At 42.3% G+C, this 56,417-nt stretch overlaps 1 protein-coding gene across 5 annotated transcripts; it reads right to left on the bottom strand.

The window, feature by feature from the left end:
* Positions 1-1,103: 1,103 nt before the first annotated feature.
* On the bottom strand, positions 1,104-54,950 carry YEATS2 (YEATS domain containing 2). Of its 5 annotated transcripts, none has more exons than XM_067301971.1 (31): positions 54,870-54,950; positions 53,220-53,337; positions 50,044-50,141; positions 49,843-49,935; positions 46,563-46,805; positions 43,986-44,101; positions 42,680-42,841; positions 40,872-40,983; positions 39,071-39,115; positions 37,817-38,003; positions 34,772-35,011; positions 32,732-32,890; positions 29,879-29,982; positions 27,175-27,282; positions 25,904-26,077; positions 24,418-24,676; positions 23,355-23,516; positions 21,627-21,745; positions 20,206-20,364; positions 19,314-19,487; positions 16,945-17,143; positions 14,954-15,085; positions 14,610-14,708; positions 13,413-13,524; positions 11,942-12,015; positions 10,738-10,817; positions 9,542-9,743; positions 7,910-8,136; positions 6,662-6,736; positions 5,119-5,192; positions 1,104-4,242 (listed from the first exon to the last, which is right to left on the bottom strand). In XM_067301971.1, exons 2-31 carry the CDS (start codon positions 53,317-53,319, stop codon positions 4,134-4,136), a joined length of 4,197 nt encoding a protein of 1,398 aa, XP_067158072.1. In that variant the 5' UTR covers positions 53,320-53,337; positions 54,870-54,950; the 3' UTR covers positions 1,104-4,133. The 5 variants fall into 5 exon arrangements, with proteins under 5 accessions (XP_067158072.1, XP_067158070.1, XP_067158071.1 ...); XM_067301969.1 differs by lacking the exon at positions 54,870-54,950 and adding an exon at positions 54,489-54,773; XM_067301970.1 differs by lacking the exon at positions 54,870-54,950 and adding an exon at positions 54,357-54,773.
* Between the last annotated feature and the right edge of the window lie 1,467 nt (positions 54,951-56,417).

The raw sequence follows: 56,417 nt of genomic DNA on the forward strand, positions 1-56,417 counted from the left end.
GGCTGCGCTTGCTTCCAGAACAGAGGTGGCCCAGGATGGCTGGGCAAGCCCTCATGCCTGGTGGCTCATTCTTTTACATCACCACGTCAGTGTACAGTGACATAGCTATGCTATTTGCTCCCGTGCTATCTCTGTATACAAATTACTTCATTTCAGAAGCTGATGGTGCAGCACCTTCTGGGAGCACCACAACTGCTTGTAAGGCCGTGAGACTGAGGCATTAATTACAAGTCAGCCCATTGATTTCAGGCCTTTGCCAACTGGGAAGACCACAGCAAGCTATGAATATGCCTCAGAATCAGAGCCAGATGGCAGCTGTTTGGCAGAGACCCTCCTTGCCAGAAGGGAAGGCTAATAACAGAACATAAGAAAAATCCCGATGAGTACATGCCTGCAGGAGGTGTTGCGCATGAATGCATTTTCATCTCCTGCAAATGACAGCCATTTCCTGTAGATATATTTATGAGTGTGTCAAATCAAGAGGGCTAAAACATCCACAAGCGAAGGCATCAGCTAAAATATTCCAAAAAGCTTTACCACCACCAACTGAATCCACAGGACAGTCAGCCTTCAATGGCTGTGTTCTCATTTTTTGGCTCTAGCACTGTAAAAGGCACTACAGTTTGTGCTCAGTTTGAGGGGGCTCTTTATGGGACTTAGTATGAACAAGAATCAGTTTTCCAGCACTCTCAAAGACAACAGCGTGTGAAAACTGCTCACAGTCACCTAAGATTTTCTTTCCCCACAATCTTGTCAATCAAATGGAGAAATCATCTTTTCTTACTTTTTTCTATTCCTCTTCAATCTTCTACACAACTCAGGGTGAACCAATTATTTGCTGTTTTTATGAGCCACCCTGCAAGATGAGAAGTTGGGGGAGCTCAGCCTGCTGAGTTTTTGGCTCCCCTTTCCCCAACCTTCCAAAACCAAAAGCTTTTAAAAACAATTAGAAAAGGGCAAAAATTACCTTTTCCTTCAGATGAACTCAAGATCCACCAAATTTTCTCCAAAACTAATTAAAATGTTCCAAGTATGCAAAGGACAAAAACCTGGGGACTTGGAGAAACTTATTTTGAGTACCAGGTGACAGTCAGACAATCCTATCACAGCTAATAAAAGAATTTATTGTAAACATATGTATCTTACACAATTATACAGTATAATACAGATAACATGAGGGATTTAAACACTCAGCATTACAAATAGGGGCAATATTTGTAAAGAGGTCTTTAACTTGTATTAAGACTCTTTAGAAAGCCAGAGAAATATACCGTAATATTCCAATTCTTCTGCACCTAACTGGGTGTATAAAATTTCCACCACCTCACTTATTTCCAAGCAATTCCAATGGAAACTTCTTGCTGACAATTTTTTCTCCCACCATTTTTCAAAATTCAAAGACCTTACCGCAAACATATTCTACATCTGCAGGACTAAACAAACATGTTATTTTCTATCTGCTCTTAACAGATTTTTTTTTTCTTTAGCAAACTTTATATATTATTAATATAGCATCTCCTAGAATAACCTGTGGCTGCTCAGAAATGTATCAGTAGATCTTCACTGCAAGAGCCCTGTTAAGAACAACGGGCATTAACCTGTCTGCTTCATGGTCTGGTTCAGGACTCAAAGTCTGAAACTCCATTTTTCAGCACTACAGAAAAGCAGGACACAGGCAAGGAAGCCACGATTTGCAAACAGATGCCCGAAGCAAGCTCCTGCATCAAGAGCTGCTCTGGGCACACTGAAATCCCGGAAACTAAGCCCATAAGAGACAGGGGACTGGACATGCACGTGTCACTCCAGAAGATCATAGCACGACTGAGTTTGCACAAAAGGCTGTTCCCACACAACCTGCAGGCTGTTGTAGAGACAGTGAGAGAGATCTCAAAAATGCTCTTCTCTATTGTACAAGCTGTGTACAGGAGCGTCTGAAAGCTGTATGGGCTTCTGAGTTTGCTACGGCCTATAAACAGTGTGAGGCCCCAAGTTCTCCAGCTACCTGGATTCCTCCCTACTCTCAGCACTGTGCTCAAACATAATCACCACTGCTCGATCTCTTCACGCTGACCTCAGCTGAAAAACTAATGTCAGGGCTACACTGAGCACTTGTTATTTGTGCACACAATCTTGCTCCAGGCTTACCAAACAAGCCAGGATTATCTTTCAAATCCAGAGCATCTGAAATGCCCTTTTTAGAGGGCATCTAAGTCCTTCTACTCTGAATGCAATTCAGGTTTCAGACGTCAGTTCCATTTCCTGTGTTCAAGGGCCAAATTCTGCCACTGTTATTCAAGCTGACTGAAGCTCCCTGTCAGCTCTGATGGGCTAAGAGGGGCTAGCTGCAGACCCTTGTTATATTTAAGATGAAGAAGATAGGTGGTATCTCATCTGAGGTATGCAGTACCTTCTGCATTTTAAGAACTGCATCAAACCTAAGCTAGCTCTCCTTGGAAGCCTGAAACCACCCAATAACTGAATCACCTTCCACTGTTTCTGCACACAGTTGGAGTTACTATCATCCATCTTCTAGCCCCAAAAAGCACCAAAAGATTTTATTTTAAAGATTTATGTTCCTATCCCAGGCCAAGAAAGGTAACTGTAGTTTCACGTTTATAAAAAGCTTTGCATTGTCAAAGCACGGCACCAACAAGAGTGAGGCCTCAGTACACTCCCGTGAGGTAGGTATCCTGCTCCCCATTCTGAGACATGGGGAAACTGAGGCACAAAGTGATTAAATCCAAGGCCATGCAGCAAATCAGTGACCCAGCTGAGATCAGCGCCTAGGAGGTTCTGGCTGTTGACCTACATTCCACCCACCTGACAAAGCGAGCACCCTGAAAGCCTCACAGTCCCACCAGGGATCCCACCAACTTTACAATGGCTTATTCACACTACTAGCAAGCACCAAGAGAGGCAGGAGAGAGGGCAGTGGGTGCGGGTAGTCAGGATGTTGCCAGCAAAGCTTTCTCCAGCAAGCTATCATTAGCCAGGCTGCAGACATCTTCTACACCAGTGATGTTCCCGAGACAGGTAAGTGCTGTGGTTAGAAGCAAAACAACTTCTTGCAGTCAAGACATCAGAGGTGCTCCCCACAAGCAACGGATCTGTGATTGTTTGATCCTAGCAGGTCTCTGTGTGTTGATTAGAACGTAAGACGAAGCAGTGCTGCTCCCATACCACTTCATAATCAAAGCTGATCTTCAGTGAATGCTGTCAAAACACATGTACGACAGCTGCTCATCTGCCCTCCAGCTTAAGACTCCAAAACTTCTGGCAGACTGGGGAGGCACTTGCTGGTCAAGCAAAGGGTTTCAGCCAGTCCAAGCCCACAAACACTGAATACTGTCCTCTCCAAGCTACTTCGGCTCTCCTTTCTCATGCAGGACAAGTGGCTAGTCAAGTCTTACCAAGCCTGACCATGATTTATTCATCTAGATTGAGTATGTGCCAGTTCATCCTCTCTGGAGTGCTTGAGAGAAAGATCTGACATCTCCTTCAGATAGGCAAGGAATTTGATTAGGTTACACTTAGCTGAATAAGCTAATAAGAAGCCTATCCAACTGTGTTTTCAGTCATATACATGATGCTCAAGCAGAACTTGCAGAATTTATTGCAGCCATCAGCCTTTCACCCAAACCTAACCAACCACCCACCCACCTACTCAAACAACCCACCTTCAAAAGTTGCCTTTGGAGTTGCTCATATTCAGTGTGCCAACGCAACTGTTCTGCCCACTGCATGGGGAGACCAACTCGTTTGTAGTCTGCATCAAAAAGCAGGTGAAGTAACAAGGAATAATTTCTTTTCCAAAAAAATGCTCAACCTCATCAATATAGCTGTCATCACATGTACTAGGCCTGTGGAGTCTCTCATAGTTAGCAACTTGATGCAAACTGACAATGTTTGTTCAGCCACTGAACATACACTTACTGAGTAAACATTGACATTTAACAGCTTGATTTGGAACAGAGCATCATTTTGTTGCATTAAGGTGCATCTTTAATTGGAGGTAACAATCTAGTAGCCCAATGTTATAAATGTATATAATAGTGTCCTACAGAAATACTGGATTTGTCATCCCAACTTCCGTCATAAATCCACCTTTCCTGTAGCATCTTCTCTGTTCTATTTCATTGTTCCTCATTTAGTATCTTCATATGTTTGTTTGTGAGGAAGTCAAGAAAGGGAATATTACAGATGGCTTTGTGAATATTCATTACTGTGATCTCTTTCGGAGTCCTGCAGGGAATGAATCAAAGATGCTATCACAATACTTAAAAAGACAAGTGTTTATAAAGCAGCAAGGCAATAAAATTTACTAATGGGAAGAAGTCAAAAAGTAAAAAAATAATAATAACAGAGTAGGTGTTACAACAACACAGAAAAAGCATTAAAATGTCACAGCACAAAAGAGCCGTTCTCAAATGATTGCAGGATACACCTTGGGCACTGGCACAGGAAAATGAAGTGCTGAAGTATTAATTCTTGAACTTCTACAGCACAGACATTATATGTGTGTAAATATAGATACATACATATATGTGCATGTGTGTACTATATATAAAATAAAAACTTAAACTAATAATTTTCTTGAATTCTTATTTTTTTCAATTTCAAGTTATGCCAGAGCATGCTAGTGAATGGAAATCAAATGTGGGCTAAAGGTTACCAGAAAAATAGTTCAATGTCTGAGCCAGGAAAAATTCTATCAGTAAAATACAGATGAGATTATTTAGGTTGGTTGAGCCCTGGCTGGCCATGGGTAAGTTGCTGGCCTGGAACCTGAACTGGATACAACTGAGGAAGTTCTTCCATACAGCTCTGTAAAGATGGTTCAGCTACTTTTCTCTGTGGCAACACAGGAGAGTCCTGCCTCAGTTTTTCACATGGACCGTCCTTCCCACCCATGTGTCACTATGGGGCTAGGAGATGACAAACTCCTTACTAAGGCTTTGATCTTCCCAGAATGCAGTTCATACATATATACTGTCCCACGTCATCTGGAAATCCCTTGCTCACATGTTCTGAGCCGCACAAAATCTGACAAAATTTCTCAAGCAGTTCAGCCCTCAGCGCTGGCATGGGAGTGGTCCAAGAGGAAATAAGCCACTGTACCTGTTGTGAGGAGCTGTCTGGTATGCTACAGCCAGTGCTTGCCGTAGGATATCACTCATAAGCTGTTCAGTGGCCTGTGACAAAAGGCAACATTAGGCGATGACATTATGGAAAGAGAAAAGCTACATGCTGTCTGCTTGAGTTTCAGTATAACTGAACCCTGGAACTTTGGCTTATCAAATCAGTAGGGGCAGTTCAAGACGCCCAAATGATTTTTATTAGCACAGTGATAAGAACTGAGTACATTTAACAGAAAGAAAGAGAGGAGGAGCAGAACTCATGACTGCAGGTGCCCAGTCTGTTTTTTTCCTGGACCTGAAGAGCAGTATGTGCACAGCAGGATGGATCCAATATTAACAGAGTTTGTGCTTTGAGAGAATTTTAGGGCCCAGTCTTTTACAAACAAGATGTTTTACACAGAGGATCCAGATAGTCTTCTGGGAGTCAGCCCACGCTTGTCAGCCGCAGTCTGTGGCTCCCAGGTTTGTGTGTTGCCAAGACACTTAAACAAAAGGCTGGCTTCCCAGCCTGGACAGCAGGCGGACAGCAGCCACGTGCCCTACACACTTGGCTTAATCAAGGTTCAGTCAGAAGTTAATCAGGGCTCCTGGCTCTCTGTGCCTACATCAAGAGTAGAGCAGAGGTTTCTGGGATGTTCAGTCAGGAAGACTGGCATAACTACGATTCTGCTGGAGCAATCCAATGGCTACAATGTGTGTCAACAAATGGATTCTATCTGTATTTAACTTCACACATGATAAATAAGAGATAGCTCTGCAGAAGTGTGCATGCAAATGTGTATGTGTGTGTGTGCGCATGCTGAAAACCTGGAATCCATTAGCTTTTATAAAACTGATCTTTTGATAAGCAACAGTCTGTATAAACAACCTCAAAAACTGTCTTTAGTCTGAAACACAGCAGAGCACTGCTAAAAATAACCTAGCCTTCAGTCCAAACACAAGAACTCCAAATCTGTGCTTTTAAAGGACTTTGGTGAGAAACAGTCTCCATCGTTCCAAAATTGAGTATGACAGATAAATGGTTGCTTGTACAAGGGACAAGTTCTGCTAACTTCAGGAATTCAGCAGCATCCCATTAGAGACAACCCAGGCAAAAAGGAACTGAACAGTATTTAGGAAAAAGATATCTAACCCTCTCACAAAATAATCAAGTCTTCTAGAGGTGTGGCAGGTCACTTTTTTTTTTTTTTTTTTTTTTTTTTTTTCAATTTTGAGAGGTAGGACAAAGGAAGTGGCACTTTCAAAGTTACAGAATAAGTCAGTATCTTACTGGAGGTTAAGAGCTGCAAATCACTATTCTAAGTCCAAGTCAACAGATCAGTTAGAAACACACACAGAAGTGCATGACTCTCTTCATCCAGCTATGTATCCTTCTATATGTGGACAAAGACGGACATTTGACTCTGCATCTCCTGATTTGACAAATGCATATTAATATGGACATTCCTTTTTTTTTTTAAAAAAAAAACATTATTGGGTTAATACAGCTACAGGGAAGTTATTATTGTAAAGTAATTTTTTACCTTTAAAATCATATCTTCTATTACTGATGCATAAACATTCTTGTGCACCTCAGCAGGCTGAAAAGAAATTCCTATCTATAAAATATGAGAGGAAAAAAAAAAAAACATTTGACAAATTAGTACATCAAGTAACACAACCAACATTTGCTACAGATGAGATGACAATGAGAGAATTTTAGAAACAATATCACAATGGGTAGAGTAAAAAAAACAGCAAGCAAGCACTGCAAAACCTTAGGGCAGTTTAAGCTCAGGCTTCATTTAAAAAAAAAATTGGAGAAAATGAAGCTAAATTGATTAGAACAGCTTGCAGAGATGTCTCTAAAACACAGAAGAAACAAAAGCAGATTTTCATCTTTGTTACAGAAAGTCTACACAAAAACAGGCTGCATCTTTGCATTGAGAATGAAAGTTCCTTACATGTATTCAATCCATGTATTCATACTCTTCCTTGCACTTTACTATGCCAACTGAAACAGTGTTAAACAGCAGTACCGGCACAAAGGCTCAGCATCAAGAGTGTTTCATCCCCCAGTACACTCCCATCATGCCTGCTCCCTTGTCTCCTACGTGGCAGGAGACAGGATACGATAAAGAACAGCAGTTTTGCCCCTTGAGGTTAGTCTCTGAGGCAGAAACAGAGATACCTTTCTTTCTGCCATAGCTGCTGCAAGGAACCCCCTCTGCTTCAGTCTCTTGCCCTATACCAGAAAGCATTCTCTCTTTTACTAGCTGAACAAGTCTCCTCTTTCCTTCTAGCTGCTGTGAGAGGAAACCACTCTCTCCTCTTCCTTCACTCAAGTTTGAATAGGGAGAAGAAACACAAGCAGCAGAGAAGTTTGCTATGCTCTTAGCTTCACTTCAGCCCCCTTCCAGGAGCCACTGTTAACTGCACTGGTCCAAGCAACAAGCCCCAAACTTTCACATGATGGGACAGGAGGCACTCAGTGCAAGTGCTCCTTTTTCCTCATTCCTCCTTGCTTCTAGCCTTCTGGACAGATTTACTGGTGCTAAGCCCTGCAACACAGCTGCTTTGAAACAAGCTTCAGGCTAGCATGCTTCACTCACTCCTACCAGCACTGCCCAGCTAAATGTCATGGGCCAGAGGGGCCACTTTTTCAGGCCATTTATAAAAACCATGCCAAAGCATCCAGAGGACCACATAGATGAACAAAAGGAACTAAATAAAAGTTAAGCCACCGCTAGCTTAGCAGCAATTCTTACTAGCTGTTTGACGCACTCATTTACCTTCTCTGCTGTATCCCTCACAAACTCTGATGCAGGCAAGGAAGCCAAATAGAATTTCATCTCCTCTTGTTTCTCCTCCTGTTCCTTTTTAATGTTTATTTTTAATGGTTCACTAAAGTTGAGAATATCTACTTCCTCTTCATGTTCTGGTTCTCGTTTCAGAAACTGCTGCAGTTCCTCCAGTTTTCGGCACAGCTCCTCACCGCTGGTGTAAGATGAAGGGCATTCTGAACAAGAAGCAATCAATTAAACATATGACAGATTATGCGAAAAGTGCTTATAAATAGATATAACACCCCAAATATGATAAGAAATTAAGGTAACTGGAGGTTATTTTTGTAGTTCCTACTACACATATGGATGAATAGAAATGCAAATATAGTCACCAAGAGACCTCTATGTCCTCATTACACTCATGGTGCTCTCCCTCATTTGCCCCTATACCAATCAACAAGGTTGCACTTCAAACAATACCAGGCTAATGCAAGCTTCCTAAATAGTCTCACAGAAGCATTTTAACAGGCAGTCAAAGCATTTTGGCAAGGCAGTCTGATGCTCTTTAACCCACTTAGAGAAATGGAGTTTTACTGTACAGGCACCATGTAACACCAAGTCATCTTTTGCATTATGGCAAGTACTGTTGTGCTTTTTAAGAAAAATCAGAAGACAGATTTCAGCACAAGTATGCAAGGGTAGCCCTGTTCTCTGCATGCTCAACTCTAGCAAGTAAAAAAATCTTTTGCGGAAAGCTACGTGGTAAACAGATTCTTGTTTTCAAGGACAAACACAAATCTAGTTATTTAGACAAAAAGATTAAAAAGTGGATGTAGGCCTCCTTTCTACCTTCAACAATTGCAACACAGGACCAGACTGCGCACAGAATAATCAAATCCACACACTTCTGTGAAGTACTCTAAATCCTTTTATGATCAGGACAGAAAAACACTCAGCTTTGGGAAAGGGATTATCTGAAGGTGAAACAAGGGAATGTAAATGGAAAGAATAGATGAAATTAAAGATATGTGTTTAATACAGACTGCAATCTACTGTGGATATCCCACAGCTATCCCTAGTGGAATAACGTAGCAGCTGTAATAGCACAACATGAAAGTTCACGCGGGGCAATTTACTTTACTTTTGGAGGTAAAACTCCCCCCACTGAGCTCCATGCTGCCACTGCCAGACAGCTTGTTGTACCTGAAGCTCATTCAGTTTGTTTGCACAGTAGCCTTTTAACAGAAGCTAAGCTGACGCAAGGGCAGCTCTGGAAGCGTCATTACTGCCCATGCTTAGTTCACGTGCCCACTTGCAAATGGTTACGCCGTAGAGCGAGGATCATCTCTCACCACGTGTATCTACACTGGGCCCACAAGGGCCCCAAAGCACAACGGAACCCAAAGAGGTGCCAGAGAGTGTCAGGACTGGCAGGGGCAAGGGACAGCTTCACTCCTACGTTTGCCTTTAGGATCTCTCCAACTTCCGTTATTCCAGGTGAGTTAAGTCAAAAAACAAAGAAAGTAAGAACCTCTTTCTCCTGAAGAACAAGCACATGTGTGCACCAGCACACAGCCTTGAGCCATTTAATAAACAATGCTTTTGGCAAAAAGGAGTTTGCTGTCCCTCTGTACTCACCCGGCTCACTGTCTATCTGGGTCAGCACATCTTCAATCGAGTCCTCATCGTTCCGCAAGGTCTCGGGGTCGGGTGGAGTGTAGCCATGGCATCGACACCAGTGCACCACGTGTTTTGTTTTCAGGGGTGTAACGTTGTGAAACCTGGGGTGCTTCTCTATGATTTCTTGCAGGATCTTTCTCACTGTCATTGCTCGTTGCCACTGTGACAAACCAAAGGGAAAGCTCACGCTGGCTGCAACGTTTAAGGCCAGACTATGGCCCAGAAAAATGATCCAGGATGCAAGGAAAACAAAAGGAACATTGTTTTCCCAGAAATCAGAATGGCAAGGAAAAATAAACATGGGAGATAGTTGTAATTCTGACATCTTTGGCAGCTCTGGGCAGGTCAGGCATCCTCTGCTTTCTCATTCAACCAAAAACTCAAGGAAGAGCCCTGTCTCAGGGACATCCCTTTACAGGGGCTCAGACACACTCTGTCTTGACTTCAACTGTCTCATCTTCCAAGTAACACTTTAAGATAGCACAGCGCAAGAAGCCTACCACAGCAAAAGATGCTTCTCTCTATTTTGCTTAAACTTTTCGTTCATTTAAGTTGGAGACGGCAGCGAGTCTGATCAGTTTATTATTTTCCTTATACAGGTCTACAGCAAGATGACAAAACTACTAAGATATAGTGGGAAAACATAACAATCACAACACTAAAAGATTCCGATGAGTTGAGATATTTATCCTTGATGAACTGACAATCTGTTTCAGTACTAGCACTTCTTAGGTCAGATTTCTCAATCCTCTTTCTATAGAAAATAGACATAAATCCATGAAAAGAAGTAGGAAGGACAAATTATGCTGGGAAAAATTCCCATGACCATGATATACCACACAGGAGTGATGAGGATAAAGTGGTAAAAGGACAGTTTGCAAAAATTCTGATTTTTAAAATGTTTCAAAAACATCTTTCTTTGAATCAACAGAAAACTGACCTTCAGAGTCCCTTCTATTTGAGAAAGCTTCTGAACAATAAATTGGAGCACTACCTGAACAGCAATCAGTGCATCCTGTAGTGAGGAATGCTTCCATCTAAAATTTGACAGTGCTTCAGAAAACAAACAGCCAACATCAATAAAGGTTCTGTAATTCAAAAATCCTTCTTGCATCCCTAATGACTGCTTACAAAACACAGGAGGAGAGGATTACCTCGGCTGCCCTCCTCTTCCCAATATTCCAGCTATAGTACTGTTCCACTGAACTGGCGCAAAAGGAGCTGGCATCTTCACCTAGAAAGGGCAAAGCCAAAAAACAGTATTAAATTTTAATGACTGAAATCAGATCAATTCTGGATGTGCTGTATTTAATGGAGAGGAAAGGGGAAATGGGTTCTCTGTGTTGCATGCTCACAGAACCAAGGACTGTAACTTTTTCAAATGCTGATACTGTACAACTCTTAACAAATACACAGATGTGTGCAGCAGACACTTTGGTCTTTGGATGCACAAACAGCATCCCTCTCGGTCAGCATACTCAGATACCTGCAGCCAAGTGCTGTTTTAAGCCTCTCCCTCCCCAAAAAACTCTAATGAGGTAGACCTGTAAGGCTGTGTTATTGGTCAAAGTCTCTTTCTTTTCAAAACACTTTTTGGCCAACAAATCACAACATAAAAATGGAATAGTGAAAAGGTTTCCTGGCAAAACATAAGGAGGGGTCATGAATCCCAAGCCAGAGATTCATGAATGCTATTATAGGCCCCAAAGCAATATACAACAGAAGCTTTACTGTGCTACCCACTCCTTGAGAGGCTCTACCCTACCCAGTCTCCAGGAACTCCTTTTCAAAGTGCATTAGCTACCAGAGAAAACCAACACATTTTCAGCCATGTACATGATGAAGAGGTATGCTATTATAAAGTGTCATAAAAGATTAAATCAGTTCTCTGTAAATTACCACCTTTGGTTAAAAAAAACAAAAAAAACAAAAAAAACAAAAAAAAAACAAAAAAAAAACACAGCAACAACAAAATCCATATTCCAATGCTGAGATACATTACCATATTTGCAAGCATTTCTGAAACCCTAGAATAACAGACATGCCTCTAACAGACTTTTTTTTTTTTTTAAAGGACAAAACCATGTAAAAGAGCATCCGTTTGCAGCCATTATGTGGGCAAACATGACCTATTTCTAATGGAAAAACAGATTAAAGTTAATAACTGCTGACAACACACTTGGCTTTATTGGATGGATTTGAGTCTAAAAAATCTTTAGAATAACTCCTGAAGTAAACTCTCTAGGACAGGGGCTTTATTTCATTCCATTTTTAGTAATTTTTGCAGCTACAGAGTACACAAAGCATTCTGTTGATAAACTGAAAATAGCAAACCAAGCATTTACATTCACTGCTTACTTTTTTCAGCAATTAATGGAACCTTCTTCACTATTGCTGTTAAAAGCTGCTGGATGTTCTCCAAATATTCTATGCTGCAAGGAATAAAAAGAATCACAATGAAGAATACTGTTGGAAGTGATGAACCAGATGCACAAGGTTTCAATATCACTGCACTGTTTAAAAATACAGATTCTAGTCCCTGGTCCCAAGGCATCAGAGTAACACTAATGTGAGGACAAACTCATGTAATGTCCCAATTCTCAGAAAATATTTCAAAGTGCCTTTCTTCTTGCTTTGGTGCCCATATCTGAAGCTACGTTTATCAAGCTGAAGAAACTGGCTTTAGCGGGCAGGCTTGAAAGAAATCCCTATCTCATCTCATGATCTGCAACATTATTTTGAGAAGATGAGAAGCACCTTTTACTGCAAGTTGTCCCAGTAGGAACACGTGACACTGCATGGCAAGCTTTGTACTTTCTTTTGCTGCTTATTAACTGTCCATCTCTTACGACATTCTGTTACAGGGAAAGACTATGCTAACTGGCTCATTTGATGTCACTCAGCACATCTGCTATAACATTAGAACATGTGCTAATGGTAGTTTAAGGACAAATCTCACTTAATCAGTCATAACAAACAGAACTGTATTTTCCATCAGTTATTTTATGACTAAGATCATTCCAAGTGTGTACTGATTTGAGATTTATTCCTGTCTCCAACACATACTCTCCATCAGGGAAATGTCTACAGGAATATGTCAGGATAACAACACTTTTCAAAACATGGAGACAGGAAAGAAAGCCACTGGGGGAAATCAAGAGAAGGGATGTCCTACAGATTGCAAAATAATTTTCTCTGAATGTTTCTTGTAAACTGAGTTCTGGTGAAAAGCCCCCAGAAACTACTTACAAGAGCATCACAAGTAAGGCACTGGACTTCACAGCATCCAGTAAACAAACACTCTGCTGGTATTTATTATCCAGTTCCAATTCTGAGCCAAGCCAGGCCTCATATTAAATAATTGCAGAAATGTGTGAGCTTGACAAGACTAGAGAGGCAATAAGACAAACAGTTCTCCTGCTTACTTTAGATGTTTCTTTTTTAACCTGTATTTCATTGGGCACAGTCTGACCCCAGTAAGAACACACAATGGCAACAGGAATTAGGCAAGCAGTGGTAATCACGGATAATAAAGAGGCTTTAGAAATTTGAGCTTTTAGCAATCCCCAAAACTGCAAATTGTAGAATAACTTTTTTGTCTTTCAGCAGCCTTGAATACAAATCCATTTACAAAGAAAATATTGCAGCACTGTCTGAAATGAATGCCAGCCAAGAGGATTAGCAATGATAAAACAGCATATGTAACAGAAGATTTTATAATGTATTTTGGAGTCAAATTTCTAATACCATTGCATGCAATCCTAGAATCTCTTCCATTCCCCCTAGTATTCCAAAGATAAGAATTCTCCAGAGAGAAATGAACAATTACTTGATAACATAATTCCCAAGTTCTGAGCTCTCTTCTGTCTTTACTGCTGCTTGACCTTCTTGGGTTCCCACAGAACTGCAGTTTTGTCCTGCTGAATCAGGCTCCATCTTAACTTCAGAGAAAAAGAACACATTTTAAAAGACAAAAAGCATCAGTCAGCCAGACAAATAATGTCTTGTGAGTGAGACTCCAATAAGGCTAATAAAATTGTGGGCGCCACTGATCAGAGCTGCTCCACTATGCACATCAGGCATAGAAGGAACACATGAAAGAAATCATACGTTTCAAAGTCTGAATGGTCTGCAGACTAAAACAAGTGCCTAGATGTACCCTCCTTAAACATTAAATAACACCATTTCTTCTGTTTGTATTCTACTTGTTAGGTATGAATAAATCTGACCTTGTCAAGAATATATCCCTTGACTATGCTGAAGGAAAGCCACCGGAACATGACTCCCCCTCCAAATCTCAAAATGCTCACATCTCATTCTTTTTAAAAGATGTGTACATAACAAATTGTTCTAACATTTTGCATATGACTGCCTGATCTAAACTGAAATACCTGCAAACATACACTCACATTTTGGTAAACTAAGAGCTAGTCGGAAAACTACTAGCATTTTTAGCAAGAAGTGACATTTCTCCAAATTGAAAACTTTCTTTGAGGACATCACCAGTTTTGACATTAGGGCATTTTCTCACATCTAGGACAGAACTCTGGTGAGATGGGAGCAGGAGAGCTGTTCCGAACCCAGAACAGCCAGGCAGTCTGGTCGCTCATCTGGGATGGGAGAGACACATGGCAGTTCAGCATGAACTAGACTTTGAGTATTTCAGCTCTGGGCTATACATTATTCTGGAAAGTATCATTAACTGTGATTAAATAAGTGCTGCTCTATGCATTTGCACATCGATGGACTAAAATAATGAATGTTTATACTATGCATGGTAGTTTTTCAGAAAATCCTCATTTCTCTCTGTACTAACCTATACTTTAGGCTTTGTTGAGGGAGAAGTGACAGTTAACTTGCTAGTCTCCAGATCCCATTTCTATTCCATTTAAATCCTACTAACAATGGAAATAAAGGAACCCACAGTCACAGGGTCTACTTTTAGAGTCAGGCCACTTGCATAAAACAGGTATGTGCAGAATCAGCATATTACTATTATTTAACTTACTGAGAAATTCATTGTTACCTTTAGTGACAGAAGCTGCAGAGGGACTAGGGACAACTGTACTGGCTGTTGTGACAGCTGTGACAGCTGAAACTTTGCTGGTAGAAAGTGACTGTATCACTAGAGAGGAACAGGAAAAAAAAGAAGACAACAAAGAAAAGAAATCAAACTCCACACACTTTGACAAATAACTTCGCTCAGAAGCAAACACAGAGTGTTTGCAATACAAAGCGTAGGGACAAACTGCCTTGCTACTTTTTCTTCTATTTGTAAACCTTGGACCATGTATGCCAACAGTGATCAAGAGCTACTCTGCGTCAAAGGGGATTTTCAAACACCACTTACCCTTCTTTTCTGCACTTTACCTTTGTTCATAGGCATGAGTATTGTCTGAACACCTCCAGAAGTTGTGTTTACGCCGAGCTGTTTAAGCTGGCTGGGAACCGTCAGAACAGCCTGCTGTGGACTAGACTGATTTGAGTGGATTTTTAGCAAACCTGCAAGAAGAAGGGAAGATGAAATGTTAAATAGAACACACTGTTTTGTTTAAACAATCTCCAGCTATTTCTCTCCCTTTCTGCATGAAATAGGAGGGCATGTAAGCTAGCACTGCCAGCCTCTTAACAAGCCACAGTCCACAGTGAACTGTCAGACAAGTTTTTATTGACAAGGATGACTGTCAAAATATTGGGATGCGTTATATGCTACGTTATATGCTATGTTCCAATATTTGTGAGGCAAGATTTATAATCACTTAAGTAATCTTAAGCAGATTAATAAATATGTTAAATGGTGAAGCAAAGCTCTCTTAGGGCACAGAGCCAGTCTCCAGCAAGCTATTAAAAGCCTATGGCTTTGCAAGTCTCTTTCCATGACAGTTTACCACACTTTGAGAAAGTGCATCATTTAAATGGTGCCTTGGGGGTTGTCCCAAGTGTGTGATATGCAGATCTGTCAGCACAGCACAGCAAGGCACCCAAACAGCAAGGTAAGTAAGCAGGGACATTTTCAGCTATCCCTATTAGCCTGATGGGTGGGAGACATTGTCTATTGCAAAACAATGGGAAAAATTGAGATTCTGTTGGAAAGTTTGCCTTTAAAAATTCAAACCTCAAGAATTTTAACACAGTATTTTCTCTGACCCTGAAATAACATGTTTTATAGCAATTGTTTCTTTTGGGATTCTTGAAGAAATAGCTTTTAATGTTGAAGTCAGTGCCTCAGGATTACAAAAACAAAACAAAAACAAAACAAAAAACCTCCCAAAAAACAGAAGTAGTTCTCACATCTGAACTGGAGTCTTAAGCTGAAAGCCATCTCAAATAGCATATTTCCCACTAAAAACCTTGCTGCTTGGTTTGTAAGGAGGACAATATGCAATTGCTTTTTGTAGAATTGTGGCAGTTTTTAAAGCCTTTGTTGTACACTTCCAAGCTGTGGGAAACAAAAACTCATGAAAATACGGCAGGGTTTAGAAGACTGTGTACACAGAAAGCCAGTAGAGCTGCTCTAAATGACACTGTCAGATGGGCTCAGTGTCACTTACTTACTCTCTCCTCTATGTGTACACCTTGTTTCCATTTAATAAGTAGCCACTTCAAATGAACAGAACATGTCAACAGGTAAATTAAAAATCCAAATAAAGATTTCTATTTTTGACCCATGCTACTCAAACTAAATCTGTTCTGTTTGCTCTCCATGATGCAAAAGATACTGGAAGACAATAAAACTAAGCAAGGAATACAGCACTTTTACATAGGGACAGTGCATCTTTATTACCTCATCTTTATTAACTTTAAATATTCCAGATCCTATCTATCTTACTCTAATTTGTGGATTATGACTTTATAGCATCCAGTTCCCCCTAATCAATGTTTTTCTCCTTTCCAAACCCAACAGAGCAGAGGCAAAACCTCAGGGTCAAGCTCTCCTCATGCAACTTCTCTAACTTTATCAGAGTTTCACTTCTATGAACAGAATTAAGCCTGTGGTATCTTTGATATTTTGACACTTTCAGTGTTCAGTGATACACTGTGCTCTTGAACAAGTAGGAAGTATCCTTTAATGAGAACTTGGCACAAAAGCTACAATTCCTCTCAAATACCAGTGGGCAACTCACAGTTATTTGTATCAGATACGGTAAATACACTGGTGTGATAGGATGTCAAATCATTTACACATCTCTTTGGCTACTCCAATTGTTATCCTAGTATGGTGTTTTAGAAAGCATGACTTCACTTTCACACATTCACAAACGCAGGTGACCCTAAATTCTTCTTTTTACAGTGGAAGACACCTAAAGAACTTGCACTCAAGTCTAACTCTCTAAAAGGTGGTCATGAAGAGAGTTCAATACCTGATACAGCAGCTTTTCCAGTCACAGGTGTTGGCGTAGTCATCAGAGAAGCAACACTTACAACAGTAGAAGTAGCAGTCTTACTCACTACTGATGAAGTAGACTGGCCCTGGTTTATACAGATTTGGTGTTGCTGTCCAGACGTCTTTGCTGTAGAACCTCCAGAAGATGATGAACTGGCACCTGCGTTATCTATTTGCTGCATAAAAGAGAAAGAGAGCATTATCAAAAGCCTATTCATTTCATACATGATTTAACAATAAGCTCAAAGAAGGAATATCTGGAAGTAATAAAACCAAATGACTATTTATCTATCATTAAGAAGCAAGAAGTTCTCAAGCATATATCCAAAAGCCCATACACAATGATAGTACATACAGAATGAAGGCTGTTTCAAGCAGAAATCAAATGAAACCATGCACACAGGACCTGCTACCACAACTGCTTTGATAGTATCAGGAGCCAGGTCCCTTAAATTCAGTAAGCAGGTAAGCCTCCAGAAGAGAGATTTGGCCCAGTAATGTTTCATATTATCCTGCTGCTCAGAACTCCAGAGGGATCAGCAGAGAATTGGAGCAAAGCTGTTAAAGCAGGTGTCTCCACTGACTCAGCCAACAGGTCATGTTTTGTTATGACACTATGCAGGCCTTAACTCTAATATATTTTCTGTCATATAATTATTGAAAGACAGATACTTGCACACTTAGCACTCAGTGGCATTTTGCAGGTAAAGAAATTCAAACAGAAGTCAGTATTATTCTTTCCGAGATAATCTGCGCATTGTGTACTACCCTTTATTTTACAATAAACTGACAAAAACAAAGACCTTAATCGACTTCACAGAGCCTGCGGCTCTTCCGTTCTTTAGTTATAGAAACTCAAGCTGAATGGCTGGTGCTGCACATATCATTTTGCTTAGACATTTGCTTGAGACATTTTCAAATCTGCTCATCAGAACTGGAAAGGCTCTTCAGTATTCATCAACTCAGACCTCAGGCAGATCCTAGTGTCCCGGCTGCTGTCTGTCCTAGGTAGGGCTAGGCAGGGACAATTAGATGGTAATAACTGTCATTAGCAAGCCAGGCAGAGGAAAGGTTTGGGATAAAGAGGTCAGATGGAAAATCTGAATCTCTGCAGCTTCACTGGGAGCTGCAAAAACAGTGAGTAGCTTTTAATGCAAATTTCAGTATCTTCACCTATATATGCTGTATAGTGCCAGGGTTCAGCCCTCTTTGAAGGCAGCATGGCCTCACACTTAACTCATTTAATCTCTGCCTCCCCCCAGGCTAAAGTGGCAAGGCCAGCAGGAATCCTCCCAGTGAACTACACACTTTCCTTTTTGATGATTCCTCCCCAGCCCATGAACTCCACAATGCGGACAACCTGTATCAACCAGATACATCGCTGTATCCACTCACAAGAGAATTCACTCTGGGAACACAAATGATTTATTTCCAAACTCACTCTATGGAGAACTACCTCTTTCCAAGGCTGTGTTATGATTCCCTCAGTGTAAACAGAAGAGACCTGCTTTGAACACAGTCATATTCAAAGGACCATGAACCCTGCACATTGTTGGCCTCTGATATCAGTTCATAGCAGACTGAGCACTAAGCAATGAGAAGAGTCAGTGATGTCGGATGAACAACCTTCAGTCTAATTACTGCTGGCTTTCACTGGCCTACTGGATATAGATTTTCAGGCATTTTACATCTTTCTGCAACTTTCCATGTCAGTGAAACAGATTTGATGTTTGAAAGGCCCAAAAATCTGATCTGTATGACTACAAAAGCTCTGTTTTGGATAAAGCCTCTCCTGCCTACCTGCATTTATAATTCTAATAACCACAAGAGCAAGAAAGTGCAAGTTTTAGTTTCTGTTCTCCCTTTGTTTCTTCACAGATATTTCATTATTTTGTGTAAAACAGCGAACAAGCCAACAGGAAAGGAGTTGTGTTAACTGCACTGGAACACAAATACAGAGCTGACCAGCCAACAGAGCTGACTAAAAAGAATATGAATGGAGAAAAAAGCAGTAGAAATCCTTTCCTGGGGATTATACTGGCCAGAAACTAAAACAACATTTTGGTACAAGTGTTTGTAACAGCAAAGGCCTGGATGCAAATGTTTTACTTCTGAGACTGTACAGATTGTTTCTCTTCCGTAAAAGGTCCTGAGGAACCTTAACAGGAAGGATCCAAATGCAAAGCAATACCTTATGCTACATGGAAGCTGTGACAACTCAAGAGTGAGCAAAGCTGTTTAGAGAGAGACACTTCAAGGTGACTTGCACATGCCCTGGGGTCTCCCGAACTTTTGGCTTTGACCTCTAAGCTCCAATTACAGTATATTGGCAATGTTGTTTCTCACCTGGGCTACCCCATTTGTGGGAAGGGCCATGGCAGAAGTGGCAGCTGTGGTGATAACGCCTCCTGATACTCTCAGCACAGTGGTGCCAGGCTTGGAGAGCTGGGATGAGGTAGGCACTGATTTCATAGAGCCATCTGATATTTTCATCAGTGATGTCTGTCCACTGGGTGCAGCCTTTGAAATGGAATTCAGCGTAAGGTGAAAGGTTGTAATACTATATTTGTTGTTACTTTAAGAGACAAATGCTTTTTGTATTAATAGAATACAAAATATTTCTAACAGACTTTTCTTTTTCCAGTGAGAGAAGGCGTTTTGTGGCAAAAATAGCTGGGATAGCTGGAACACAAAATTATTACCTCAGACACTCAACTTTATCAGTTCAAATTGTCAGCTTTAGAAAAATACACCTACCAATTTTGGATGGTCAACTTCAGGCACTCTAAAGGAGTTTTAATTTCATAGGGACCACTCAGTGCTTTTTAAAAGAAGGTCCTCTGAAGAATCTCAAGATGGTCAGGGCCAAAAATTTCAGAGCATTAGTAGGTGTCCCATTTTTAAGATTGAAATATTTAAGCATATTTTTGTACCTGACTGCATTCATTTCTTTAATTCCAGATCCTTATGAAATCCTTGAGTCCATTTACAAACTAGCAACCCAAGCTTATATGTGACCCACTCTGAGAACATGAATAAAGCTGGAAAGCTGTGGTCCACTATCTGCTATGAAATTAGGCCTGCAGGTACTTTCCTTACATAGTGCAGACAGCATTTTAATTATACAGAAAAAAAAAAACACAAGAGGAAAACCTCTCATAATGTGTGGTTGTGTTTCCTACATTTTATTTGACAAAATACTGAGTGATAAGAGAGAAACATATCATCTGCAAATTACCTGTGTAAATAAAGCTGTTTTCTGTCCAGTTATCACTTTTAATGCTTGTTGTCCTTGTGTAGAAGATGATCCAACTCCTACGCTGCCTTGAACAACTGATGCTGGTGTCAGCTGCTTCCCAGAACTCTGAGGAGAAGGCTGGCCGACCAGAAAAGTGCCCTGCTCCAGAAGTAAGAGTTAGAGATCAGTACTTTGAAAGACAGTTAAAACAAATCTGGGAGTGTCAATACAGAATACAAATCTGTAGCTGTAACGCAACAGCAACATTTGTAGGTGTTCTCTGTGATGCAAAACAGTATTTTAAGCAGAAGGTTTTTAACATTCTACTTATCTGCTGCATAATCAAAAACACTTGGAATTAAAAAAGAAAAAACTGAAGTCCTCATCTTTGCTGACCCCAGTGAAAGGTCTTACAGGAAGTCTCCACTTTGCCCAGATCCAAGAGCTAGAAGCAGTCCAGTACCACAAAACATTTTGTCTTTTAAAACACTGCACTGTTAATTACAGTGGATGGTTCTGCACCCACAGCCAGACACAGCCATCTCTTCTTGGTGCAAAAAACCCCACTTTTTGATGCCAGGAAGGTGTGAAAAAGCCACAGTTAGTTTCCAGACCCCTCAGAGACATCCACTACAATTTAACACACTCCATGTTCTTCAAGTTCATTCGTTGTGACAAATGCTACTTATATTCCAAGACCAGAGAGGCTACTGCTGGGCTATGCAAAAAGAAGAGGGTATTTGTTGCCTTCTAGTTTTAAAACATGATCAGTCCTCCTAGAGGGCCACATATTCAGAGCTCAGCATGTGGCAATCAGATCCACAACTGGAGGCCTGCACCTACCACCTGAGGCCTTGCAAGCCTTCCTGTTTCACATCACTATTTAACTGCTATCCTTCAGAGGCTTTGTTCACTCTGTCTCACGTGGATCCCTTCATACAACCCTCCATTTCCTAATCTACCTTCCTTACTCAATCTTGCCATTTCTCTCCAATAGCTCTCCTTTTCCTCCTATCTCTAGTGCTTTCTTCAAGCTCTTGCACATCCATCTGTGTGAGACAGCTCTTCCAATATCATCTCTGTTGTATGAGTCCCCTGCAGTCCTGTGCTCTTATTACTTCCCATCTCCTCTCCACCCACTGCTTACCCTGGTCTTACTCACTCAATGTTGCCTTCTTAGCCTGCAAGGAGCTGTAAGGGCTACCTTACACCCTGCTATGGGAAGTGAGAGGCAGAGATGTGCAGACAGCAAGTAGCAAACCAGATGCCTGGCAAAGTGATGAGGCAAGGGTTGCTAAAGAGCATCTAGATCCCATAGTCCAAGAACATTTCACCCAGTACAGAACCAGAGGACACCCACACATCACCAACTGCAACCTGAAATGTCAATCTGCTTCAGTTAAGACTCTTATGCCACTGACCTGGGGTGTCTGCTTCAGGATGTAGGATGTATAGGTGAGATGCTGTGACAAGTTACTGCTTGTGCTTTGGGTCCCTCCTCCTCCTCCTCCACTATTAGTAGAAGAACCAGACTGGAGACCTGTAACCAGAATAAAAGACTTGACCCTTTAGTAACCAGACACTGTCAGCTGCTTAAGCATCCCTGTATGTACAAGTAATTGAAAATACCTTGCAAGATGCTTGCTGCCACATGTTTCGTAGCTGAGTGGCATCCAAGCATAAACACAACAATTTCCCAATACAGTACAGTTCATATGTGCTGCTGTCCTCTCCTACAGCTCAGCAAATCTACGAGCACAAGGAGGTATGGGGGGAATAAGGAGGACCTGTGGACATGCAAAACTATTTTCTGGCTGTTGTAAAATTTCTATCATCAGAAGAAAATGATGCCCAAAAACGGAACAGTCTTTTCAACAGTCTCTTACAGGTTATGAACCTGCAGCAAAAGCCTTGGAAACACTCTGAATCGAACTGGCTTCTTGCTTTCATTCTTGCTGGCTGTTCCAATGTGATTTTCTTAACACAGAGTACTGACTCAGGGATACTAAAGGGTGATAATTTGCAGCAGCATGTTGATCTTGCTCTGCCTCCACAAGGAATGTTCTGGACACAGATTATTTTGCAGTCTCTCATTAAGAAACAAGGGTCAAAAAATATTTACGGCTTTATCAGAAAACTCATGAACATTTGCTCTTTCTTGAGGCCTGAGAGATTATTTCCTTGTCAAGGTAGGACTGCCACAGCTGCCTCTATAAATTGCAAGAAATGAGGCTCCCATCACAAGTTCTGCAGCCCGAAATACCTTTACTAAGGGTATCTACTTTTTCAGTGATGTCTGCTCTATTGCTGTGCCACTGGTATTTACAGTCTCATATATTAAACTGAATAATACCTCTTCCCCACTGCCAGGATGAGAACTGGCAGCAAGCAATGTTGTACCCAATCCATCCTCCACCCTAACCCTCAACCTCAAAATAAGCATTCTGGAGAAGGCTCATAACAAAACTCTTCATCTACACAGACCAAAACCCACACTATTCTTTTCTGACAGCGATAGCACACCATAAACAAAGTATTGCCCATTAGAACCCTTTCAGCAATGCTACTCTCCAGGTTTGTTACAGCGGGTTTGATTCAAAGCCCATTAACAACAAAAAAAACAGCATTCCTGATGTTCTCAACAGCTTGGGGTCAAACCTTCTATCAATATTCAAAACTATTTCTTTCTCTCATTTCAGATACAGGCTCTTGTCCTTTTTAAAGTTAGTTTCTTATGTTTCTAGTTTCTCCAAGGTCTCATTCTATTATTTATTAATAGCTTTTGCAACTGCATTCAAATTCATCTCATTTCTACATCAGGAACATGAAGTTCTCCCTTCCTATAGATCACAATGAAGAGTTAAAGAGAATCCTTAGCTGCAAAATTTCAGAACAATTACAGTGTCTGCTTTGGGCAGACAAGCAGAATTTGAGAACACTGCATGAAAAGCAGTTTCATGTACAGTAGGAGACATTTGTGAGATTTCAGTCTTAAAAAGTAACATACACTGTTTTTTGTTGCGAACAAAGGAATCTCATCCCATTACTGACTTCCACAGTACCAGGATGCTTTATAGCAAAAGTGGCAAACATATTAAGTACAAAGTGATTACATTATTTAACTCATTAGATTTCCCTGCAAGACTAACTAGCATTATTTGTGGCTCGCAGTATGGCTCCTTGGGGTATCAGAAGCAGTTTTCCTTTCCCAGAAGGATTCTTGCTGTTGGTGGTGAGGTAAAGTTTGGTGCCTGGTGGTAAGTTTGCCAAGTTTGCCAGGTTGGTGGCTGGTAACTGCAGCGTAGCCATCACTAGGAAGAGAGAATAAGAAAAAATAAATTAATGCTTGCAGAATGCATTGAAATCCGCACAGGATGAAAAGACTAGGAGTGGCATGCAGTCAGCCTTTGATAATCCATACTTAGCTGGCCTAACTGCAGATTAACTCCCCCAGTGATGCACAAACACTTTACATGTACCTGAAGAAAACTCTCTGCGTTCAGTACCACTTACGGCCACAGGCCAGACAAGCACAGCCCTGGGGCGGACAGGGCTCACTTGAGTTTAGAGGCCACACAGCACCTTTCAAACAGTCCAGAGTCTGAGCTGAAATGCTCAGCTGATGTCAGCTATGCGCAGAAGCAGGCTGGGTGCTTCTGCCCACACTCCCATAATTGTAAGCACTGGGGAAGACATGCGGATGCATTGAGGAAAGCTAGTTTGGCTTTTGTTTGTTTGGGTTCATGTGGAGCCCCTTGGGTGTCTAGAGACCACAATGCTGGGCAAGAGTATGAGTCCTGGCTCCATGAAAGTCGATTTGGGTATCTAGCACATTCCCCAGCATATCCTGCTGATCTGCACTCCCAGGCTTCTCCCCACCCCAGGGCACCTGGAACCCCAACAGCCCATAAACCTGCAGGCCAACTTCAGGTCTGACAAAGCTGTGCACTCTATTCATAGAGCACTGCCTCTTTTAAAGTACCTGTGCTCGCTCTTCCCCCTTAAAAATAATTAGTAACATTTTCTTTATTACCACACTAGCCTTAGTCAGCCAAAATTTCCCTCTGGACTTCTATATTCATTTTGTTTGAAAATTTTCTACCCCTTCCCCTCCCCCCCCCCCCCCCAGTTATCTTTGGAGTTGAAAGAATCATTACAAAGCCCCAAAATCTCCCCACAGTGAGCCATTACCAAGGTGTAAAATTACTCTACCTGAGCCTTGAGATGAGCTTTTCTGAGCACTTGCTGAAGCAACCTGCGCCTTTGTTATAGTCTGCACAGGCTGGGCAACAATTGTCCCTCCACCTCCACTCACGATGGCTTTGGCTACACCTTGAGTCACAACCTGCTTTGGACCAACAGCTTTTGCTACTGAAGAGCTAGATTTTGCCACAAGTATCTGGCCACCACTGATGGCCACTGCTTGTTTCACTGTTGACTGTAAAGCAGAACCAACTGGAACGCCAACAACCTGCAACAAATAAGCATTCAGATGATGGGCTTCTGGCAAGAGTAACCACTGGAATTCTATCTGGTGCACTATCTCCATTACTAGACATTTTAGGACAGTTTATAAATGTCTGTTTGTTTATGAAGGCTATCCATTCTGAAACGAAATTAAATTGGGAAATGGCCAACTCCGGGTGAAAACATAAACACAACCAGGATTTCAGAACATGCACGAAAGACTAAGTACACTCATATTACACGGGCACTTTTATTTTTCTCTGCTACCTAAGCAATGGCTTAATTTCAACCGAAGATAAAGCTTGCCTTGGCAAAGCAGTGATCCAGAAATTTAGTTTCAACTCATTCATGGGAACAGACTTTCTGGGAAAACTATGGCCTCAACTGAGAATCCACCAAGTGCTTCAATTTTGTGTTGACAATAACTGCAGACAAATATAGAGTTTGCATACTTGCTCAAATAGGCAAGCCAGTAAAAAGAGACAATAAACTGCTGCAAGTGCAAATGTGCATTTACATATGCAAAAGTGAAAGCTACATATTTTTCCACTTGTGCTTGGCACATGATTTGACTGTATCCATAATGGAAATGGATAAGAAGGGAGAGAACCTCTGATACATCCATCATCTTATCACTGCAGTTACTGTGCCTTCTGAGAAGTTGCGTTACTTTTGCCATAGCAGCATTGCATTGGCACAGACTCCTATGATAAAACACCTGGTCCTGTTGCCACTCAAGTAGAATTGCTTCCACCTTACACTAGTTCTTTTCCAGCCTCCACCCCAATTCCTTATTTTTCCTGTTCTTTTTTTGTTGCAGTCCTGTTGACCATGGAAAGAATTTGCTTCCTCTTACAGGAAGACCTGGGTGAGTTTCAGCAAGGGCTGATGATGGCAGCCAACTTCCTGGGTCATTGGGATGCAGTTCAAAAACATCCCCACCTTGCTGCCACTATGGGTTAGAGGAGTGGGAGATGCTCCCTGTAAACAGTGAAACGCAATGGTGCCTGCTCATCCTGCTCTCTTCACAAGCATTAAAGGTGAGCATGATGTGAGGCACTCTGTGCATATGGGGAAACCAGCCACCCAAGCTGCTGCTGCCTGTGCCTTGTAGGAAGCTGTGTCTGAGACAGAACCAGTCCTACAGTCTCGGGAGAAACACAAGGCACTGCAATGAAACCACAAGGAAGAACAGCTCACACCAACGCAAAGACGCACAAGTGCCCCATACCTTAGACTGCACTGTCCCCTCTCCTGTGCTCACGACCGGCTTCTGCGGTGACAAGGCTAACATGTGGCTCCCTTTCACAGTGACATACTGCTGCACGGAGCTCTGAGTGGTTGTCCCTGTTGCTGGCTGTTGGGGTTGCTGGGGTAGCTCTCCCGGCTCCTGTTTTATTATCACCTTTTAAATAGAAGAAATAAAACCAAGAAAACAACTAAATCACTGGGGATCATCTCTGCAAAAGCCTGCCTGCAAGAAAGGGCATGCAACAGTCAGTAACTCAAATGTGGCTCTTATACACAGCTAGGTGAACTCTCCAACCTACCTCCCGAGTGTAAGGTGAGGGCTAATCCTGACACACAAGTGCGTGATGGGGGTCTGTATTTACAAAATATTCCAAATTTGAGAAGTGCTCATAGAAATTGCTAGCAATACTGCAATTTCTAGTAAAACTAATAATGGACTCGGCCATACATGACTCAGACCCTGCATCCCAGAATGCAGCCAGAATACTTCAAGGTTTCAAATTTCTAAGCACCTTCCTGTTCAGAATATGCTGTAAACCTCAATTTTTTTCTTCTATCCTGCAAAATCATAACTGATATTGCAGCTCCAGATATTGTAACTGATTATAGCTGATATTATTTATTCATGTATTGCTAAAAATGGTTATATGCAACTCTGGGATAGACCCTGAAACTAGTTGCTAAGATCAGCAGCTCAAGATAGGCTGATTTTTGTGTTAGATTGCTGTAGGTATCATAAGTGGTAGGAGACATTCTTTCATGCCTCCATTCTTGGAGGCATGCCTTCTTTCATGCCTTTCATTCTTGGATCATCTAATATTGCCAGAAACAACTTTAAATTCAAGGTGGTAATATTTAAGGGAATGTACTCACAAATGGCAACACCTGACATTCAGAAATCACTAGAGCATTTTGTGTGAAACTCCTGACAAATGAGCTTACTTTTATTGCATCCCACTAAGAAATAGCTTTGAAAATATTAGCTTTATATGGCAGTGATTCAAAGGAAAACAAGAAAGGATGAAAGAGAAGGCAAAAAAAAATATCACAGTAACAGTAGAGCCTCAGGAAAAGAAAAGAAAACAAGATGTGTTTGTTGAGAGGTGCTAGAGAGCTCTTAGCAGCAAGACACTTCACCCTGACTCCAGCAACAGTTTTCCATGCACTGGAAGTTATATGCTTTACAGCAAATGTCCGTACAAAATGGCACTACTGAGCTCTTTATTCCTGCACAAAAGCCAAGAGAAATACCTTTGTAAAAGCTCCAAGGCCTCCCGTCACAGATTTGGGGCTTTGCACCTTGGAATGACTTCCAATGGGACAAAGGGGTGGCATGGTGGCAAACAGAGAATCCTCCTGCTGCAAAAAGACAGACATGGCACAAAATCAGTGAAATATACAATATAAGAAATAAGGCAAGAGACTGTTAATGAAGGGTAGCATGGATAATCTGGGCAACCCCAAATTACCTGTGCAGATAAGCCTTTTCCAAAATCAGTCAACGCTTAAATAAAAGGAACGTTACTCACTTAATACAAACCTTCAAAGCAAATTTTATTTGACAAGTTACATCTCCAACGGCAGTAAGTCTTTCTTACCATATCATAAACAAGTGAAAGAAATCAACTTAAGTTCCTCCACCAAATTTTATATAAAGCATTTCAGAGCTGTATAATTAAAGTAGGCAAATAATTTGCATACTTTAGCCTCGAGAAGAGAAGGCTCAGGAGGGTTCTTATCAAAGTGTATAGATACCTGATGGGAGGGTGTAAGGAAGATGGAGCCAGACACTTCTCAGTGGTATCCAGTGAAAGGACAAGAGGCAATGGGCACAAATTGAAATACAAGAAACTCTGTTTAAACATAAGAAAAAACTTTTTTATTGTAAGCGTGATCGAACACTGAAACAGGTTGCCCAGACAGGTTTTGGGGTCTCCATCCTTGCAGATATTCAAAATCCGAATGGACATGATCCTGAGCAAGCTGCTCTAGTTGACCCTGCTTTGAGCAGGGAGGTTGAACTAGATGATCTCCAGAGGTCCCCTCCAACCTCAGCCATTCTATGATTCTATATACAATCTGAGATACAGAAGAAGAAGAACCAAGTTGAGGAGGAGAAACAAAATTGTTCAATTTAAATCTGCAAGCAAAATTATCTGAGAGGAATTTTTGCTCTCCTATAAGTAGAAAGACCTGATGGCACACAGCCTTTCCAAGCAGAACTTATGATTTGGCAGAAATAGTGAGGCTACCTAACTAAATGGAATAAACACACTTCCACACCTGAAAAATTGTGAATATTTCATTCTTGGATTTGATGCTGGTAGAGAAGTCAAATGCATTTGAGGATGTTTGTTATGGTTATGTTTCGTTTAATTAAAATAATTGCATTCTTTTACAATAAGCATGAACTCTGAGGCTACAGTTTCACAATCACTTTGATCCAACCCAAGGACAGGACATGACCAAAAAACCCACTAAACTCCAAATTCTTGCCATCTTCCTTGTGCTGACACATGTGGCTGAAAACAGGTCAGAGTTACCTGTTCTGGTTCACCACATACCTACACAACTACTAGCAAAAAGGAAAAGGTGTGGAGACAAGGCTAGAGGCACAATGAGTCCTTTCAACAGCAGCCTGCACCTAGGTCATTTTAAAGTGACTAAAGAAACATAGACTTCAGTCATTAAGAAAAAAATACAGAGAAAACTAGCACTTATTGAAGAGATGAAAAAGTGGTGAATTAAGCATAGTCTGTAACATCACTCAACTATCAGACATTCCCTTCCTCTTAAGGAAATCTTAAAAAACACAAGTTGTCCACCAAACTGAAGACACATTCACATAAACCAAAATATATTTCTGTAAACAGAGTTGTGATTTTTTTAAAAATATCTTCAGATTTCAACTGGCTTTGCCCTGGAAATACAGAACTCAATCAATACTAGTGATATGTGACTACTTTGACTCATTTAAAACCTTACAGAATGAACTGTCTCAAACCAGTGAAAAATACAGATTAAGAATGCTTTAACATTGTTAAGTGAAATCCATCTGAGCAGAAAGGCTCTTAAAAAACTGAATAGCTAGTCGCACATCTGACATTTAAAACGCTACTCCAAACTAATTGCTTCAGATAGTGATCTTCAATGTCTTTCCTAACAGACATGGGAAGCATTTCGGTTACAGATATAAAGGCATTTGTTCTCTGCAAGCTGACTGGCAAACCCTCTCCACGCCTCTCTCCAGCATCAATATTCTTGTGACTTGGGGACAAGGAAATGCTCCTGTTTTCAGCAGCATATCCACCAGTTGCTTTTTGCTGATGCCGCTTGCCTGCCAGAAATATCTTTCCTTGTGCAAGACATGGGAGAGATTTTATCTGAGATACTTCAGCTCCATACCTTTTGGGCTTTGCAGATGACAAGCATGAACCCTCTTCATCACTGCCTGTTTACACATTCAGTTACTCCACTGTTTACATGAACATTTTTCTAAATTCAGGCAGCTGTAAAACCACTAAACAACCTATTTTCAAACTAGGAACAGCTGCTGTGCAAAAATAATGAACACAGTGGAGGTTTTGAGGTAGGCATCTCTAGTTTAATCACATACTGTCACCAACGAAGTGAAGATGATCAAAGTCATTTATGGAACAGCCCCTCTGAAAGGGGCATTTTGAGAGCTGTGTCCTCTATGGATTTCTTCTTGGTAAAGCAGAAGAGTGGTGCCCTTAACAGAGGTACAGGCAAATCTAATTATAGCTGCATAAATTGACACTATCATCTCGTATAACCACCTTGTTCTCATAGGACTACGGCTGCTAGACAGGGTAAATCTTTATATGAAATAGCAAGAAGTTGCCTGAGAGGCAGAATTTATCCTACTAAAAAAACCCTACTCCAGAGGAAGCTGGGTTTTGAATGGAAAGTACGCACCTAACAAGAACATTACCTTGACAGCTGAGGTTACAAAACTGCTCCCATGGGTCTTTGATACAGGAGATCCAGTTCCATGAGAGGCCTGACAAACATTTGTCAGTTTGCTGGTTGGGCTCCCTGCATATTGGGAAATAAAGCAGATTTGAGGTGAGGGCCACAGAGTGGTGCCACTGAACACATGAAACTTTTCTTCTAACAAGGAAGGTGGCGTTTCACTTCAGGTTTATAATCTCCATGAGGTACACAAAATGAGGTACATCAGTGGGAGTTGGAATGGGCACAAGCCAAATTAATTTTCATTATGAATCTGAAAAAAGAACCCAAACCCAAAATACTAACATCCCCAAGAAGCTGAGACAATTATAAAAATAATGGGGAAAGTTAGGTCTTTGTCTCCATCACCTTTATGAAATTAGAAAGGAGACAATTTTTCAATATTTGAGCAGCTTCCTATTTATACTCTATTCTAGCTGGACCTAAAACCCAGCATAGTTCTGCAACCCCCACGAGGACAGCCACTACCAAATTTTCATGTGCAGAATCCACACCCCAGCGAGCTTGCACTCCACTCCGAGCTCTGTTCCTTGCAAACAGAGTCAGGTAACTTGCTGGACAACTGAGGATATTAGCTACAGATGTGAATATGTGAGATTAAGGTAGTAAATGAGCTGCCAGTCAGAACTTGCTGCTGCAAATGTAATTCCTCCCCCCTCCCCCAGAAGGCCTTTGAACCTACACTACCCTCAGTCACTGGCATCTGGGATGGGTTGGGGGAAGCTGGAAGAAACGGGAGGAGAAAGGAATGACAGAAAAGGATGGATGCAGTGTGAGGAGTAACAAGAGAGTGTGAGGCAGGGAAGAAAAAGAAACAGAAATGAGGAATGAAGACACAGGTCCCTGTACCTGCAGAAGATGACTACTCTGGGAAGAGTAACATATGGAGATGTTTGCCACAGCATGCTCCTGACCATGACCACCCAAGTTGGATGCGGGTTCAGGAGCGGAAGGTCAGTGGTCAACTTACCCTTGTATTATCAGAGCATGTATACAACACATTGTTGCTCAGCAGCAGTTTTGTTACTGCTGGTGGTTTGGTTTTGATTGTTCTGTTTGTTAAGAGACACAAAAGCCGTGGATTATACACATGAAAACATAGTAACAGTCTCTCAGATAGCTATACCATAATCCCTACTGAAATTTAAAAGTAAACTGTGCAGCCACATCTAGAAATAAGTGGATTTGTGAAGACTGGCTTTTACAAAGCATGAAGTTTCAGATCTCACCCTTCTTTTCAAATACGATTGGAAGGCTTATCAAAAACGTCCCAGTGACTTTGGCTATCATATCACATTACACTCAAGCCAGTCTGGCTGCTCTTGCCAGAAAGGGTCAGATCCACATCCCCTCTCCTTCCCTCGCAGAGGGTCTGGTGATGAGGCTATCTGATAATAGAACTCAACTTGGGGAGGAGAGTGTTAGCTTTCCACTCTGTCACAGAGCTGATCTGACTCATGTGTGAGATAAAAGGGAAGTAGCAGGAAATCAAGGGAAGGGAGGGGGGGCAAAGAGTTTCTTTCAGGCCAGTCTGTACTTACATCACACTAATGTAGTGGAAAACTGCACCTTTAGAGGCATTAAGACCTGTATGTCCAGCCTGGCTGGTGCTTCTACAAATCCTGTTCTCCATGTACAAGTCTTTACTAGGAGAACATGAAAGTTACCCAAACCATGACAAACCATATGCAATTTCAAATGCAGATTAGATAGTCAGGTTGGAGGTATGAAAGAACTGAAAACCAAAACTAGTGGTGAAACAGCTTCACTGTTACCAAGAAAGCACCAAAATATACTTCAACTCTGCTCCTGCTAGGTTCCTCCTAGCAATTCTCCTATGACGAAGTCAAAATTAACACAGCATTACAGTTGTTAACTCTCTCTTCCCCTTGGACAAAAGGAGGAAGTGCTGTTAAGAGAAGAATTTTCTCATTTTCCAACCAAGTCCAGAGAACTGTTTGTGTGACGTGGACACTGCAGATCACCACATGGCTTCAAGCATCATTCTGAGATGTTGGCAAACACACGCATGCACAAATGAGTGTGTTTTCAAGCAGACAGCAGTTCTTGCCTAGTGCATCACAAAAAATAAATGATTTGCAAGCAGTGACCTTCACCTAGAGACCCTGCACAAAGATTACCAATTGGTTCCCACACCCATCACCCGTTTCCTCCAGTTCGGTACTCCTCCCCTCCTCTTGACAACAGGCTTATGCCACCTTTGAAGCACCATGGGAATCCAGTTGGAGGAATCCAAACTGGCTGGAATCAGACCAGCTAGAAGTTGACAGCAGTAACAAAAATTAACACATCTGTTTTCCTGGTAACCCAGGTCTACTCAACCAACTGTTTCAACACATCTAGAGCACAGTACACTGGAACTTAGACTGATGTGCAAGTCACTGCAAGCTCTACCTGCCTTCTGTCCATATCCAAGATACTGCACCAGTCCTCACCTAACCACCTGCGCCTTGCTTCTGTTTAAATCTCTATGCACCACAGTCTACACTACTTTCTCCCCTTCCCTTTATCGCCTGAAAAGCACAGGCTCTCTTTGAAAAGGCATCTGTGAATTCTATTGGACCTTATGCCACGTACTGTTTCCTAAAGCAAGTTATTATGTTAAACGCCTATACACCCATAACCACGTTACCGGCTAGTTATGCAAGCTAACAATACCTCCCTCTTTCTTTGCTGTGCACTTTTCCATCTTCACAGATTGAAGTACTGTTAGTATACTAATCATTTTAAAGGGAGAATAAACTTTAATGGGAAAGACTACACCACTGCCTTCTACGATCACACTACACACCTGTGCTCGTGGCTGCTGCTCCAACCATCTGTCCAGGCTTGTCCACAATAACATATGGATTATTAATGACTGAACTAGCAGAGCCTTGCTTCATGTGCACCGGAGTGGAGGTTGGGGTACGAGGTAGCGGAGATGGACTAGGGGTCGATATTGGAGAACCTTAAGAAAAAAATGCTTCTATCTTGTAAATCTCATAAGAACATAAAAAATACAGCAATAGTAAAACTTTTTAAAAATGACTTGGCAAAGGGACATTTTTTCAGGACACATTTCCCAGTCTGAGCCAGATCACAGGACTTGGAGAAAGAAGGAGGGGACAGAAGGAAAGGAAGAGGAATGTAAAGCAGTATGGCTCATACCTACCCTGGGCATTCTCTGTCTACCAAGACAAACAAGGCTCAAAGGGACATTGTCCCCTAATGCTGAAGTCCCTGCCAATTCCAGTCTACCCAAGGAGATGAAGGAAGAGAGCTAAGCTCCCTGATGTGCACTTTCTTTCCCTTGTGGAGCCTACAGTGCACGCGTTCATAGCCAACAATGAAACAGTTCATGTAAAAAGGCCGTGAAATACAGCAGCCATTAGGTAGGCCAGGCCACTCTTGTCTCTTTACGTCTCTTACTACAGCAGAAGCCCTTGAAAGCAACCGCTGTAGAGTGTGCAGCTTCTGGGTAAAAGAAACAGAAGAGAGAAAAAACTAAAGAGAAGAAAAAAGCTGAGTGAAGGAGGAAACAATAAATGCACACAAAAGGACAGGTAAGGAAGTGATCAGAAAAAGAGATGGCAGCAAACACACTAAACTTCAGCTGCCTATTAATCAGCTTCCTTGGGAGGGACTGACAGCTAAAATGGAGAAGAAATGCCGATCAAAGAAAACCCCAATGACTTGTAAGTCGCAGTTGAAATTTGAAAGGGGTGACACTTCTCAGCAGACAGCAGATTCTTGGAAAAAACATTTGGCAAGGAAACATTTAAATAGCAAAGATCAACAGAGATTAGACCAAGAATTTTAAGAAAGACAAGATGCTCCTGTAATTCTTGCTTTCTGGGAAGCCTTGGAAAAAGAAGATCAGGAGTAGATAGTGAGAAAGACAAAGCACTTGGCAGGGGTTCAAATGTAAATTGCTAGTAGCTTGAGTACAGTTTTAAGATGTCAAGGGAAAATACAGAAAGAAAAGAGAAAACACACTTGAGGAAAATGAAGTTGGTAGCAGATCATCAGAAATCACATGTACTGATAGCTGGTGCTTCATTCTGTCTACCCTGAACACCAGAAAATGAAGGGATGTAACAAGTCATCCTTCCATGTTCACGACAAGTGACTTGGTGAGTTGTATGTTAAAACTTTCTGATGTAAAACATCATCCAGTGGAGGGCATCATGCCCAGGCAGACAAGGGACTGTAAATCAAGTTAGTAAACAGCATCCTGACCATGTTTAGTTCAGAAGCTGTCAAAAGAATATCACATTGCTCACTGCAGTCATCTGATGATTTAATCCAACAGAGAGCGGACTTTTGGAAGAGGAAGATGAAAACTGTTCAATCTGAGGAGGTGATATTGCAAGTACAAGAGGGTCCATTCAGGTTTACAAGGTTGAACCTAATTATTTGCCCCATAATTGGGGGCAGGGGGGAAGCATTTCTCTTAATCCAGCCCAGTTGTCTGAAAGCAGGAAGGAGAAGAATGGCTTCCTCCCACACACAAACACCCCGCATGGAAGAAGTGTTCTTGCCTGGGCCTTTGTGTGCGTAGCAGTCCAGTTAAAGACTGTACCATTTGCATATTTAAAAGCATTCATGAACAGGGAGAAAACAGCTCTCATCCTGTATTTGGTGTTGAACTGACAAGGCAAGCATTTCACACCTGTATTTTTTTTCTTTAATATTAGAATCATGTTTAGCTCCTTATTCTAGAATTTCTTATTGCCTGATGTTCAAACATTGGCAAGAAAACAGGGGAAGGACACAAAACAAGTCCAACTGGTTCAATCTCTTGTTTTCCACCAGGGTGAAGCACTTAGATATGTAAACTAACATTCACCTGATACAATCTTGCAACTCATGGTGATAGGCTGGAAGGATTTTCCTGGCGACTCTGCAGGGCTTGGAATCTGACCTTGAGGCACTATTTTGCAGCTAGCTGCAATGGGTTGAAAGGCTGAATTTCCATGAGAGCCAAAGGCAACTTTCTGTGTGGCTAATTTGGTGGGAGTCCGTTCTATCGAAGATGGCAGGGAATAAAACGTGGCATGTCTTTCGGTTTCAGCATTCCCAGGGAATCCTGATTAAAACAGGGAAAAGAAGAAAAATAGTTCTTAGGCTGAGACATCTAATTCCTTACTGTGCTTCTCTACACAAACAAAATTAAGGTATGACAAACACGCTCTCAAATCAAGGAAGGAAAAAGCAACTGGTGGGCAGAGTTGAATGGGGAGAAGGTGGGGAAAGGGGTTCCTCCTGTGTAAGTCTGTTGGATTTGTTTCTGAACAGAAGTACATGCTACCACACCCAGCCTGCTCAGCTTTGGTAGGCTATCAGCCGCTTCTGACAGGTTTTCTTGGTAAGACCCTTCCATTGACCAAAAGCTGTTGGTAGTTTCGAGTGTCCACAGCTAGTTTTCTGCACAACTAAGGCAGAGTTTCCTTCGCAGAAAATTTCTCACTGCATTTTTTGGAGTAAAAGCACAGGAGACCAACTACTGCCTTCTGACCTGGGTTTAGGAATCCATCTTATTTAATGTAGAAGGAGATCAATCAACCATGACCTGATGAGAGAAGCCGCTGCCAGTTAGCACAAGAAAGATGCAGGTTTACCTCCTTCCTGTTTGTTGTAGCACTGCTAACCTAAAGGTACTGCATATCTTCATGTTTGAATATAAGCCTGCACATTTAAAACATAGTTGCATTTCTCCTTTTTTGGCTGTGCTGCTGACATAAGAAAACACCACACTTAAACAACAGACATTCTTCTCTCCTCACTGAATCAGGACGTCAGTGGCAATACACGATCTGCCAGAAAGATGCACTGTGTAAGACATCAGCATTACAGCCATTTCTTTACACAGGAGTGTCACGATAGACCAAGAAGGGCATCAAACCATTCTGCATGTGATCACGTTTTGAAATACATAAGTTGCTGTTTTCTGCTACTTTCTTGTGCCAAAATGCGGGACCTATAAAAGAGTCCCTTGTTTCTCAGCCCAATTGAATTCTGTCATACAAGCCTTGACATCATGTATTTGAGAAAAAAAAAAGTAAAATGAAAACAGAGGCACAGTTTTTTCTACTTCACGCAAACTAAAAATCAGAATACTGCGCTCAAGTGGCCAGCATGTAGCTTGTTTCAGGCAATTCAAATGATTCTAAGGTGTCGATTGCTGGCACACTGCAATGGGTGCAATGGATTTCAGACCAAGCATGTGGCTGCTGAAGACAGGAGACGAAGACACAGTAGCTTTTCATCACAGGAAGAAATAAGTTTGCTTCAAAAGGAACAAAAGATGATATTTACACAAACTTGTGCCATATTTAGAGAACAGGTTTTAATTTAGACTATTTGGACTGTGCAAACATTTTTGTTGTAAAATGAATTCTCAGTAAGATGCAGATACAAAAGATGCTTCCAAGCTTTCAAAGCTCAAAGCAAGCAAACCTGCCATTTTGGAGAGTGACCACTAAAGAGAGAATTCCAGAGGGAATTGTTGTGGCAAATGGAGACTTAGTTTCTGTTCAAAACACAAAGACAGCAACTCCCGACTCTGAAATCTGACATCAACAGGAACAAAACAGTATTTGAAATGCTCGGGTTTGTGAATGGGATTGAGGGAAGCTGGAATTCTCCTGAGTACTGAGAGTGCCGGGAACTCTTGGACAACCATAGCTGAGACAGCAAGCTAATTTCCTTGCTCTAAGAAGGTTCAAATCCTCCTCTATGATTTGGCTCTGGCAGGCTGAGGATGGTTACCATCTCCCCTCCTCCAAGCTGAACTACTCTGCAAAGGAAGGACTTGATTCACTGGACTTGAGAAGAAGCCAGCAAGAGTGAACATGGTTAGTGGCTGGGACACTTGTCTCACATGTAGGTGTCTGGGCTTGTCCTCATCGGGTAAAGTGCAGATCTTCTGCTTATATGGTGCCTGCTCTGTTGAAGTTTCGTAAGAGGACACCTCTACTCCTCCTGTCCCTTTCCACTTAGATGTGGATGAAAACAGGCTGCCAAGGAACGGTACACAGATCTGCTCCTTGGACTGGATTCCTCCGAGGACTGAAGCCAGGAAGTGCCTAGTGCGGGGATGACAATCGAGCTGAGGCAGAGCGGATCCCAGCGGGGAAAGCGTGCTGCCTCTGGGGCTCGTAGGTAGCATCAGCCTTCTGGGAATTACAGCCTCTCTGCAGGTCTGAGCCCAAGTCAATTCACCAGTCAGTAAAAAGGCACCCTGAGCCCACAAAGTCATGGCACATTTTCTCTGTGCCTTAGAGTCCCACCGATGCCACGGGATAACTGCATGTCCTGATCTTACGGGGAAGGTGAAAATGAGACTGTGAAAGTCGGTGATATGCACAGAGGCCATCCCTCAGAAAACTGTACACTACGACATCTTTTTCACTGTCTACATTCAACACCACGGATATTCAATCACTTTTTGCTGAGTCAATGCATGTTAGGAACCCACATATACCTGAACACACCACTAGACTAATCCCTTAAATGTATACACAGAGCCCCCAAAACATTCAGAAACCTGAAAAACCCTCTGAAAACACAGTTTGCCAAGAGCAGAACTACAATCACTATTCAACAACCATTCTTTCCAACTACATGTGCTGCATAAAGCTCCACATTCACTAAGTTTAGCAGAACAGAGCCTATTCAACAAACTCCAGACTCAAAAAGAAAAGTCAAAAACCAAATAAACCGTAACAATTTCTGGATTCCGTTTCCTAGTACACTGAGGAAATAATCATCTGGTATGAGCAACAGGCAGGTAGCGCTGGCAACCTTTAAGCCAAAAGAACAATTAAGAGGAGATATCCAGAAGAGCTGAAGTTCCACAAATGTGGAATTCACCAATACCCATTCGCTTTACCTTTGTCTGCAGAAGCATCCGGGCTGGAGTCATGCAACTGTTTAATTGGTGAAGAAGCTTTAACTGGTGCTGGGATACTCAATGGCAGTGGTAAAGATGTAGGAACATCAGAAAGGTCAGACTCTGAAGACTGGGAAAAGAGATACTCCTCGCCAAGGGAATGCCTATGTAGCTCCACATCCACTACCTTCCAGAAATAGGTGAAAGGATGACATTAATATTTGGTAGCTAGGTAAAGATATAAAAAGTGAAAATAAATGCCTCCATCTTTTTTTTAAACATTGCAGGGCTAATGTCTGGAAACCACCCCCCACCCTCCCCCCATTTCTGCACAAATTTCCACTCGTTTCAGGAAGAGACTGCCCAGAAGTCCAGCAGCATCTAAGCTAGGACAAAAATCTTGCAACATGAAAATGCCATGGTAAAATAGCACATCTCTCTGTCCATGGGGATATCTGAATAGTGAACACTTAAGGAATATAAAGCCCAGATCCAAGCATGCTACTAAGGAAAGGACAGTGTACCCTGATAGGAATGGGCACTGAACTGCGGCTTGCCTTTTCTGCCTTTTTTGAAAAAAGCCTCGAGAAACACACTACTACATTACCTACTCTTCAAACATGTTCTTTAAACACAGTAGACATCTCACATTAAAGTCTCTTCCACAGACTGAAAAGCTGAGATAATGCAATTTCACAATAAAAATTTCCATTCACTACAGTACAACCAGGGAAAAAATAATAAAAACTCTAAAGCTATAATAGACTATGAGATATTCATTCATTTATTTTATTTAAAGTTTTAAGACTTCGTTTTCCATGAATGTACTGAATGTTGACACAGGCAGAAAGTCAGAAGTACTTAAATCTACTGCAAAATTTCAGGAGGATAGTTAGGTGATACCCTTAATTTAAATTCCTTAATTACGAGATCTGCAGCACATCAGAATGCAGATCAAGACATTTGGTAACAGAAGCTCCACAAAGAAATAATAATTAAAACTGTAGTACAGCTTAACATTTTATGAAATAAGAGCTGGAGTTTCCCCTGCACTGGGAAGTGAAAAAAAAAGACTGTCATGAATAGTGACAAGCTGTTATAATTATTTCATTTAATAAGAGAGCAGAATCTACATTTCCGAAACTGTGAAAGCAAATGGAGGTGACTTGGTGCTTACTCCCTTATATCTTTTTCATTTTAAACATCCTTAAGGGAATCAAAGTACAGCATCCCTCCCACAACCCGTTGACTCACCGTTTCTGCGCCAAGCGTCTGCAGGCCCGTGTAGGTCCTGTCCAGCTGGGCAAAGCAATACAACATAGTTATATTAACTGGGGCAAAGCAATGTATTAGCTAGAATTTACAGTACAATTTGTTTGAAAGGAGTTGAAACTACATAATTTGAACAATGCATCATATTTTCTGAAGCCACAGGGTCAGAAATCTGTGTGCTGTTAAACACACTCTTCTGCAAAATAAAACTGCAATCCAAAGCCTATGCTAAAGAAGAAAGGGAGAAAAAAGCTGAAGGAAATGAGAGTTGCTGGGGAGACTTTATTTCAATTTAAGAGGAGCTTAGAGCCCTAGAAGAGTGTCCTTTTTTATTCCTGATGTCAATATAAGGAAATAATAATGAGAAAAAAACTCAAAGAGATTTAAACTGAACAGCACAAAGGTTATGTTTATACTATAATCTTAATAAACAACTGCTCAGACCACGTATCACTGGATAAGAGACAGAAAATCTCAGTGACATCTATACAGACACCTGTACAGAGAAGTTAGGTTTGATAGACTTCTTGGGTCTCAAAGCAGAGGGGCAGAGACAGTCTGCCAGCCATGGAGGAGGGCTCAGCTCACTCGCATCATCCCATACAAGCCGCAGGCTAACAGCACAGATTTGCTGACTTGAGTTCCCCATGGTAACTTAACCCTATCTGTGCACTAGAGATTCTCGTCTAGCACACTTCAATTTGGAAACACAAGAAGCTATAGTTTCAGCTCTTCTGCATGCCACTGACTGGCTCACTTCTCTGCAGGCTGGGCTTCCTTGGCTGCACAATATCTATCACAGTTACCAGTTTAGTGGAAGCTCAAGTCAGGCAATCACATGGAGCTGCAGTGCATCACAGGAGATACAGTCAGTCCAGGAAGCTGGCCTACACAGGAGGAAGGTGATTCAAGCATCTAACTCTAACTGTGTCCATGCTCATGCTCTTCAGGTATTCAAAGACACAACCTTTCCTCCAAATTTCTTTTAATCATGGTTTACATTAAACATCCCCAATGTTCCAGAAGAACATTTCCAGCTTTCTCTACTGTCAACATGTGGGGTTCCAATGAATCATTTACATCACTAGGAAATTCATTAGTTGTATTTAAATCTTGCCTGCATTAATCATGCTGCTCTAATGAAAATCAAAGAAACGTGAAAATAAACCAGTTCAGGACTTACTGCCACTAACGCTACGCACTGCTAATTAAAAAGAAAACAAAAGCAATGGCCTCGTCTTCCAGGACTGCTGTGTACTACAAATCCTACTCAATGTCACAGGACAGGTGAATGACTTGAAAGAAGGCGCTGTTCAAAAGAAATGAACAGGGAATCTTGGCCTCTCTTCTCCCTGCCCACTCTACCAACAGAGAAAACCTCTAGCTGAAAGGCAGAAGTGTTGGAGGAACAGAACAAATGTAGCAATCGCTTTACCAAGAGGAAGAGAGCCCTGCAGCAACCTTTCAAGTTAAAGTCAGTAAAAGGATAATAAAAATCTCAAACTCCAGAAAGAATATGCAACTCCTTTGCTGCTCTGAGTAGAACCAATTCCAGCTTTTGCAAGGCTGGGTTCCTCGACTACAGCATCACCTCTAACATAGCCAAGGCAACTGACTTTCCTCAATCTTCTTTTGATTCTCCATCTCAACCATTCATGTGTAAAAGAGCAGCAGGACATAGATACAAGAGGGAGGCAGAAACATACACAAAAGCAGAGCCTCTTCTAGGTTATGCAGGAGAACCCATTTAATTGCCTTTCTCTCAATCATTCTGTTCAAATACCTTCAAATTGTGTATGATATCAATCCTCTTGTTCTGGCTATCCTTAAAGTGTATCTGGACTCTCACAGGGAATTCTCCCCAGCCTCTCCTGGTCAGGTGAAACGGAGGTTCTCTGGAAACAAATGGTGATTCACATTTTGGATGCAAAAGGGGTATAGTTTTCACCATCTCTTTTTCAGAAAACCTAAAACTGCTTTCCTAACTGATAGCTAAAGTTACCTTCAGTCCTGCTGTTCAGCATGGACAGAATGCTAAATCTGATCATGTGACCAAAACCACAAAAATTCTCATTTCTGTGGACAGTTGAAAACATATTTTCACCTTGCGTAATGGAAGAGGGAAGAAAATGGTAAAACACTGTGCTAGATAAAAGAGCAACAGAAACAACTGACATTTTAACAGAAAGGCTGCTTCAATACCAAATAAAAAAAATACTTGTTTAAGAAAAGACCCAAGTCAGTTCCTAGGACACTGCTGCAAGGTGAGTTTTCAGTGCAGCATTCTGCAATCTCTGCTATCCCCTATCTTCTAACAAAAAGGCACCACAGCACAACATACAGATAACAAGAAAAGCTAACTCAACTAGTGCTACTCTCCAAGCTGAAAAAACAGGGCATATTTCTCTCTAACATTTACCATTACTTTGTTCGAACTTTAGTTTGTTGTAATTGTAAATCCCCAATGTGGTTTTGCAAAGAAACAAAACACAAGAGGTTTAAAGGCTATTTTCAGTCCAGAACATGAATGTTAATTAAAATGACTGGGACCATGCTACAGTAAGAAATCAATCAACTAGAAGGGATTAAAATAGGAGACAAACAGAACTGATGACAGATACTGGAAACTGAGAAGGCACAAAAAAAGATAGCATTCAAGTGTGATTTAGTACGCTATGCAAGAAATATAAGAGGAGTTTGTTTTCATTCGCCTCAACACCACCTTCTCAGGATCATTAGTGACCCTTACCAACACTTCTCATCTCAGATATGCCTTTCTGGAGTTGCCTTTTGGACACCTTGATTTTGCCAGATTTATGTTGCCATTTTGTACCTAGGCATCACAAACCCAACTTTCCGTCAGGCAGGTGGTGGAACACCTTTGGGAGAATAACTTCTTTGGGAAGACACAAAGTAGCTTGAAGGCATCCTCCCACCGTCTTGTCCAAAGGAACAAAAAGGAAAATTGACTAGGCATTTCCCTGCAGCAGTCAGCAGAGAACTGACCCTGGGATCTCACTGGGACAACAGTTTTGAATATGGCTTTGGGAGAGGACAGAGAGGCTGCCATGTTTCTGTAGCACCAACACCATCACACTCATGGGAAATTAATTCTGTGAAGCACAAAGTCAACCCCACTGACCTCACTACAGAAGAGAAATATTTGGGAGGGGAATAAAACTTCTTCCCAAACACATATGTGTCATTAAAACTATGGGCAAATTAGTTTTCTGTGACTCCTCTTCCTTTTCCACACAGGACTGGGAAATAGAGAACACGTGTTTTAACAACAGAAGCCTAACCTGAACAGCAGACAGTTTAATGCATACAGGAGATGCACAAACTCACATGGATAACACAAAATACAATTAAAAGCTTTTGTCAGTAGGAAAATCCAAAAAACTGTTTGCCACATCTGATACATAGAAACTAATTTTTTTTTTTTGAGTATTATTTCATGAGTATGTCAAGCCGAGTTGGAGGTTCAGGTAAGGCATGGAATACAAAACCAGGAAAAGAAGGGGCTAATTTTCTAAGAATCTGAGCATTGTAAGTGCAGCAAGCATAAAGACTGGAATAATGCCTTATTACCTCACTTCTACCAGGTCATTAGGTTTGTAACTGGGATGGAGGAAGAACCAGACTTTCTTGACAAAATGATTTATGCTGGGTTCTCTCCGAGAGCCCCTGACATACACCATCCATTTATGGGTTGACTGATCATTTTCTTCTCTCTTGTCCGGGGGAATGTACCTGGCAGAGAAATTAAAAAACAAACACAAGAAAAAATCCCAAATAAACATCACAAAAAGTATTATAGGGAAGATTAAGCAAAAAAATTAAGAACGGTAAAATGCTTATCTGTACCTAGCCCACTTACAGTTCTGTTCATTATTCCATATTCTGACATTTCATCAAGTCCTCCAAAAAACTCCTCCAGAAAACAAATTTGGATTTCATAAACTTATTTCTACTCTGTGCTTCTAATATATCTCCTCAGTATCTCAGTGCAGAACTGCCATATGAAATTCTTCCATTTAAATGCTTCTTTCTGAATTAGGAAGGTTTAATTTTAATGTTTTACTACTATCAACACTATCAAATCTCCTTCCCCATTTCTTGTGAATTACTGAGAAACCATATCACTCCAGAGCACAACATTGGTAACTCTGCTACCATAAACACAAAAAAGCAATTCTTATTATAAATTTGTAAGAAGCTTCATAGACAATATCTGGTTCTAGGTACCTTTTCAAGATGCAATTCTAAAACCTAAGTCTCATCAGCCAATGTTCACTACTTTCTATGCAAGAAAAAGAGACTGACCTAATAGTGAAAAGTCTGACAGTTTAAAACTTGGACTTGTCCAAATCTTTCTTAAAGAAAGCATTTCTTCACTAATTTCCTCAAAGTTACATCCCTGTCTTATTTCCCTGTCTTAAAATTTGTGGGGAAATATCATAAAAACTCTATAGAAGAATTTCTTCATACTATGCTAGACTTTCACAGAGTTTTCCTCATTCCATTTTTGTTTTTTTGTTTTGTTTTGTTTTTAACAACACTGTTCATATGGACACACTGAACTAGCCATTAGGGCAATTTGCTTTTCCAAGTTTTCATGGGAAAAATTGTTTTTTAATTGATCAGAGCAGGCTGAAAGACTAAATTTGGAAGAAACAGATCTTAAAACCTCCGTATATAACAACTATTAAAACACCTGTTCCTCCCCCAACGCTCTTGCTGACACTCAAGGAGGGCAGCCTTGGGTGCAGCTATTATTCAAAGGCAAGACCTCACACTGTGACAACTTAACAATTTTTAATTGTCTCCTGATTTTAACCTCTTATTCCATTTGATTCTGAAACGAAGAGCCATCACTAAGCCTTTGGATACTAACTTGGATACGTTGCCAACCACAATTGTTTTCTTCACATAAAGCCGTGAAGTCTCATCATTTGATAGTCCGGCATTTCGTTGTCCTGGTTTTTGAGAGCTTGAAACACCCGAACTGTCCTGAGGGTAGGGGAAGAAAAAAAGGCAAACAAAAAACCAAACATTCCTCTTAAACATTATTTTGTTTGGCACTAGGAAAGTAAGGCATTGTTAAAAAAGTAAACCTGCGCAGTAACATGAGAGACCAATAACAAACCATCTCTAAAGAAAGATATTTAAATTGCTAACTAGGCACATCTAAGTAACTCAGGCGTAATATGCTGCCTCGTCAAGTGCACACTGCATGGCTAAGCTCAGTGTAGGGTATGCAACATGCCATGGATCTGAGCCATGATTCCAGCCTGGGTTTCAGAAGCACTGGCAACGCGCTATCCGAAAAATCGAGCACCGCTAGAGTGGCATCAAACGGGTGACTAACCAAAACCAAGCCTCCCACAAGTTGCTTCTGAAAATATTTCCCTTTGCCAACCTCTGCCGCTTTGAGGGCCTCCAATTCCACCGCCAACTTCACCACTATGAATCAAGGCTGGGCCTGGGAAAGGTATTCAGCTTCAACTAAACTAGCATGGAAGTCAGCCATATTGTTTCACTGACATCTAGATAAGCTTACAAATCCACTGTAATTGTTGGGGATAATAAAATCAGCCTAAGCAACCCCGTAACACAATCTCAGCTATTAACCATGGCCAAGACTCGCTGGTAAAATGATGACATGGTCTCCCACACCACCACTCTAGGCTGCATTGTCATTTGAAACGGAACAAGAGACTTTTTTGAGATTCTCTTGACTAAAGGACTGTCCAGAGAATAAGGGACTATATCTTCTCATGAGCAACAGAGTTGGTGCTGCAACTTGCTACAACTTGCTAGAGTGTACTCCACTGAGACCTGTCAGACCAGGGTTAGTGTGGGAAGCAGTGGATTCACTAGGAATCACTATTGCCTCCTCTGGCAAGTCAATGATGTCCCAAATGGGAGCAAGGACAGTCAGAGGAGACCGGGATGGCTTCTGTTCTTCATCATTCCCTCTGCCACCCCTGAGCTATAGGCTGCGTTGGCCAAAGTTGCAACATCATGCCAGACCCAAGCAATACAACCGTGCCACCAAAGCCCCTACTGCAGAAACAAGTTATACTGATCAATGCTTTTATGATTCAGGTGGGTCCACAGTACATATTGCAGATCTGCCTTCTGCTGTGGATCCGAGGCAGGGTTTCAGCCACCTGCAGCCCTGTCATCAAGGGAAGCACCTTGCTTGTTTGACGGAGAATCAGCACTACTTCTGAAACGTAACACTGCAACTTGTTGAATTGTACAGTTTAGTTACATACAATGAGACACACCCATCTCTGGTTTGGATTATAGGCTGTACTCCTCTGGCAAGCCTGGAAACTGAACAAGACTAAAGGGAAACTGGCGTTTCAGAAAGCAAACCTCATCCATTAAGCAGCATTTCACCTGCAGTCAGTGAGAGAGCCTCCCTAGTGAAGCTAACTATGACTGACAAGTGAGGCAGCTGGTACAGACATAGAGGGGGAGTGAGGGAGCAGAGCTAGATGGGATGCCTAGGAAGCAGCAGCTTCTCTCCAGGAGAAAGTTACTTCTCCTCAGAGAAACCTTCTCTTCAGTTGTCTAATTGCAACTGTGAATAAGGAACTGGCTCTCTTCTGTTTTCTAGAGCAAGGGAGATGAGAATAACAGAAAGTTCAAGCTCACTATTTTGGGAGCTGTGGGCTATGACTTTATCCATGCTGTACTGAGGCCACAGCTTGAGAAGGATCTTTTCAGCAGCTGGGCCTGTTTCTGTGCGGATTCTTAGCTGCTGTTGTCAAATGATTTCTGTAGCTCCATGGTGAGCCATACAAGGAAAGGATCCAGGTCAAAAATAACACAGAAAAAAGCATGGGGGAACAAGGAAAGAAGACATTTTTAACCTGGTCAGCCTGGTTCAGTTAAACAGACAGTGATACTAGCATAACAGCGAGCAGTGCCACCATGAGAAACGCAACTCAAACTACGCACCCAGGCTCTACCAGTTCACACTCCCAGGATGAGCTAATCCACCAGTATTGCTATGTTTTCTCCATAGGGTGTTGAGCAGGCCAAACCCTGAACCCCAATGGCTTCAACCACTCTAAGCAACGCAGTTACTATGCGCACCCAGAGCCAGGCAGCAGCATTACTCAGTGGGGTCTCACCAACTTTTTAACAACACTGCTGAGAATGACATGTCTTGCTCTTCTCTCCAGGCTCTACCCTTCCTAATCTGACTTCCATCTGCACAGCAAAACACTTTGCTGGAGCTATGGAACACCTCCTTCCCCACAGACTGCCACTCAAGAGAGCAGCAGATCAGCTGTGCTAAAGCCAGGCTGAGGGATTGGGAACAAGCGGGTGGAGAGGGTAAGAAACAGATCTTCAGCAAGATGGGTGAAAACATGAAGAGCTCCTGGTGCCAGCACTGAGTCCAGACAGAACACACACCTCTAACAACTTGACCACCACTCGAGTTTTACTTTACCCGGCCAGTATTTCTGCTCTGTCTCTGGTCCAGGCTATTTGTCAGCCTCTCGTCCGCATCCAGGTTGCCATTGTCCTTGTCCAGGAGAAAGTCATTGTGCTGAGAGAGCGAGTCACTTTCGGAGTGGTTGGCAGATGGAGTGTCTGATCCCTGGTTAGCAGGAGACGATGATCTGGAGGGTGATTCCAAGAACTTCTTGATTGAAGGGTGATTAAGAATCGTTGCATCACATGACCTCGTCCCCTGCAACAGAGAGGCCAGAGAAATCCATTATTTTTCCTTTAGCCCAGACAAAATGAGGCTCTGCCAGAGGAGAAAAAAGTCAATGCCCAAAGGAAGATAAAATATTTAATCAGCTACCTTGCAGGAAAAACATATGTCACAGAAGATAAAAAACTTATAACTGTCCTACAGAAACAGGACCCCAAATTTAATCCTTTTCTACAAACCTTTTGATCCCAGAAACCCATCCACTTTCGGAAAGAAGGTCTGCAACCTAGTCAGACACCCATAACGTCACACTGCAAATAATGGCTTCCCTTCCTTTGCAGGCATCTACAGTCTCTTACCATACACAGAAAGGCCAAAGCTGCCCGATTCTTGCAGGCAAGTGAGTATGTAAATGCATTAGACTGTTTACTTTTGATACTGTGATTGGTGCTCTTGTGAATGCCTATGAGGCAAGCTACACGTATGAGTACACTGTCTGCTCACAAAAACTTAACAGAGGATGAAGAATAATATGCTTAGGCATGCTTGCAAACTTGCCTCAAACCAGACATATTAGAGTTAATCTTAGATCCTCCTAAACCTCCCTTTATAGGTGGCCTGCAAAGACTGTAGGGCGGAAAGGTGTTTAAATCTCTCTCTTTTTTTTTTCTCATTACCATAACAAAGGCCTAATAGATTTTTTCCTATTTTTGCTTTTAATGTCAGAAGTATCAAGGAAAACACCCATCACTCGTCAAAGCAGGTGTCCCACTGCCAATTCTCCTCCCAGACATCAGTCCCACCTCCTCCAGGATACCCTGCTTTGATGATGAATCAACTAAGCAGAAACAACCCTCTTTCAGCAGGAGAGGTCACAAGGAGAAACAAATCAAGAAACTGATCTGGTTCGGTCCGTTTTCCTTTGCAGGGTTATTTTTAATCCACATCAGTTCCCTGGTCCCACTCATTGTGTGACCAAAATTCTGCCCAGAGGATGGAGGGGGTGGCACAGAGGCAGACACCAGCACTACTGTAGCGCAGCAGAGTTGCCCTCAAGAGGTCATAGCAGTAGTGGAGTTGAACACTGTCCCCTCTTGGACTTTACAGGTTTGTTAGAGAGGTTTTTTTCAACTGTCCGTTCGGCATGCGATCTAAATTTCCAACTCTCCCTGCTTCAGAGCACTTAAAACAGTTTTGAAACCTAGATCTTGAACTTTGATTTTGATGTCTGCAGAACAGAAATCCTACCAGTTTTCCAGGCATTTGTACCGACTTAATGGAAAAAAAAAAGCTCATCTTTAAAACAAAAAAAACCCTAACAGAACTGTTCCTTCAGCTTTGTTCAGGCCCTTTCAAAATATCCAAGGAGAAAAAAAAAAGATCAAGAACCCTTTTTGATTTTCTCTGGTCAGGTAAACTGACCAACACATTGTCCACTAATTTGTAGAAAGAAAAAAAAAAACCTGTCATCATACTTAATCATAAGCCTCAAAACCAGGCAGTACTAGGCTGAATAACTGTTTATATCAGAACAGAGTAGGAAATTGCAAAACATCTTCCCAGAAGTTCACAGGCATTTATATAACAAGTATAACAAATTAAACTACAGAAGATTTATATTCTAACAGAAACAGAAATAAGACAATCATTTACTGTCAACAGAACCAAACACACGTTAACCACGCATTAAAAACAGACAACAAAGAAAATCAAAACTAGTAACAATTCAAAATTAAAAAGAGATCTAATTTAGCCTGCATGCAAATCACTATTTTAGAAGCAATTTAAAATCAAAGATACAGCTACACCAGCCATAAACTCATAAAAACTACAGGGAAAAAAAAAAAAAACAGAGCAAGGCCATACCAGTAAGTTTTGTGAGTATTTCAAAACAATTCTTGAAGTTATTGTTTCTGGAAGGTGTGCAACTCAGCAAGTAAAAAACAAACACCCTCCATGGCAGAACAAGTAAAGAACACAGGACAGTACAAGCTCTTGCTGACACATGATGACATTGGATAAAAGTACTTAAAAACATCAGAATCTCGCTCAAATTCTTCAGCCGCCTACACAAAAATCAAAGGAGGAGGAGAGATCTCCAAGCTTCCCAATACTACAACATTCTTTCCCAACTCCACTTGCTCAACTTGAATTCAGTGAGGCAAAAAACAAGCTGGATTTTTTTTTTTTTTTTTAACATTCTGGAAATCACAATAAAAATAGGAATAACAATGCGAGCCCTTGCTTAGAAGGGAAATTTTCTAGGTAGTAGAGTGAAACCTAGGTTTTCAGCACACATCTACAGTTTTCAAAATCAGCTCAGATAATTAGTGGAAATCAGATAAACTGCCCTGAATTCAAATGATGATAACTAAAATAATTAAACTGGTAGTGAACTACAAGGCAATCGGGAGTCTGCATTCAACCTCAGGATGAATCATGAACAGCCCACAATTAGCAGGCCATTAAGGTCACGGTGCTCAAAATCGGTGTTTAACTGGTGGTTTCCACATTTTTATCCCCTTGTGAAATCTCCTCGATTTACATCCTGCTTTAGGGACGCTATCAAGCTGTTCATCAAACCCCAAAGAGAACGGCTGCCTGAGTAAAGGGAGGATGGTTTCATGGTACTGACTGGTACTCTGGGAACCTGCATTTCTTTTTGGACAAGTCCCTAAATCTATCTGCCTCCACCCTTCACCTGTTAAATAGGAAAACATGTTCCTCCCTCTACCGGGCTTTGTAAGCATGAATTGCGAAGTGTGTGTGAGGCACCGTGCCCTCATGCAAGAATTGATGAAAAAAGGCCATTTCAGAAAAGAGAACCAAGTGCTGCTAAAGGACTTAACTGTTCAATGAGGATTTGTTCTGCTGAGTACCTGGGGCCTGGTTAGTGACACACAGGTCACCTTTCCCACCCCTGCCGCTACCCCACCTTGTCTGCAGCTCAGATTCCAACATTTCAGAAACTGTATCTCCAAACGGAACATCAGACAAACAGCCAATGAACTACACAGTCTTTCCTTGCAAATATTTCCTAAAGTCTTATTATTGCAAAAATAATTTTTACCTCTCCAGCTTTAAGGAGACCAGCAGAAGCGTAATAGTTAGCCACGATACAGGCACGCAGCTTATCCATCATCCTTCTTGCTTCAATCAGGCGCTATGAAAAGAAGAGATCATGTATAATAAGAGACAACTACTGCAGCAATCCCCAAAACACCCTGATCCATCAGGACTTTATCTATTTTAAAGAACAAAACCTTTATACCTGATCTATAACTTCAATTTCATGTTCTTTATTCTTCATTTCAACAGCAAATTGTTCTTTTATAATTGTCTCAATCTTCTGCACAGCAACATCTCGAGCTGTACAAGGCCACACATGGAAAACAAAGAAGAAGGAAGTATTTGTATTTCTATTTTTGAGGCTCCACTTGAAAAAAAAAAATCAGAAATCATTAAGGAGTGAAAAGTGATGGGATAATAAATTCAGCCCAAAAAAAGCAGGAAGGATCATTTTTCTGCAGAAGAAAGTCTTCTGTCTTAACAAAAAACACATGTATCTTTAAAAGCTGACTTATATGGAGGGATTTTTTTTTCCTTTTTAGGTCTGAGATGACAAACATCAGAAGATGGGAAGAACAGGACCAGTTTGCTTACTTTCGTCTCAGTAAAGCTGTAAACAGAAAAAGGAAAACTCAAATTTGCGACTGCCGAGCGCAGTTACCACTGCAGGTGTGCAGAGGTACGCTGGCACACTACTGACAGTTTTCTGCTCTCTTTGGGCCAGTGCATACTCAGGAAATTTAAGCCACATCACGTAGGAACAATAACTCAAACTAATACTTTGTGTGCTCAGCACCGGCACAAAACACAGCCTGCTCTGGAGAGCCTACAAGCCTTTTATTATCCACAGAGGAAACTACATTATCCGAAGCTGGTCCACCTCTTACAGAATCCTCTTCCAGCAGGGTAGGCAAAAACTTCTATGCATTCAGGAGGGTTTTATTGACTTTGGTAGAAAACATGTAGTTTAATATTTCAAATTGTTTGAATTTCTTACTGTAAATTAGACTTTCAGAACTGATTCAGCATCTTATTGTTTTTTTTCCGACAACATGTAAAAACAGAGAAAGAATAACTATTTTTGTTCTACACCTAACACAGGCTTTAAATGCCCCCTCCTTTGAGCAGTGTCCATTCTAGCAGGGAGATTCAACCAACACATCAGTTGTTAACAAGTTCAAAGTAGGAACTTCAAAAAGTGGGAATTCTACTTCCAGAAGAAAGCCTGGAAACAGTCCTCCAGCGTGCGTCAGAAGCACAGTGACCCCAGTACAGAGCAGCTCGGAGAAGCAGCTTGGGTTCCCTGGAAAAACTGGACATTGTTTCTAAGTGGAATAGAAGGCAGAAGATGAAGACTTTGTTTTGTGCTTCGGAGGAAGCACTTGCTTGACTAAAGGGTATATATCTGTTTGAAGAGGTTTCTAATATCACAATAGAAAGGGTGAAGAAACCAAAGTCTGTCAAAACTTTGCTGGCATGTTACAGCTAGCACACAGAACTTTACTGTCTGATCATAGTTACCTCAAATGGGAGCAATGCAGCTTATGCTTGCATTTGCAATATGTGTATCCTAAATACCTTTATGTATTTCTTTCCAGGTGTCTATATATATTCTAGGACTAGAAATACTTCAAGCCTATATTAAAATGGAATTATGGTTGGGTCTGTAGGAGTAATGCAAAAATAAAAAGCAGAGGGATATAATTATCCCCAAATCAGGAACACCATGCCCAGGAAATTCATGTGTAATGCTACACTTAAAAGAAATCTAAGCAGATTAAGGTAGGAACCGTGCAGTTCGGATGGAGACAACTCTTCCCAAGGCCGACGCCATGCAATACCAGTATTAGGACAATTAAGGGAAGTTAAGATTTGTGCTTATATTATACAGGCTCTTTAGAACACTGTATTTTCATATTTTTCTCCATTTAGTATCAAACACAGTCCTTAATTAAGACTCGGTCAGTGAAATTTGTATATTTAAGGAATTCTTGTATTGAAAACTGGAGATCTTCCAAGAGAAGGAAGAAGCCAATTTGGAAGAATCACCTGAGCCAGAAGTTCACTTTAGGAAGGACAGTTTTCCAAGAGCCCTAAGACTTGGCCTGCTAACCGTTAAAATCTTCTGAGAAGTTGCTTCAGAAGCAGGATAAAAATCTGTCTGCAGTCACTTGGATTCAACACCGCAGAGAGTGGCAACTTCTGGCAGACAGGCAGGGCAGACAGCTGGGAGCAGTAACACTTTTTTGCCACAGCTGGCTCCAACAAGGCTCCACTGTCAGAGCCCTTAATTGACCTGGAGACAAGACCTGCCCAGCAGCACATCCAAATTGAAGTTCAGTCTCCTCAGGCTGTACAGTGTCCTCCAAAACATCACCTGTGAAACCATTATCTGTCCCTCTCCACCTGGCAGCTCCAGCATCCTGCTCCATTCCTGGATCTTCTTCAGATCCCACAGCCAGCTTCATTTTTCTCATCTCTCTTTTCTTCAGCTCCTCCCATCATGATTCTCTCCTACTAGCTGTGCTATGCCAAATATCACTCTATCACTCAGCCCACTCCCTGTCCCACAAGCAAGAGACTCTACTCTCACTTGCCCAGAGAAGATTAGAACCTGACCTAGGCATCCAGCCAACGGGATGGTTCCCAAAGCATTTCTGACAGTGCCAAATGCATACCTACTCATGCAGCCACTCTCTCTACTACGCTTCTTTCGCCATCTTTCTTTCAATCAGCTAGCTACTCCTCCTCCTTTGCATCCTTAAAAACACCATCCTTCTCCCTAACTTATCCCTTCTACATTACTTCATTTCACTTTATCTGCCTGCCTTTGCAATCATTTGTTTCCCTTTTCCTAGAGCCAGTCTATCCCCAGGGTCACGGAATTCTTTTCTCCCACCCGTACTGCTACCAGCTGCTGCATCCCCCAAACTTGTAAACTAACTGCCAGTCTTTCTAGAAGCAGGTTTCAACTGCAAAACAAATGCACAGGAAGGAGCATATCCCAGCACGGATAACAGCTGGGAAGATACTTTGGCAAATACTTTAGCAAGCAATAAGAACCAGAGTACACGGTCAGGCGCCCCAGAGGGCTTGTGCTCTAGTTGCTATCATGCACTGAAGTCTGTGACCACACGCTTTGCTGCTGTCATTACTGAAGCTCAGTTCAGCTATCAGGTATGAATGGCTCCACATATGACAATCACACCTTCATGCTGCTATACAGAGATATCACCTGCTTCCTCACCCTCTGTCCCTTTAGCTCCTCCTATCCAAGTCCTTTTCTGAACTGTTTGCAGACAACACGCAGAGAACCTGCTGAATCCGTGGCATTTCTAATTCCACACATGACACAATCGTAATTCAGACAGTTCCTACCTGACTGTTCAGCTGCTTTGTGACGCTTATTGGGATGCGTGACTGCGATGTCCTCATAGTCGGGGTCCTTCTCCACAATCACTCTCTTGATCCCAGACATGTTCTCTCAACTACTCCACTGAGAGAAAAATAAAAGCAGTAACGTTACCCAGAGCAACTCTCCAGACAGAGTTCAAACTTTCTTCTGACACTACAGGAGTCATAGCAGGGAGGTCTGCCTTGGAGCTCGTGAGGCAGCTGGAACACCTCCTTCCCCAGTTGCTACAGGTCAATCCACAACTGCAAAGCTCAGAGCTAGTCCAGTTATGTACAATCCACAAATTTACACTGTCCCCTGATCTTTGGTCTCTAAAACCCACCACAACCAGCATGCATAAAACTCCTGTGATGCCGGAATGACAAGACAAAAAAATTAAACAACCTTTGCTGTCACTGAACAGCTGCTCTGCGAATACACCTTGGCTCTCTCCTGGAAGGCAGATTTCTTAATGCTGGGTTAGCACATGTGACCAGGGAAGACCACCAAGTCAGGTGTTTGTATTAGCAACTTTTCTTCCACTTTAGCCACTGTCCATTGAAGTAAAGGTCGCAATCCCATCCCCACTGAAGTCTCTACTCAGATCTTGGAGGATATCCGGACTTGGTTGGCTCATCAATACCTAATCTCAATACAGCCAGGATATTTTCTCAGTACTAGCACCATCACCTCCAGCATGCAGCGCTTGTGCAGAGGGGAAGAGTCTCGATGTCACTACACTGATGGCTCTGAACGAGCCGGGACCCAAACATATAGAGACACAAACACACAATACTATTTGGAAAATGTGGGTGCTCACCTATGAAGTCATACAAGTAGAGAGGTACACAAGTGCGTATGCATTAATTCATATCTAGACTGTTAGAGAAGTACAGCTTTCCATAGTGTGGAATAACGTCCCAATGCCCGGCTGAGTTTCCTCTCTCTGAAACCGCTCAGGCCAAGGCATCCTGCAAGCACAGCATCTCCACTGACGCTGCCTCTGAGGTTTACCTGGAAAACTCCTGCATCTGGACTCACGCTTCCACACCAATACACGTACTTTTTTGTTTCAACACACAATTACAAATTCATTTTAATAAGAGGTAGTAATCGCCCACCCAAACACCAGCACGCCTACGCGTCCCCACGACCGCTGGAGTTTAACAGGCGTGTCTGTCAGGCGGCGAGTGAACACCAGGCACTGCTGTAACCAGAACTCGGGAGGTCATCAGCGATAAAACATTCGTCACCTCGGAAGCGCCGGTGGCCGCGTCGGGTCTCGCTGCTCCGGGGGGCTCCTAGGCGCCGGGGCGCTCCGTGCGGCCCCGAGCCTGCACAGGGCGCGGCCGCCTGCAGCTCCTCTCCTCCCGGCCGCTTCGACGTGCCCGAGCCGTCCGCGGAGCTGCGGGGAGGCGGCTCTGAGCGCGCAACGCAAACACAAGCCGGCCTCAGGCGCGAGGCGCCGCGGCTGCAGCGCGGCCGTTGGGGCCGTTGGGCGCCCCCCGGGGCGGGGCGGGGCAGCGCCCGCGCCCCACGTGCGCGGCCGGCATTGTTCCCCTCCCCCCGCACGCGCGCACAAAGCGGCGCCGCCGCAGCCGCGCGCTCCTCCCCCCCCCCCCGCCGCCGCTCACCCGCGCTCCGCCGAGGCGCGCGCGGCCCGGCCCGGCCCGCCGCTGCCGCCGCCCCGCTCCACTCCGCTCCCCGCCCCGTCCCGTCCCGCCGCGGCGCGCTCAGCGCCGGCCCCCGCGGCCCCGGGCCGCCGCCGCCAGCAGCGCCGCCGCCATGAGCGCAGGGCGCTGCGCCTCGCTGCCCGTCAGCGCGAGGGGAGGGGCCCGCGCAGGCGGACAGCGGCCGCGGGGAGGGGCCGCCGCCGCCGCCGCCGCGCCCGGGCAGCCGCCGCACCTGCTGCCGCCGCCGGGGGCCCACGGGCGCCCCGCAGGGCCCGCTCGGGGCCGCGCCGCCCTCCCCGGCTCCCCGCCCGCGGCCCCGCCGCCGGCACCGGCGCTGCGCACTCACGCGCCCTTCCCGAGGTGCGAACTAACTGTGTTTTCGTGGTTTGTTTCTTTTTTTCTTTTTTTTTTTTAAGGGAGCGGAGGCAATACGTGAAAAGGCTCCTGCACAGGAAAGGAGCTCCGCTCGGCGGTGCCGTTGCGCGGCGCTCCGGCCCTGACGCGAGACAACGCGCCGCTGCGCGGCCCGGCCCGGCCCGGCCCGGCCCGGCCCGGCCCTGCTCTGCCCCGCTCGGGGGGGAAAGGGCAGGTACCCGACGGGCTTGCAGGGCCGTATTAGCCTGCGAGACCGGCGAAAAGGGAGATTAAAACCGTGTGATAATGTTGCTGTTTAGGTGTTCTGTGTATTGGCACAGTCCTGCTTTATTGGCCAAAGCCTTCTTATTAAAATAAGTAATAAAATTGGAAGAAGACAAATTTTAATACAAAAAAAAAAAAAAAGGAGCATGATTAGAAAAAAAAAGCCATGAGAAATGAGGCATAACCTGACTGAGATCCCAGGTAATGAAATTGTGCAAGAGATGCACAGTAGCACCTAGATGCTTCATACAACTAATAATCTACACCTAAGAAAATAATGAGAGGCTGCTGTCTGCAGAAGTCCATTAAAGGGGGTTTTTGCACAGATCTTGTTGCATATGTGCTTCAAAAAATCTTATGTTTACGACTCATGGTATTTCATAGTCTGTCAAATCACCTAAAATTGTCCAAATAAACTAATGGATTTAACATCACGGGTTTTGTTTGTTTTTTACCAAATCCTAATACCTCTGTCAAATGTAGTTAATAACAAATAGCACTTTGCTCCATGGTAGTCTCATTGATTCATGGAGTAAGCTGCTAAGCAGCATGAATTAATGGCCAGCTCTTACATGTATTTTCTAACTTATTATGAGGCCACAAATTGTTAACCAGTGTATGTATGCTTAATGTTCAGGGATCAAACCTTAAAATCCTCTTTTTCTGGTTTCAGGACCACTACTAGAAAGGCTGATTTCTTATCAGGCAACAAATATGAACTGTGGCAAATCCATTGAGACTGTTCTTCTACCCAAGCTTGTATCATTTTCATCAGGAATACTATGTATATAATTTAGTCTGATTTTATTTTCTTCCTTTTCCTTGCTTAATGGAGAGAGGATCAGAAGGAGTTCTAGTTTTAAGATTTCA

The sequence above is a fragment of the Apteryx mantelli genome, chromosome 9, assembly GCF_036417845.1.
Source record: "Apteryx mantelli isolate bAptMan1 chromosome 9, bAptMan1.hap1, whole genome shotgun sequence".
Lineage (NCBI taxonomy): Eukaryota > Metazoa > Chordata > Aves > Apterygiformes > Apterygidae > Apteryx > Apteryx mantelli.

Bases quoted from the DNA above. Each gene is read 5' to 3' on its own strand.
- YEATS2 (XM_067301971.1), bottom strand. From the start codon at position 53,319: ATGTCTGGGATCAAGAGAGTGATTGTGGAGAAGGACCCCGACTATGAG. The intron at 44,102-46,562 runs GTAAAGTAAAAC...CCCTACCCTCAG, and splicing joins AGAGCAGAAATACTGGCCGG to GACAGTTCGGGTGTTTCAAG. The intron at 35,012-37,816 runs GTAAAGCGAATG...TGTTTTAATCAG, and splicing joins GGATGCTTCTGCAGACAAAG to GATTCCCTGGGAATGCTGAA.